Genomic DNA, 72,089 nt, shown 5'->3' with positions numbered 1-72,089 from the left:
CCAAGAATTGGTGAATTCCAATGCTACGACAAGGTACATAATTATCAAAAATGAGTAGCTAAAATCTTGTTCATCATCGACCAAACATGAATTAAGTTGAACATTTGTTATGTAAAAACAGTACATGAGAGCCTCATTAGCAGCTGCGGCTGAGGCGATTGGGAACACTGACTGGGGACTCGGAGGCCCTCACGACGCAGGCCAATACAACCAATTACCGGAAGAAACGGTTTTTCCAAAGGGAAGGCACATGGAACACTGAATATGGACATTTTTTCTTAGAATGGTATTCTGGTAAGCTAGTCGAGCACGGAGATAAAATCCTGTCAGCTGCACAAAGAATATTCGAAGGAACCAGAGCTATACTATCAGGAAAAGTAGCTGGAATTCATTGGCACTACAAAACAAGATCGCATGCAGCTGAATTAATTGCTGGATACTACAATACTAGGAATCGAGATGGTTATTCGGCAATAGCATGAATGTTAAGTAAATGTGGAGTGGTGCTCAATTTTACGTGTATGGAAATGAGAGACAAAGAACATCCAGAGAGGGCAAATTGCTCGCCTGAAGGTCTAGTTTGACAAGTGAAGATGGCTACCAAATCTGTTGGAACACAACTTGCTGGAGAAAATGCTCTGGAGAGGTATGATTCTGGCGCATATTCACAGATGTTGGGAACTAGCCATTCAGATTCTGGAAATGGACTCGCTGCATTTACGTATCTAAGAATGAATAAACGATTGCTCGAAGCTGAGAATTGTCGCAAGTTCGATGAATTTGTGAAGAACATGTTAGAAGGTGGTCGAAACGCGACACTTCCCGAGAGTGACACGAGCAGGACAAACCTGTATGTTGGATTCCTTAAAGACCATGATTTGCACAAGAAGACGAGCATAATCATGACTGGTTGTCTGTAAAATTATTAACTTAATAGTAGTGATTCTTTCCTTGTACAAAACATTCTATTCATTTGCTTCGTATTTGTTGAAGTATATATGAAATTCTGTTTCTATGTACTGGGATATAACTATTGGCTACTGATTTTGAATTATGTATAGCATGGTTATTGCAATAGAATATAGTAGCTTCCATATTTTTATGACAACTATAAATGGCCACACCTGTAAATTTAATCCATGGAATGATGGAAATACTTTGATGTACAACCATATTTTGTTAAACGGAACCTATCAATCTGTTTTGATGTACAACTACTTAATAATGATATATCACATAAGCAGAATTTCTTGCATTCAAAGTATTTTCCTCGAAATCAAGATTGTTAATAAAAGTCGAAATATTGTAGCCTCTAGAACAGAATGTCGGTTCAAACTACAAATTTTTTGTAGGAAGAATTGAAAAAATATGAGCAATCATCTAGTCTGGCAAGCAGTTTATTCGATCTACATCAAGGATGGATAAAGGTCACTATGAAGAGAATGAGGTGCAAAACTGAATTTCAACTAGTCACATTCCTCCCTAGAAATTTTAAAAATCCAACACAATACCCTGAGTACACAATATTTGAACTGCAGCTTGACAAAGAAACAATGATTATTTATGTGAAATGGTTGTGCAACCTACGTGCTAAGAACCAAAATAGAGTAAAAAGTATAAAAGCGTAGAGGAGAGTTCAAAAAAAAAAAAATTTGTTTTATGGAGCAACATCGTTTTCTCAATATGCCAATTTCTAGTGGACTGGCTAATTTTTTTTATTTATATTCATCCTACCGAGGGGTCTATTTTTCCAAATATTTGAGGTAAAGGAACAGTATCCATTTCACCAAATGACGACTTTTTTTTATGGCTCAGGTGTTCGAATTTGGCCCGACTAATCCTAAGGAGTGGCGGGTTCTCCCGATTCCCCACCCATGTAAATTCGGATGCGGTCACAGCTCAAACATACTTGGGACGGACGTTCAAGATGTGATTCCTCTCCCCGTGCACCTCCCCTTACAACAGGCGGACAGAACCCCGGTAGGACGACAAAACCCACCATAACTTTGCCTCCATGGGACATCTGTCTTCCAACATAAATGTTGCCTTCCAACTGTCGGATGCTCCTTAGAGAATCCTCTTACTTTACCATTGCGCCGTGCCCGTGGGAGCAAATGACGACTTATTTTCTATCAAGAGAACTTGTCAATATTTTTTGAAGTGCAACTTTTCAAATTACTTGCTATATATGGTATAAGTAATCAAATTCAATGGGACCTTGCTTCCTGTTGGGATTTTTAATATCCAATAATACGGGCAATGATTTAAAACAGTTGTCAGATTATTTATCGACACCATGAAATTGGCTCGGCTCGGCTCGGCTCGAAGACGAACTACAATTTCGGATGGTTTGGGTTCGGATGGTTCGGGTTTGGGTTAGATGATTATTTGGTTAGTTGGACCATTTAGTGATTAATATGGAGTTGAAAATTGGCCCATTAGTTTAAGTTAATTGGGAGCCCTCTTAGTGAACCCTAGGCCCAATTGGAGTGACCTAAACTATACCTATATATATCCATCTATTCCAGCAGTTTTATGTGTGGATGATTGAACGTGCAATGGTGAGTGAAAGGGGGCAGCCGGTCTTGGGGAAAAAGGGAGAGAGATTTTCCACCATTGTTGTCCATTCTTTCTTCCATTGTAGTCACCACCGCGTGTCCTTTGTAGACACTAAATAGAGAGCCATCAGAGAGGCAAAAAGGACTGTCCAAATTGAAGGCGAAAGTCTTGGGTCGAGCCGAGGTAAATCGGTGGACATTTGATTATTTTTCGAGCCCGAAATCAAGATTTATCAAGGGATTTCCGCTACAAATGGTATTAGAGATTGTGTTGTCGATAAATCTATGATTTTTGGGGCTAAAAACGGGCTGGAAGTGGTCAGAAACGGATCTGAAAATCAGAGGCAAAAACTCTCCAGTTTTTTCAATTTTCTGGTGGATCTGTTTTGGGGTTTTCTGGTGAAACCAAAAACAATTTGGAGAACTGGATACCACCATTGGATTGTGTAGACTGAGACGGTTCAGGAAGGGTGGCGCGTGGCCATCTCCAGCCCCGGCACCGGAGGTGCGTGATGAATATGGCACCGGCGAGGGTTCCAAAAGATAGAATGTTGTCAGAGATGTGACAGACCCTGCAGTGTTTTTAGATTTCAGTTTGGAGCAATACAGTGAAAGTTGGACAATTTTGCCCTTGGATGTTCGGGTGTCGGGTGCTGTTTTCATGTTACTGTGGTTGCTGTTGACTTTCGGATGAACAGTGACGATCCTAATGTAGTGAATTCGCGTCTCTCGATATTTACGGACCTTCAGATGTGGTCCGCTAGGTATCGTATTCTTTGCTTTTTATTATTGCAATTAAAATTAATGTGCAGGTTAATTATTTATTTTTCGCGTTAGAAGTCATCGTGTGGGGTGACATTAGGTTTGGGGTAACCATTGCCTGTTGTTAGACCTAGGAATTAGTAAAAATTAATTGTCTTAAATTCTATGTGAATTTGTCACCAATTGTTTCTACACCGATAAAATTGCATGTGACCTTAGGAAAGTTTACTTGACTATTCTGTGTGAATTATATGTCAATACTTTGCTTGTGGTTATTATTTGGTATAGTTGGCATGTATAGGTCTAAGGCAAGTATAAAAAATAAAATATATTTTAACTGTGATAGACATAGTTGAAAGAGATTGTTCTAAGATGATAATAAAAGGAAAGGTGAGAATAGAGACGAGGCAAATGTGACTTTAGGGTTGAGTAGTGATCCCAATGAGGTTTATTGAGAGAATAAACCTGGTTACTGCATTGCATCTGTGTGTAATCCTTTCTGCATGTATATGGTCACTTAATTTTGTTGCAATATTGATGTTACACTTTCAACTTGTTTGATGTATGTAATTGTATGAATTGAGAGTGATCTTGTTATTTTGTGTAATATGTTTACATGCAGAGTGGGTTGAGTTTTGTAGTGTACTATGTTTCCTCTATGAGTGGTGTGAGAGTGTGGTAGTGAGAAGAAAGTTGGGCAGCCGTTTCTCTCCTTTATTTTTGTGAGCCTGTGTGGTTTGTGAGATTATGTGAGGCAGCCATGTTAGGGTTATATTCTTCCTCTTTGTGAGCCTCCTTTGTGAGTGTTGTGAAGTAACCGACTCTTTCTTCAATTTTTCTTTGTGAGTGCCACTTTCGCCATTTTGTTTGTGGATTTTTTGGAGCTTTGGTGATTGGAGTAACCTTTGTGATCACCGAAAGGTGTTGTTTTGCCGCAGTGAGTTTGTGATGCATTAGCAGTGAGTTGGATATCTTTTGGTAAGGTGGAGTATATATGCCTAGAAGTGCATTAGTGATATGCACGGGGGATGTAGAGTGTGACATTTGGATCACGAGTGGAGATGTGATCAAATGTGTAGAATCTTTTATCTATGAAAGAGACCCTGATTAGGTGGAGTGTGAGAGAGGCACTTCTATCACTTTTGTAAGGTGGAGTCTCATTATCCACGTAGGTTGAAAAAAGTGATGTGGTGATAGAGAATTATCCCGTGGACTTAGGATCTATTGTGACTTGCCAATTAGACATGAGTTGAGTAATCTGTTTAGTGAGCATGGTGGGCGATGAGAGGAGATATGTGTTCTAGAGGTGTGAGAAACACGGAATGGGATATGATAAGTGTGGTGAGATCTTTTCTTGGGGTCATTTATGCATTTGTTGCATATGTGTGTGACCATATGTTGGTTAACTATGTGTTAATATGTGGTTCTGTGTGAACGTGATTTTGAAAAGATCTATTTGTGTATTATCCTATATATATCTTCATCGCAAGATTATTTGTTCACTGTGAATACTTGTTTCTACTAGGATATTCTTGACCTTAGCCCTGGTGAGTACATGGAGCAAGTATCGTATGTGTTTCAGGTTGGAAACACGAGGTAAGGTCTGTTATTCCAATTTTAGTGGATTACCTTGATTGTGCAAGTATAAACTGTGTGTTTTGATCGCTTGCAGATTATTGGGCGTCAAGGTAGAGATTGTTGGGTTTTTTGATACTCAATAATCTGGGCGATGATTTAAAACAATTATTGGATTATTTATCGACACCATGGACTCGGCTCGGCTCGGAGATGAACTACACTTTTGGATGGCTCGAGTTTGGGTTGGATGATTATTTGGTTAGTTGGACCATTTAGTGATTAATATGGAGTTAAAAATTGGCCCATTAGTTTAAGTTAATTGGGAGCCCTCTTAGTGAACCCTAGGCCCAATTGGAGTGACCTAAACTATACCTATATATATCCATCTATCCCAGCAGTTTTATGTGTGGATGATTGAACGTGCAATGGTGAGTGAAAGGGGGCAGCCGGTCTTGGGGAAAAAGGGAGAGAGATTTTCCACCATTATTGTCCAGTCTTTTTTCCATTGTAGTCACCACCGCATGTCCTTTGTGGATACTAAATAGAGAGCCATCAGAGAGGCAAAAAGGGCTATCCAAAGTGGCGAAAGTCTTGGATCGAACCGAGGTAAATTGGTAATTGTTTGATTGTTTTCCAAGCCCGGAATCAAGATTTATCGAGAGATTTTGGCTACACTTCCGAAAGAGAAAATTGAGAAGGTTTGAGGAACTGTCTGAACAGTCATCAAGCCATGAAGAAGGGTTGCCTACAGTGCCCGAGTTACCTGCACTTCCGAAAAATGTTTGCAGTTCTATGTTCTTTTGTCAAAGAACATGGGCACACTTGGTGTCGTTAAATAATGAATTAGAATGGAAAATAAAATTTTTCAATTGACAAATATAGCCATTATTTAAAATTAAGTCCAATGTTTGTAGATTGGCAGATGACTACGAAATTTTGCTATTTAAGCATAGGTGTGGAGATAAAGAACGAACACATGCTTTCATATTGAACAATTTTTCTTCCATAATTCAAAAAAATTTACATCTTCTCCCTCTATATATAACTGATGTTTCATACCAGTATATTTAAGAAATTTTACATTTAAGAAAAAATTCAATAAAATATTCGAAAGAAGGTTGCTTTTCACTAAGTACATGGTAAAAAAAAAAAAATTATTACATCTTGTTTCGTAAGGCTTGACTTTCACGCCTTGCCACATCTTATGCCTCTTAAAATATTTTTAGGAGACTTTTTTATAAACATCATCTCACGTGTAATAAAGAGAATCTTTAAATTTAGAGGGTAAAATATTGTCCATCGTCAATCAATTCAAATATAATTGAATAATTTAAAAAGTAAAATATTAAAATATATAACTTATTGAAAAAAAAAGTATTTTAAAACTTATTTGTATGCGTTAACTCTCTAAATAGAGATTAATAAATTATATTTAGTGTCTCTTAAAGATGTTCAACCTTGTAGTTAAAGATGCATTAAATGTGATTGTAGTGCAATATTTATTATTATGATTCATAAATTATTTTCCAACTACAAAGTTTTCTACATCAGCTTTTGTATTCTTTTTATTATCATTCTACATCAGCTTTTGTATTCTTTTTATTATCATTGTTCTCTATTTTTCTACAAGATATTTTGTTTGAATATGGAAATAGCACCAAATTTCCAATAAAATTGATGGGACAATTGTTGACCCCAAAAAATGTTGTTAACAGATGTCGGACCCACCCGCGCACACGTAAGCAAAAGTCCAGCACGCTAAGACACGTGGACGGTCTAAAACAGTTGGATCGAGGGAATGGGAGTAGCTCAACGGCACGGGATGAGAACGTTCGGAATCCGACAGGATGTTTGTGGACCGATTGTACCATAATTACCAACCAATGTTTGTAAATGTGTATCTAAATATGTATGAACTCGTTTGTGTTGTAAAATAATAAGAGAGAGAGAGAGAGTTGAGTAAAGTATGGTTTCTTCTATTGATTCTTGCATTAGCCTCTGTATGGAGTACATGGGGGAGTATTTATAGTGTCACAAGTTAGATCGTGACCTTTGATAAAATTGATGGGACAATTGTTGACCCCAAAAAATGTTGTTAACAGATGTCGGACCCACCCGCGCACACGTAAGCAAAAGTCCAGCACGCTAAGACACGTGGACGGTCTAAAACAGTTGGATCGAGGGAATGGGAGTAGCTCAACGGCACGGGATGAGAACGTTCGGAATCCGACAGGATGTTTGTGGACCGATTGTACCATAATTACCAACCAATGTTTGTAAATGTGTATCTAAATATGTATGAACTCGTTTGTGTTGTAAAATAATAAGAGAGAGAGAGAGAGTTGAGTAAAGTATGGTTTCTTCTATTGATTCTTGCATTAGCCTCTGTATGGAGTACATGGGGGAGTATTTATAGTGTCACAAGTTAGATCGTGACCTTTGGTTCGGGGTACATGTGGCCTCATTCGGTTAATTTACATGTCAAATTGTAGGCATCAGCCACACCTAGCATGCCATACATTTATTGATTGGCAGAGCCGCCTCTACTAGTGACAAGAATTAACATTTACACTCATGACAAACGTCTTATCAATCATACAAGTAAGATCTTTGTGCAGAGGATCTTTTAGGGGAAGTGTTTATGGAAGATGTTGCTTTGTGATTCTAAGGATGCTACCTCGTCTACAGGGCTTCGGCCAACAGGGCCTCATCCACCTTCAAGAGCCTCGGCATATGGGCTTCGAAAGCTCCTCAAGAGGCAATGATAGATAGGTTTCGATATATATGGGCCTGGGTTTTTTGGACCTCGATTTGTGGGCCTCGACTATGCAAATCACCTCAACTTTAGTGCCACGTGATTTGGCATGAGTTAGCTGTGGGCCCCGGTGGGTTGCCAAGTGTGCAAACACGTAACAATAGTCCACCAAGTCCAAGTATAGTTATTTATGTAATGCGAGTACTTTGATGAAGTAAAGCCAGCCAGTTAAGTTGAAAGAAATTTTTGTACCCCAAATAATAATTCCCCAAGTCCTAGTATAGATATTTATATCATGGTTGGAGTTAGAAATGTGCTGTTGTGGAAGAATGATGAAAATGATGAAATCGAGGTGGTTTGAGAACCGAACCTGCGAGGATTGTGGAGGCTGAATTCTGATGAGGAAGCCGAGGTGGGTGAGAATCGAACCTGCAAGGCTTGATGGCTAAATTGTGATGAGGAAGCCGAGGTGGTTGAGAAACCGAACCTGCAAGGCTTGATGGAGGTTGAATCCTGATGAGGAAGTTGAGGTGGGTGAGAATAGATTTGAGGTGGGTGAGAACAGAATCTGCGAGGTTTGATAGCTGAATTGTGATGAGGAAGTTGAGGTGTTTGAGAAATCGAACATACGAGGCTTGTAGAGGCTAAATTTTGATGAGGAAGCCAAAGTGGTTGAGAAATCGAACCTGCGAGGCTTGTTGGCTGAATTGTGATGCTCATTGGTAATGATTGTTCATCGACAGTTGTGCCAATGATTTGATGTTTTACGCATATTTTTGAGGAAATGTGGTAGGACCGTTCAACTTCCAAGGCGTTTGCTGTCGTCGAATTAAAGTCGTAATTATGAGCATAGCTGGAGCTTCTAGAAGTAGACGCGTTTGGGGAGGTGCGTGGAGGACACGCTTGAATCTGAAGCATAGGTTTGAAAAATCGTTTGAATTCTATGCCTCAGATTTTGTGTAGAATAAAGGGTCCAGATTCAATGGGCTTTGATCAGACGATTAGGGTTCGTCCTGACCCTTTATAAAAGGCGAGAGACCCCCATTTTTCTGGATTTTCAACCTTTGCAATTTGATTTTTTCTTCAAAAGCTCAAGTTTTCCGGCGTCCAAATAGTCGATCTTGTCATTTTCCGGCGTTACTCCGTTCTCGTAGTCATTTTCCATAGGTATTTTCATAGAAAAGCCCTTGCATTTAGTTCATCCTTTTCTGATATGGAGTCTACCTTGGGTAGGGAATTAGTAACTGTTGCATCATTCGGCGAGGGGATGAGTCGCAGAGTGGACCCTGAGGTCGAGCAATATGCTATGACCGAGGAGCCAGTAGATTACAGTGAACAGTGGGAGGCATCCAGAGTGCCTCCAAATATGACTTTGAAGAGGCTAGGGGAGATCAGGGAGAGGTACTGTGTACCTCATTAGGTCGAAATGTTGGTGCCCGAGGCTTATGAGCGTGCCTGCTATCCGAGGCCCAGATACGTGGCGGTGAGTGAATACCTGTTTAAGGCAGGTATGCGTCTTCTTCTGCATCCCTTCTTTAGGGTAGTGCTGAGGAACTTTATGTTGTCATTGACCCAGGTTCTGCCAAATGGGTGGAGCTAGTTGGTTGGCTCGTACTTCTTGTGGAAGGAAGCGCCACTTGGGGAGGACATGCCTCTCGACGTCTTCATGACCCTGTTCTACCCTAGGGTGATAGATAAGGAGTCAAGGGGGGTGGTATTATTTAACTCCTTAGGGGGCTCACGCATTGTTTGTGGTGGGGCTGCCTTCTTCCATCAAGGGGTGGAAGGAATCGTGGTTTTGGGTGAGGGGCAGGTGGCAAGTAGTGGAGAGGGACACGACCTTGGCTTGCACAGTACCGACCCAGTACTATAAAGCTTTTGAGTCTCCCAACCTAAGTAGTTTACATTCTGTATTCAAAATTTTATTTTTCTAACTGTTGAGGCTTGTTGTGAAGATAGTAGTACGAGGTTCGAGTTGAGCAAGGAGGAGTTTGAAGTGATAGAGAATATTTACAAGAGACCTCTGAAGCTTCGGTACTTCAACCACCTCATCGACCGAAGCCGCTACTTCATTGACTTTGAATTGATGGCCTCCAAAGGTCAGATGCTTATATACTTGCGTATTTCTTGCTTTTTGTTTCGATGTTGATGTACTGACATGCCTTGCAAACAAGTTCAAGGTTGGAGTACCCAGTCCCAGACATGGCCTCTATCCTTAGGGCTACATCTAATGTAACGATGAGGCCCCTGAAGCCAAGGTCAAGTGGTGCAAAGGAGGTCCGGGGGAGGGTAGAGTGCCTCTCCAAAGATAGCAGTTCCAGGGGTGCTGAGAAGGGGGGACCCAGAGGCTAGATAAGGCCAAAGAGCCTCGGGGAAAGGAGAAGGTCCCCGAAGAGCAGAAGAAGAGGAAGCTAGTGTACGTCAACAGCTCATCTGGGAATTTTAAGACCTCTATGTCTCATGAAGAAAAAGAAGCCCCTCAACCGAAGCTCCTGGAGGCTGCCTCAAAAGCTAGAAAGATTGAAATGGTGTGACACGTCGAGGCTGAGGAGGCTGCTGTGAGAAGAGTGGCTGAGAAGGCAGAGGATGAAGCTGCCAAGTAGTGGCCTGCAAGAGTTCAAGAGAAATCTCCGAACTTCCTTGCTAGGAGGGAGGAGGTCCTGGGCTTGGCGTTGGTGGAGGCTTTGCCAGCCGAGGTCTGAAGTGCTATGGAGAGCTTCTACAAATTCTAGACAGACCGGTGGTAGTTGTACGCCTCGTCCTGCGATGCGGTGGACTTGATAAGGGCCCTTGTGAGCCAAAGTGTGAGGACCTTTGGCCTCGCATTGGAGTGCAGAAAGGGCCTTACTGATATTCAGATGAGGACCCAATCCTCGAAGAAGAAGGTGACCTCTCTCGCAGAGGAGCTGAAGAAGGCCAGGGCCGAGACAGAGGAAACGAGGGCCCAAAAAATCGAAGACATGGCCAAGCTGGAGTCTGCTTTAGCTTAGATTGAGGCCTTGAATGAGATCTATGAGTCCCAGTATGAGGTGGCTTCCCTTGCCAAGAAAATGGAGGTCTCCAATGACCACCAAAAGGTGACTGCTGAGGCCTTGGAGAAGGCCAATCTGCAGCTGGCTGGGGCCCAAGATGCCTACAAGTTCTTGGAGAGCCAAATAAAGTGGCATGTGGATGAATTGGTCAGGCCAGGGAGGAGGCAGTCAAAGACTACATTGCAAACTTCCACAATACTAAGGAGTACAAGGGCAGGGCTGAGGAACTCTACCCAAATCAAGACCTGTCACAGTTGAGGTCGGAGTTTGTGGATGAAGTGCCTCAGACCCCAGCTGAAGAAGCGGTTAGGGATGAAGCAGCAGAGGCAGAAGAAGGGAGTTCTGATGCTCAGGCTGCGGAGGCTCCTGCTGCCGAGGCACTTCCACCATAACCGAGGCTTAGGATAGTATACTTTTCAGATAATTCCGATGTACTGGCCTTAGGCCCTCCTTATGTAATTGATTGAAAATCAATAAAATCTCTTTCATTCGATGTTGTTCTTCTACTAAGTGCATTGATCTCGTTAAGTAATTGAAGTTAAGATTGATTGAAAAATTAAATAACCTTGACTTCATATCCCAAGTCCAATTACTTAAGCAAGTAAATTGTATTTTAAGCCACACAAACCATGACTGATATTGGACTTAAGCAAGTAAAATGTACTTAAGCTTAATAACTGTAACCTGAATAGATCCTAAGACTGGACCGTCTTTCAACTGAACTGAGAACATTTCTAGGTCTAATTGAAAAGGTAGTTGCGTGAAGCTCGCAGTGGTTGAGCCTTGTGAATCAATGGGTAAAGAAGTTCAATCCTCGTTGAGGCTTCTTCCCTTGGCTTTCAGCCTTATCAAAGGAAGGCAAGTTGCATGAGCCTCGGAGTTTAAGCGAGGTGGCCCAGAGATGGGGCGCAGATCTCTCTTCCGAGGTGAAGAAGCTTCCCAACATGGTGGATGATTCATTCATGTTGATGCTTCTCCCCCAAGCGTTCAGCTTCGCCAAAGGGAGGTAAGTGGCGTGCGCCTCGGAGTTCAAGCGAGGTAGCCCAGAGATGGATGTTGACCTCTACTCGAAGGTAACGATGCTTTCCAACATGGTTGATGGTTCATCCATGTTGAGGCTTCTCTCCCTGGTGTTCACCCTCGCCAAAGGGAGGCAAGTGGTGTACGCCTCGGAGTTCAAGCGAGGTAGCCCATAGATGGGACGCTGACCTCTCCTCCGAGGTGACGACACTTCCCAACATGGCGGATGGTTCATCCATATTGAGGCTTCCCCCCTGGCGTTTAGCCTCCCCAAAGGAAGGTAAGTGGCGTACGCCTTGGAGTTCAAGGGAGGTGGCCTAGAGATGGGACGCTGACCTCTACCCGAAGCGACGACATTTCCCAATATGGTGGATGGTTCATCCATGTTAAGACGTCTCCCCCTGGCGTTCAGCCTCACCAAAGGGAGGCAAGTGGCGTGCGCCTCCGAGTTCAAGCGAGGTGGCCCAAAGATGGGACGCTGACCTCTCCTCCGAGGTGACGACGCTTTCCAACATGTTGGATGGTTCATCCATGTTGAGGCTTCTCTCCCCGGCATTCAGCCTCCCCAAAGAGAGGCAAGTTGCGTACACCTCGGAGTTCAGGCGAGGTGGCCCAGAGATGGGACGCTGACCTCTCCTCCAAGGTGATGACGTAGTACGACACTTGAATTCGATCATGGACAATTTTATCTTATTAAATCATGGAAATGTTACATGAGCTGGGAAAGATCATCCAGCGAGGTAGTACATTAATTAATAATAGATTCAGAGGTGCTCAATGTTCCATGGGCGGGGTTGTGCCTTACCGTCCATGTCTTCAATCCAGTATGTCCCAAGTCAGATCTTCTCCTTGATTCTATACGGGCCTTCCCAATTCGGACCCAAGGTACTGGTGCCTAGTTCCTTGGAGGAGAGGAAGACTCTCCTAAGGACCAGGTCGTTGATTCGAAATGACCTCTTCTTCACCTTTGAGTTGAAGTACTTCATTATCTTTCTTTGGTATGTACCGAGCTTCAGCTGGGCGTCATCTCTTCTTTCCTCAGTGAAGTCGAGGTCGCACCTCCAAAGCTTGTCGTTTGTTATTTCATTGAAGTGCAGACGTTGTGGAGATGGAAGCCCGACCTCGACAGGGCTCATTATCTCAGTTCCGTATGCCATGAGGAAAGGTTTTCCCTGTGGGGGTCCTTGTAGTGGTTCGGATTGCCCAAAGCACTTGTGACAGCTCATCCACCCAGGCCCCTTTTGACACATCAAGCTTCCCTTTCAGGACGTGTTTGATGGTCTTGTTCATCGCCTCAACCTGGCCATTTGCTTGTGGGTGGTGAGGTATGGAGAAGTGCTTCTTGATGCCAAGTTCTTCATACAAACTTCTGACCTTCTTGTTGTCGAACTGTTTACTATTGTCTAAGACAATTGAGTAGGGAATCCCGAATCGGCATATAATGTTCTTCCACAAGAACTTGGAAGTGTTTGCCTCTGTGATTTTTGCCAGTGGTTTAGCCTCAACCCACTTGGTGAAGTATTTAATGGCCACAGTTGCAAAGCTCGCGCCTCATCTGCCTTTTGGTAGAGGACCTATGAGGTCCACACCCCACTTCGAGAAGGGCTAGGGGTTGAAGATCATGGTCAAATCTTACAATGGTTGTCTTTGGATAGAAGAGAATCATTGACATTTGTCACATTTTCGTACAAATTGAAGGGTGTCTTTTTTCAAGGTAGACCAATAGTACCCCCATCTCAGTATTTTTTGCACCAAAGATAGACCTCATTTATCTGCACCGACACGAAGGGCTACAGCTTGATGCTTGCTTGGTCCTGCCCAGTTCTCAAATGTTATGTCCCTTGCAATGAAACCAGCACCAGTTGCAGCTGTGTACAAAAGAACATGAAATTAGTTAATCTTTAACCTTTAGAATAGGACAAAAATTCCATTTATTCACTGAACATTATAATAGACACGATTATAATTTCTTTTTCTTCCTTAAAACATCTTGTCCAGTTCTTTCAGCCCACCGACAAATTCCACCACATTTGTAGAGAAAATTTTGAATAAGTTACAGGGAAATTTTACCATTAGTCAACCCATACAACCTTTACATGCTAGAATTAGGTTAAATAATAGTTTAGTTAAATAATTAAAAATGATATTGGAGTAGAAAAAACAAATTGCAGTCCCCATGCCCTGTAGACCAAGACCTCCAACAATGACATATCCATGTGCCATGACTCTTCATTTATTGGGTTTGGTCGCTATTTCTAAATTACAGATAATTTCGATATATTTCTTTATTTTCCAGAAATCATATGTTTGTCTTTTTATAAAGAATATATTGTACATGATAATTAAATGAGAATTTAATTTTATTCAGAACTGATGAGTTCATCGTGTAGAATATATTGTCTCCCTTAAGGTGTAGGTAGCCTCTTCTCCTCCCACGCATCGAATGAGTAGAGAGGAGAAGCTCCTCTTGTAGAGTACATCATCAATGAAGAGGAAATGAGTTGACCTCTTCCTTAGTTTGTAAGTTTCATAATTATTTGTGGAAAGTACCTGGTCCTTTAGGTAGGCTACGATGGTTTGCACCCAGGTAGGAGTCCCAGCCACCCACATCACATTGAGGGCCTAGGTAAATGGTATGAGGAGGTGCTCTATTAGAACTACTGTGAGTAGTTCGGAGTCCTTGCTACTTGCAAGTTTGGAGAGTGCATCCGCATGTGCATTTCAATGTAGAAGATCTGGATCGACTCAAACTTTTCAAAGGATGGGATGAGGTTCATCACAATTTTCAAGTAAGAGGCCATGGTTTTGTCTCTGGCTGAGAAGCTGTCGTTCACCTAGCTAACGACCAGCTGGGAGTCACTATTGATAAGTAGCCTCTTTACTTGCATTTCTCTGGCTAATCTAAGGCCTGCAAGAAGTGCCTCATATTCTGCCACATTATTAGTGGCCTTGAACTCGAACCTCACAGCGGAGTTCAGCTTGTGACCTTTCGGGCTGATGAGGACAACTCTGACACCTGAGTCGATATCCCCAGCCGATCCATCCACGAATAAGTTCCATGTAGGGGGCTCGGTATGTTCCATGATTTCATCCACCTCGGGTAAATTGGCAAATTTTGCCACAAAATCAGCCAAGGCTTGACCCTTGATGGCCGCCCTAACCTTGAACACGAGATCAAATTTATTTAGCTCCACTGCCCATTTCAATAATCTTCCTGAGGCATTGGGCTTTTAAAGTACCTGCCTCAAGGAAAAGTTTGTTAGCACAAAAACGAGCTTCTCCATATCGGGGTAATGGGTTTTCGATAATAAGAGTGCTTTACTTGTATAGTATATGGGGAGTTAGGTGGTCCTTTCTTCTCTAATTAGAACCGTACTGATGGCCTCATTGGAGACAGCCAAATACAGCTAAAGAATCTCGCTGGGCTTCGGTTTGGAAAGGAGGGGGGCCTGCCCTAGGTGCCTTTTCAGGCCCTGGAAGGCCTCTTCACATTCCTTGGTCCATTGGAACTTCTTTCCAGCTTTCAACACTTTGAAAAATGGGAGGCATTTGTCTACAGCTTTGGAGACAAAGCGACTAAGTGCAACCACTCGCCCAGTCAAGCTTTGCACCTCCTTTGGCTTTTAGGGCGACCTCATCTTGCATAGGACCTCAATCTTCTCAGGCTTGGCTTCAATTCCGCGTTGCTTGACCATGTATCCTAAGAATTTTCAAGAAGTAATCCCGAAAGCGCACTTGAGGGGGTTGAGCCTCGTCCTATATATTATCAAGATTTGGAAGGTGTTGTTGAGGTGCGTTACATGGTCCCTAGCTTCCAAACTTTTCACAAGCATGTCATCTACATAGACCTCCATTGTCTTGCCGATGAGATCCACAAATATTTTGTTGACGAGCCTTTGATATGTGGTCCCGAAATTTTTCAACCTGAAGGGTATCATCTTATAAAAATAAAGGCATCTGTATGTGATAAAAGAGGTGTGTTCCTCATCAGTCGAGTGCATGGGAATTTGGTTGTAGCCGAAGTATGCATCCATGAAGCTCAACAAGTCGTGCCTAGCCGTGGAGTCTACCAGTTGGTCAATCCTTGGGAATGAAAAGCTGTCCTTCGGGTAAGCTTTGTTGAGGTTAGTGAAATCAATGCTTACCCTCCATTTTTCATTGTGTTTCTTCACTAAAACCGGGTTGGAGACCCACCTCGGATAGGTGGCCTCCCTGATGAAGCCATTTTGGATGAGGTTCTAAATTTCTTCCTTCAGGGCCTCATACCTCTCAGGGTTGAAAGCTCTTCTCTTTTGTCTGTGCGGGGCAACCTTAGGATCAATTTTCAAGCGGTGGCAACTGACCTTAGGGTCTATGCCTACCATGTCCTCATGCCTCCAAGCAAAGACATCAAGGTTCCTACTTAAGAAATCTTTGATCTTTTCTTTCAAACTATTGAACAAGCCTTTATCCACTTTCAACAATTTGGAATGGGTCTCTGGGGTCCACCGAGAAGCTTTCAAGTTCCTCAACTGGGGATGCTTGAGGTTCGTGTTCAATTATACGGGGGTCAATCTCATCAATGACCAATACTTCTGGAATGGGTGATGCGTCAATCATTTCCACATTTTCCTGTTCGAAGGAAGCATCACCTGGGACATTAGCCATGACTATGTCGACGATAATCACATGGACGTCCCGAGGCTCTACCTTTCTGATGGAGCTTAGATAACATTCTCTCGAACATCTTTGGTCGCCTCTCACTATTACCACCCCATTTTTCGTTGGAAATTTCATGCATAGGTGGTGGATGGAGGTGATGGCTCTCAATTCCTTTAGAGCTGGCCTACCCAATACTCCGTGGTAGGCCTATCGACTGTCAACAATTAGGAACTCCATGAAGTTCATTGAAGTTTGGGGAGACTTCCCCATTTCTACTGCAAGGGTGATCTTTTCCCTCGGAGTGATGCTATCTCCGGCAAATCCGTACAAGGGAGTGGTGGTGGGCATCAACTCATGGTCCAGTATCATCTTGTCGAAGGTGGATGTTGACAGAGCTACCGTTGTCAACTAACATTCGTTTGAGTCCATTCCAGACTATGATCGCTCTCACCACAAGTGCATCGCAGTGGGGGTAGTGAACTCCTTCAGCGTCCTCTTGGGTGAAGACAATAGGTAGAACTTGATTCCTCCGAGAACTGTGGCCCACAATATAGCTGGTCAGTAGGGGGTGCTTAGTCTCACGGACATAATTCCTTTTAGCATTCCGCGCTTCACCTGTAACGACCCGAACCCCTCGCCCAAGTCGTTAGCTTATGTGATGTCCACTTTGGATGAGCCTTGCACCCACTTACCCCTCATGGCTTTCTGTCGCATCCTCCAAGATTCGAACTCTTGATCTCTACATAAGAGAGAGAAAATGAATTATAATTTATATACATTTCATCTAAATGTATATAAATTATAATTTTCCTATATCCAATGATTTAAATTAATTAGATTTCATGTTCATGAATTATTTTGACTTTTCTCATTCTCATGAGTTTTAGATGTAAATGAATTGATCACTAATCACTCAACTATTTATTATTATTATTAGTTTTTTTTTTTTCAAATTAGTTGTTACATCTCAATCATCAAATATTCTGCTCTCCCGCATCATGGAATCAAAGGCTATAAGAGATTTATCGGCGTATGAAAATGGTTGGTCCATTAAAGTGATGGTAGTTTGAAAGGGTTTAGTGGAATCTTATTCCAACAACACCAAAAAATTTGATCTTTTGAAGCTCATCCTAGTTGACAAAGAGGTAATATATCTACTATGATAACCCTTATATCTAATAATTCTGAGTTCATCTTCGAGGTTCAAGTACTCATGTGGCATAAATATTTCATCTCCTACATATGTTTATGTGTTTCTAAAATCTGGATTAAAAAGTCATATTAGTTGAATTTAAAGTTGAAGGAAGCAGATGAATGTTCAACAGGTTTTGCCACGGACCACACTTGACGTTTTACGAGGCTAAAACAGGATGGTTATAAATTCAAGTCAATATAAATAAATTGTAAGGCATTTTAGCATGAAGCATTTGGCATGTTTGAAATTTCATGTGCCTTTTTCCAATTAGCCTTTATAAGCTCATCGAGATCAATCCACAACGGGAAGAAACTAATGCTATTAAAAATAAGTGAACATGATTTATTCAATCTTCATGATTATATTTACATTACCACTAAGTGTAGACAGATTTTGAGATAGTTCGAAAATTATTTATTTTTTCTTTTTTTACAGCACCAAATTATTGCTATGTGATGGAGGATTGTACAAACTATTGGGGCCTACAAAGAAGATGATGGATGCTGGTATCATAAAATTAGATGATATTGTGACAAATAATGTGACTAAATTTTATTGTGCTTTCATAGGCAAGATCGTAAAGGTTCAAAACAAGAACAACCCATGGTATGAAGTATGTAATGGGTGTGGTGCAAGAGTTCACCCAGAGCCGAATAAAAAAACTGTCACATGTACAAGATGTGAAATTAAGGACATAGATTTTACTAGAAAATATTTGCTGAGGTTAATAGTTTCAGATGGTAATCAAGAAGTTTATATCACAATCTTTGATGCCTCCCAATCACACAAAAAAATATAATGTACAAAGAGATTTTCATTGAATAAAAAGTTGATTTCACATACATAATTTCTCACAATTATTTCTCTAATTCATGCATCTTCAAATATTATTTTTACGCACTTATAAAGTATTTCAAAACAACGTGCAACGCACATTTGTTGCACGTTTACTTTTGACTAGTTACCAGTAAATACTCACTCTGCCCCAGCCTTGCCCTCTCTCTATCAACATTTCAACTTCAAATGCTCCCACTCACCTCACTATTAAAGCTAATCTTACCTCCTTTCATGGAGTCCAATTGTCTTCGTCTCATCTATTTCTCTTTCCTTCTTCCTAATTGTGTGTGCGACAGGTTTTCCCTCACCTCACCACCAAATTGTCTTCCTTGTGCTCCTTGAATTTCTTGCTTGCTCACATGCACTATGATAAATGTAGTGTTAATGTTAGGATGTGAGAATAATTATCTCACACTCCTAATAGAACTTAGTGATTTTTAAAGTAATATGTAATCTCAACTTCCTAACTCTCTTAACCTTTTCTAAATTCCTTTTTTTCATCTCAACAAACAAATGAATTTTTTTACTTAGTGCTTGCTTGGCTAAACTTTTAAGTGCTTATAAGTAGTAAGTCACAAGGGATTTGGTTCAAAATGATGTTTGGCCAGCTTATATGATGTGATACGGGATGCGCCACCAATTATCGATAATTTGACGATAGATTGGAAGAAGCCAAAGTCGGGTTTGAGACTTCGAGAGGTTAATAGAGAGCACACAAATGCAAGTTCGAGGAAGGGAGTTCAAAAGAGCAAAGTTGGTAAGTCAAGGTCAAGTTTCGTGATGGGGTTGAAGTCCTAAAAGGCTGGAGCAACTTGTGGAAGAAATCAAAATTCAAGCCAAAACGACAAGCCATGCGACCGCAAGGAGGAAGAAGCATGCGGCCGCATGACCATTGGCAGGTTCAGTTAGAACCATGCAACCGCATTATGTTTAACCATGCGGTAGCATAGGTCATTCGAGAGCAGAGATTTTTATTTTTCGCGAGTTTCCCAATTCCTTTAGAACTGTAGTTTTATTATTTTATTACCATAATTTGTATGTTTTTCCTTCTAGAATTAGGGTTTTTTAGTTTCCATATAAATAGGATTTTATTTGCCAGTTGTAATTCAGACTTGATATTTGAGAATTTAATTCGAGAGGCGATTTTGCTTCCAATCTTTTTTCTTGCACGGAAAAACCGAACTTATCAAGGTCTCGTGATCTTGTGGCATTCAATCTCAGGTAAGATTCAATTAGTTTTATAATCAAAAGGTCATTCGTGTCTTTGTTATCTTGGGGTTGTTTGGTTTAATTATTAATTGGGTTAAATCCAAAAATCGGACTAAGTTTATAAATTTTGTGATCAAAAGATCAATAGTTTAGTATACTATTGATTGTTTGGTTCGCAAATTTGTGAATCGCGTCCTAAACTTTGTTTTCTGTCTTTCTTGGAGTTTGTGCCATCTTCTATGGGTTCGATAGTGATCGCTGCTACCGGGTTTACATCAGGTGGTATCAGAGTTTTAGGCACCAGATTCAAAGTTATATACTTTTGATTTTCTTTGTTTTGAGTCTTTGTTTGTGTTCTTCGTGTTTCCATTAGTTTTTGAGTCTAGATCTAAAAAGTTTTAGTAGTTTAATTCGTTTGTGTTTTTTGTATTAAAAAAAAATTATTGTTCACCGACACTGTTCACGTTCGTACCGTACTGTTCACGAGTAAAAAAAATTAATCCCTCCAAAAATTTTATTTATTTCTTAGTCCTTTAAACTTCCTGATTATTAAGTTTTGCACAATTAATTGTTATCCCACGAATTCAACGCCACAAATTGTTCTTGAGAATACTGGCTGGAAGCAATTGTGAGGTAAAAGGCTGAGTTGTGAGTTTAATTGAGGGTAAAAGCTTGAAATTGTGTGATTCCCGAGTGAAAATTTTGGTGAGGCAGAAAATTGTGAGAATGTCAGAATGTAAAGCATCCAATTCGAGCAGGATGGGAAATCAATCCAACATGCAGGATGATTTAATATAGCGGTTTGAGCAGATGATGATAAGACCCATGGCATTTAACGCTCGTCAATCTACTCCCGTCCGATGGACTCAAGGTATGGAGGAAATGTTACGTTTCATTTTATTTTCAAGCGTGACTTTATGTATCATTTAAGCTTGAATTCTATGAAATGATTATAAATGAATGTCTAGGAAGAAATATGTTATGCATGTTATTATACATGAAGGTATATTGATTAGAAATTTTATTAAAATCACAAAAGCATAACATGTACTTTGATATCACAATAAAAATAAATATAATTGGACCCTTATGTGACAGACATGGTTAGAATTTATCAGACTGCTAGAAAGGCCACGGCTTATAGAGCAGCATTGATCCGTAGGTCCATTATTCAGTCTTATGAGAATTTCGTGACTGGCCCAACTTGTCCACTTGTCGAACACGTGAAAGACATCTATGAAAGATGTATAGCAACTGTGGAGGCAGGACTAGAGATCACGCATATTGAGGCTGTGAATAATCTCGTACACTCACTTCTACCTCAATGGGGGGGCATTGGAGTTATGGTTAGGAACGAGATGTTAGAAGGTAACCCCCCAGAGCATCCAAACATGATTGAGTTTGATATATATTGTCAGACCCTTCTAAATAGGTGGAGTGAAAGTTTAGAACCCCAACTGGAGGTAAGAAATGAGCTTGGTGATGAGCAAGAGCCCGAGCCAGAACCTCAAATTGAATCGGACCCAGAGGGAGATCCTGAATGGGAGCATGAGGATGACTTTGGGCTGGAGTTAGAGAACAATCATGAGCATGAACCTGAGCCACTGGTTGAGATAGACGTAGAGTTCGGGCCTGAAGCAGAAGACTCCTCCGAAGATGAAGCTCCATTAAAGAAGATTCGTAGAATTCATAGGGATTAGAAACTTAGATTTCATTTCCTTAGTACCGTGATATCTTTACTTTTATGTTATTGGAAAAAAAAAATTGTCGAACTATTTTATATCCTGATCTCAAGGAGTACTAATAAAAAAAATATATAATAATAATTTCCTTTGAGCTACTGTGTTGTCCAATATTCCTAAGACAAAAATCTATTTTGTTAATTTAAAAAAAATGACAGGACAACAGGATCAAGCAACCATGTTTAGGGATCTGATGAAGGCAGTACATGACCTTCGTAGGAATCAAGCACCCGCACCAGCTTCTCAGAATGGATCGACAAATGCTAACAACACGAGTTCAATTGTGGAGCCAAGCGGGGGGGTCCCGTCCAAAAATGTGGAAAAAATAAAATTTTATCAATAAAATTTGAAAAATTTGCAAAAATAAAAATAAATAAATAAATAAAATTCATGAGCTCGCCCACGAGCAATGAGCCCGAGCTTGGCTCGTGAAAAACGAGCCACGAGCTCGAGCCGAGCTCGTGGGTTAACGAGCCGAGCCGGCTCGACTCGGCCCACTGCCATCCCTAGTTTTGCCATTTCAAACCTCCTTCTTTTGACGGCAAGGCAGACCCTTTGGCAGCTGAGGAGTGGTTAAGAGGGTTAGAACGAATCTACAAACACATGGCATGCACTGACGCACAAAAGATATCATGTACCGAGTTTATGCTAGTCGGAACAGCAGGCTACTAGTGGGAGTCTGCTTCGCGCACTAGAACGGAAGCGCAACAACGTGCTATGACTTGGACACAATTCAAGGAAGAGGTAATAGCAAAATACTTTCCCCAATCACTGAGGGATCGGAGAGAGACAGAGTTCCTACAGCTGAAGTAAGGAAATATGTCGCTTGATGAGTATGAAAGGAAGTTTGAACAACTTTTTAGGTATGCTACACATCTTGTTGATACCAAGCCAAAGAAGGCTAGGAGGTTTGAATTAGGCCTGCGTCCAGAGATTGGAGGAACCATGGCACTCACCATACGACCACATATAGTGAAGTGCTTCAATGACCGCAGTCAATTTCTGATCGTCTAGAAATAGATCGGATGACTGAGAAGAATAATGAATCATATGGAAAATGAAAGTGGAATGGATCGAATAAAGGGAAGGAATTTGGACAATTTAAGAAAGTCCAATATAGGATCAGGATCAGGATCAAGTAAACCAAATAAAGTTATTCCACGATGCCCAAAGTGCAACAAAGCTCATGGAGGGGAGTGCTTGTTTAGGAAAAATATGTACTATCGATGTGGCCAAGAAGGTCATTTTGCTCCGAATTGCAAGGCATACCCATCTAAGAAGGATAATGAACAGGGCAAGAAAGTAAAAGCCAAAGTCTTTGCTTTAACCCGAGAAGAGGCAACAGAGGATCCAAATGTAATGGTAGGTATTCTATCAATATCTAAACTACCTGCATATATTCTTATAGACTCCGAAGCTACTCATTCATTTATCTCCATCACATTTATTACTAAATCATGTACTACATGTGAAAAATCTGATAGTGTTCTAGAAATTTCTATTCCGTCCGGTAGAATTTTGAATACCAATTAGATTGCTAGGGCAGTAAAATTAGTAATTGAAGGAAAAGAATTTGTAGCTGATCTACACCTCCTAGACATGAAAGACTTTGACATTATTCTAGGAATGGACTGGTTGGGAAGCAATCACGTAACCATTCGATGTTTCGAAAAGGAAGTAGTTTTTCAGAGGCCTGGGGAGGATGAGTTTCAATTTTTCGCTGTACGAGTTAAGTCTTTACCTCGACTTGTGTCGGCCATGAAAGTAGAAAAGATGTTAAAGAAAAAATATTGTCAAGGATTTTTAGTGAGTATACATAGAACTCAACAATCAGAGCTTACGATTGGTAATGTGCCAATTGTACGAGATTTCATTGATGTATTTCCTGATGACTTACCTGGCGCGCCACCAGATAGGCAATTGGAGTTTACAATTGACCTCGTACCCGGTGCAACTCCAGTGTCTAGAGATCCATACAGGATGGCGCCAAAAGAACTACAAGAATCAAAGATACAGTTGCATGAGTTGTTGGATAAAGGTTTCATCCGACCAAGTACATCTCCTTGGGGCACACCGGTTTTGTTTGTGAAGAAGAATGATGGGTCAATGAGATTATGTATTGATTATAGAGAACTGAATTGATTAACAATCAAGAACAAATATCCTCTTCCTCGGATTGAAGATCTCTTTAATCAGTTGCAAGGTGCAACAGTATTTTCCAAAATTGATTTGAGGTTAGGCTATCATCAGTTGAAGGTGAAGGCAAATGACATTCCAAAGACAGCATTTAGAACTCGCTATGGTCATTATGAGTTCACAGTAATGCCCTTTGGATTAACAAATGTCCCTGTAGTATTTATGGATTTAATGAATAAGGTATTCCATCAGTATTTAGGTCAATTTGTCATTATCTTCATTGATGACATTTTGGTGTATTCAAGGAATAAGGATCAACATGAAGAACAACTCAAAATAGTGTTGGAGACACTATGAAGGGAAAAGTTGTATGTCAAATTCAAGAAATGTGAATTTTAGCTTGATCATATAGTTTTTCTTCGTCATGTGGTTACGGCACAAGGAATTGAAGTGGACCCTAGTTAAGTTGAAGCGATAACAAACTGGTCCCGACCAACAAATGTAGGCGAAGTTCGTAGTTTCTTGGGACTAGCCGTTACTATCGGAGATTCATTGAGGGATTCTCCAAAATAGCCAGGCCGGTGATCTAATTAACCAGAAAGGGTGTAAAATTTCAGTGGACTGAGAAATGTGAGGAGAGCTTCCAAGAATTGAAACAGAAATTGGTTACAGCTCCAGTTTTAATTATACTAGAGGGTTCAAATGGATTTGTTATACACAGTGATGCATCCAAACAAGGTTTGGGATATGTACTGATGCAGTTTAGGAAGGTGATCGCATATGCCTCTAGACAATTAAAACAAAATGAGCAAAACTACCCTACGCTAAAATTTATCGAGACCTCTGCGATACCTTTTGCTGGCAGAATATGAAAAGGAGGATTGGTCTCTTTGTTGAGAAGTGTATTGTGTGTCAGCAAGTTAAAGCAGAACATCAAAGGCCATCAGGACCATTAAATCCATTGGAAATTCCAGAGCGGAAATGGGAGCAAATAGCTATGGATTTTGTAGTAGGTTTTTCGAAGTCAATGAAAGGACACGATGCCATCTGGGTAATTGTAGACAGGTTGACAAAGTCCGCCCATTTCCTTCCAGTAAGAATGAACTATAGTATGGATCAATTTGCTCAATTATATGTTAAGGAAATTGTCAGGCTGCATGGAATTCCAACATCCATCGTCTCAGATCGAGACCAAGATTCACTTCTAAATTTTGGAAGAGCATACAGAAAGCTATGAGGACAAAGTTAAATTTTAGCACTGCCTACCATCCTCAATCTGATGGATAGTCTGAAAAGACTATTCAAATCTTAAAAGAGATGCTCCGAGCATGTGTCTTGGATTTAGGAGGTAGTTGGGAGTCACATCTATCATTAATGGAGTTTGCATACAATAATAGCTTCCAGACTACTATTGGCATGACTCCTTATAAAGCTCTCTATGGTAGAAGATGTAGATCCCCAGTTCATTGGGATGAAGTCGGAGAAAAATGATTTTTAGGTCCAGAGATTATTGCAAGGACAATGCAAGCAATTGATAAAATTAGGGACAAAATAAAGTCTGCTCAAGATAGACAAAAGACCTATGCAGATCAACGGAGAAAATCGATAGAATTTGAAGTCGATGAGAAAGTGTTTCTAAAAGTGGCACCCATAAAAGGAGTTCTTAGATTTGGCAAGAAGGGAAAGTTGAGATCTCGATTCATAGTTCCTTTCGAAATTCTAGATAGAATTGAGAAAGTAGCATACCATCTAACATTGCCACCTACACTATCAGCAATACATAATGTATTCCACATGTCGATGCTTAGAAAGTATGTGCATGATCCCAAACATGTGATAAGCTATGATTCATTGGAGGTACAAAAAGATCTAATATATGAAGACTCCTTTGGAGATTATCGAAAGGAAAACACATGCATTAAGGAATAAAGAAATTGCTTTAGTTAAGGTTCGATGGAAAAATCATGGAGTCGAAGAGGCTACTTGGGAAAAAAAAATAAGAAATAAAAGCCAAGTATCCAGAGCTATTTGGCTAAACAAGGCAATTTCGAGGACGAAATTATTTTAAAGGATAAGGATGTAACACTCCGAATTTTTAATTTTTCCACGTGGGCTAGTAATTTAGCAAATAAAATAATTCATGTTCAACATTGTCGTCACACTAAAGTCGAAAAGTTGAAGTGATAAATACGTCCCACTTATTTGCATAAATGGTTTATTTCGCAAACGTATACTTTTAATTTATCGTAATTTATTTGGGTCAAATATTTAAGTATTTTAAAAGTTATCAAAAATATATCGATATTATACTCATTTTGTAGCTCGTAATTAAAAACATAAATTGGCTCAAGCATATATATATATATATATATATATATATTCTGCATGCAAGAATTCTATTTCCTTTACCGTACATAAGATAAACATACACTTGTCAAAAAAAAAAAAAAAAAAAAGAGGGTTATTTTATCTACCAGCCATAATTAAAATTTCACAAGTTGGTTCTTATTTTCCTACAAACATTCTGTCTTTTTTTTTTTTTTTTCTCTCAAAGGAATATTTCAGAATTTTTTATAACATTTAAGGTAAGAATACATGGTGCAAGTGGTAAATTCTTATCCTTGATATTTATGTAAATTTGGCATGAAATACTATAAGGCCTTCGGGTTGAATTATATGTTAAATCATTCAAGATGGACCGTCAGGTCAAAGAAAAGAAGTTAAATCCGACAGGATATGGAGATTTTTAAGAAATTCCTTGAGCTGTTGGAATCGCGACCAGTTTGCTCTAAATTTAAAATATGTCTGTATGTTATGTCATATTATGTTTATATAATTATATAAGAATATGCACGTATTTTGACTAAATATTTTCAAAATGCTCACTCTTACAATACTTTTCATATTAGAATGGGTCGTGTGGAAGATTGACCGGTGATGCTTATGGGGTCATCAAGTAAAGTTTCTAGAAAAATAATCATCAAATTCTATTTTAAAGAATATCATTGTTTTAATTTTTATGCATGGTATTTAATATTTTTTTCTTAGAGTACGAGCATTCGACACTTTATGTTGAATTTTAATTTACAGTTTGAGATGTGATATTTCAAGATTTTATTTTAAATTATTATTTTGACGTTATTGAATTGTCGACCACATTTTGATCACTAAAATAAAAGGTTATATTTCCGCTTAAATTAGATAGAGAAAAGTTTTGGTAGCACCTCGAGTTTATTTTAATTTAAAAATAATATAATAATATGAGAAAGAGTTCGGGGCGTTACAGAATGCCCAATTAGTATCAGGATTCAACTTAAGTCTCTCTTATGTAGAGGTCAAGAGTTCGAATTTTGGGAGACGCGAAAGAAAGCCGTGAAGGATAAATGGGCGCAAGGCCCACCCAAAGCGGACAGTACGTAAGATAACGGCTTGGGTACAGAGACCCAGGCCGTTACAAAAAAAGGTGCATTTTTTGTAATAACCTGGATCTCTATACCCAAGCCGTTAGCTTACGTACTGTCCGTTTCGGGTGGGCCTTGCGCCCACTTACCCCTCACAGTTTTCTGTCGTCTCCCAGAATTCGAACTCATAACATTTCCCTTAAGTAAGACTTAAATTGAATCCTAGTATCAATTGACCTTGTTTTGTAACGACACGGACTTTCTGTCGCATCCCCCAAGATTCGAACTCTTGACTGACGCGACAGAAAGTCGTGAGGGGTAAGTGGACGCAAGGTCCACCCAAAGCGGACAGTACGTAAGATAACGGCTTAGGTATAGAGACCCGGATGTTTTTTTGTAACGACCTAGACCTCTCGTCCAAGTCGTTAGCTTACTTACTGTCCACTTTGTATGGGCCTTGCGCCCACTTATCCCTCACGGCTCTATTCGCGTCCCCCAAGATTCGAACTCTTAACCTCTACATAAGAGAGATTTAAGTTGAATCTTGGTACCAATTGGGCAAGTATAAATTTACATGTATAAAAAAAATTTTCTTAGAACAATAATTTATTTTGAAGACTTGGTAGTCTACATGAAAAAATATATATATATATATTTTTTGTTTTGTTTGTTTAAAAAGGTGAAATTGTAGGAAATGAGATAAAGTTGGCAGTTTAGTTGTGTTATTTTGTTAACACGTATTTGTTGTAAAATATGTAGAGACAAAGGTTTTTAAATATGTGGATGAGCTTATTTACTGTTTAAGAGAATGTTTATATGATATACATTGATAGAACTTATCAAGTCACTAGAAAGAGGAGAAATCGAAAAAATAAGATAATTTCGAGGACGAAATTAATTTAAGGGGGAAGGGATGTAACATCCCAAAATTTTCGTACTATTTTTCATATGAGCATAAACTTAATTTTAGTCATTAAGCGAATAAAATAGTCCATGTCAAGCCTTGTCGTCACACTAAGTTCCCAAAAAGTTGAAGTGACACGTGACTCACTTATTTGTATAAATAACTTATTTTGCATACGTATACTTTTTGAAAGTATCGTAAGTTATTTAGTTCAAATATTTAAGTATTTCAAAAGTTGATAAAAAAAAATATATCGATATTATATTCATTTTGCAGATCATGCTAAATAACATAAATTGGCTCTAGAAGAAATAATTTTGGACTAACCATAATTGAGTTATCTTAATAGAAAGAAAGTTATTCCAATCCTATATTTTATTAATAAAATATATATGTAATAATGATAGGTAAATATTAAATAATAAAATGAAGTGTTGGATGTTTTGGGAGTTGAAAAAAAAAACGTAAAACCAACCATGTTTTCTTTTAATTAATATATAAATCTTTTCAACTTTTCACCATGATGGATTTGAAATAAAGAGCAAGTTAATTAACCATTGAATTCCCTATCGTGTGATGGTTTGGATTCCAAGTGAATATTATGTATAAAAAGGTGTGAGAAATATTGTTTTGTTCTCATTACATATACACGAGAACACACACAATTTTCAATAGAGGATATTATCTTGTATCACAAAATATTTTCAGATTTATTTAATATCAAATTGAGGTAAGAATACATGGTGCAAGTGGTAAATTCTTATCCTTGATATTTATGTAAATTTGGCATGAAATACTATATGACCTTCGAGTCTAATTATATGTTAAATCCTTCGAGATGGACCGTCGGGTCAAAGAAAAGAAATTAAATCCTACGGGATGGACCTTTGGGTCAATATGATTAAATCCTACGGGATATGGAAATTCTTAAGAAATTCCTTGAGCTGTTGGAATCGCGAACAGTTTGCTCTAAATTTAAGACATGTCGGTATGTTATGCATATTATGTTTATATAATGTTATAAGAATATGCACATATTCTTACTGAGTGTTTTCAAAATACTCACTCTTACAATATTTTCAGATGAGAATGAGTCGTGTGGACGTGTGGAAAATTGACAGAGCGATGCTAATGGGATCGTCAAGTAAATTATCTAGAAAGATAATTGTCCACTTTTGTTTGAAGAATATTGTATGCATGTTATTTAATATATTGTTCAAGCATTCGATATGTTATGTTAAATTTTAAATTAATAATTTCAAATCGAGTATTTTTGATATATTTCCGCTTAAATTAGATAGAGAAAAGTTTTGGTAGCACCTCAAGCTTATTTTAATTTAAAAATAATATAATAATATGAAAAAGAGTTCGGGGCGTTACAGCGACTCAGACCTCTCACCCAAGTCGTTAGCTTACGTACTGCCCGCTTTGGGTCAGCCTTGCCCCCACTTATCCCTCACAGCTTTCTTCGCGTCCCCCAGGATTCGAACTCTTGATCACTATATAAGAGAAACTTAAGTTAAATCCTGGTACCAATTGGGCAAGTTGTCCTGGTACCAATTGGGCAAGTTGTCAAATTAGTACCAAGATTCAACTTAAGTCTCTCTTACGTAGAGGTCAAGAGTTCGAATCCTGGGAAATGCGACAAAAAGTCGTGAGGGGTAAGTGGGCGCAAGGCTCACCCAAAGCGGACAGTACTTAAGCTAAAGGCTTGGGCAAGAGGTTCGGGTCGTTACAAAAAAATGCGCATTTTTTTGTAATGGCCCGGACCTCTCGCCCAAGCCGTTAGCTTACGTGGGTAAGTGGGCGCAAGACTCACCCAAAGCGGAAAAGTGGCCATTTTAAACAATTTCATTATTAATTCTATATTCTACCCTTAATTTAGTTTAATTAGTTAATCTGACTGCTGAATATTAATAATTAATAATTATGTTTTGTTTTTGGTTAGATGCCCAGTTGATTGTGAATCTAAACCTGAATATCATAGTTTAGTTGGAGGTAAATAGAAAAAATAATATTTCTAAGTATTAATAAAATTATATAATGGTGAAAATAAAAATAAAAGAAAATATATAGTAGCTAGCTATATAATTATATGTCTATTTCAAAATCTATTTCTTGTTTCTCACCCTGTAAAAGTGGAAAAGTTCCTTTTTTTTCATATATTATGAATATGAAAAAATAATTATATGTATTATTCGAGTTCACCCTTAATATTTTTTACTCGAAATTGTGACACATATGTATGTAAATTATTTGTTATGATAGGAAGATGATTAAATTCATTTATACTTGAGACGATCAAATATTTAAATTCTACACATTAATGTTGATGATAACATAGAATAAGCTCCACAAACTAAGTATTGATAGATATGAGAACAACATATAGAACAATCAACATAAGTGAATCAAACTGAAATATCAATGTCGAGTAGTTGGATAAGACTCACCACATGGTATATACCAAGATTGATGTCTTTTTATTTTCTTTGATAAACTACATCATGTGAAAATGATGTCGATCACATTTATTGAAAGGTCTTTATTTTTCCATAATTATTATTCATTGTTGAATTATTTAATTACTTTTTGATAGACTAGTAATGGAAATGTTCATTAGTGGGTCATATCTAAAAATCAACTAAAAAGTAGTGTGAACTAAAATATTTGAAGAGCTTTTTTTTTCATCCACATATGTGGGATTTAATTGGAGTGGCCAAAGGAAAGCGGCCCACTTGTGATACACCAAGTCGACGCGTAGAAAATTTGAAAATTTTAACTTGACGCGTAGAAAAATTAAATGAGATATTTTCAATTAGATAGATAGGTTTTGATATAGATATACCAAGGACAATTCTCTTTGAGGGCCCTGTATCACAGGGGGCCGAGCTGGCTATATGTATTGTATCGAATTTTTTTACCTAATTTCTTACCGACTACTCGCAATACAGGATATGGACCATATTTTGGGATTTTTTTATTCACGCTAGTTCTACGTATAATCTTGTAACTTTAATTTTGTAACATTAATTCTCCCGTATAATCTTACTATTTTTTTCAGTTATTTTACATTATTGTTCGAGAAGTTAGGATCATTGCGTCATTAATGATTAATCCTTCACCCCTCTAAGACATTGACATGAAATTTCCTTCAAAATATCACAAAATATCAAACAAGAGCAGAGCACACCAAAATTGCCTACTTTATAAATCCAACGTAGAACTTATCTTTATAAATATACGCATAATTTCGCAGTCTTCATTCATTAATCCTATCTCCCTTTTCTATGGCTTTTGCACTTCGCTCCTCAATTTCGTTTATCAATGTAAAAGATAATCGAGGTTTAAAAACTCACGACGAGTTTTCAACTATAGTAAGTTTTGCTCAAACTAAGCCATTGTCGTGCAAGCTCCATGCAAAGAGTGCAATGCACGAAGCGACTCAATTTTCATTGTTACAAGGAAGAAAAAGTGAGAAAAGTGAGAGACTTCTGTTGGATATTGGTTAAATAAATTGAGAATTGAAAATCGATTAAAGTTCGTATCGAATTCGGCCAAATACTCAAAAGCTCGACTCAATCCGTTTAGACAAAATTGTTTGCCACTTCGCCGCTTCGGGGCGCACAAACCAATATCGGATGAATGAGAAATTACGAAAAAGGCCTCAACCATTAGTGAATAGACACCTTTTCATAAAGGTGCATTGTTTGGAAAGGGTGCATGGTTTGGCCTCAACCATTTCGTCCACACCCCTTCATGGTCTATAAATAGGACCCTTTGGGTGTCCTATTCCTCACAGTTTGATATGCAAAAACGTCTCTCATCCTCTCTTCTATCCAAAATCAAAATCATTTCATTTATTTTGATTTTCTTTCATTTCATCTGTGGAGTACATAAGCCTATATTTGGTTCGTTGTACTTATGTTTTGGAGTGCTACAAACACAAGTGTAGCCGTTGTATCTTGGGAGTCGATTGCCGAAATCCGTAGGCACCGTTGCTGGGCAAATTCGACTTAAGGACAAAGAGTCCAACTCTTGCCTCGGCTTTGTCACCATCATTATACTTATTTCGGCGTCACTATTCACAAAATTCATCCAACAACTTCATGAGCTAGTAGCCCCTCATAGCCATAAAGGTTCGAGTGTACCTGTTTTTGTAATGCTACCACTCGATACCATATCGATCGGAGGGAGTTTCAACAAAGTGAGGACGATGTATGCTAGTTTATTTGCATTGAAAAATGCAGGAGTCGAGGGAGTCATGGTCGACGTGTGGGGGGATTGGTGGAGAAAGAAGGACCTTTGAATTATAACTGGGAAGGATATGCTGAGCTTGTAAAGATGGTGCAAAAGCTTGGTTTGAAACTTCAAGTTGTTATGTCTTTTCATCAATGCGGTGGCAACGTTGGAGACTCTTGCAGGTATGTACTAGGATGTCAATTGCCATTTTTGTCACTTAAAAATTACGCATAATCCCCTCTTCTACTTTTATATATATATACATATATATATATATATATAGCCCTCGTCTGGTTCAAATAAATTTCAGATTTTTAGTAGATTTTGGTAAAGTAGATGGAATGCATGATTAAAATTTTGATTTAGATCTTAATCAACATTTTAATAAACTTTTTAAGCAGAAACCATAAGATTATTTAGAAATATTAAGTGTGACGTCCATTTTTGTGACTATATATATAGTTTATGTTGTATTTTTGCAGCATCCCTCTACCTCCATGGGTGCTTGAAGAAATGAGCAATAATCCTGATATTGTGTACACCAACAAATCAGGGCGACGCAACCCTGAATATATATCGTTGGGCTGCGATTCATTGCCTGTGCTAAGAGGTCGAACTCCGATTCAGGTCTACTCCGATTAAATGAGGAGTTTTAGAGAGAGATTCCACCAATACTTGGGAAAAGTTATAGTGGTAAGCCATTTTTAACATTCTTGGATGGTTATGCTCATTATCGTGGTAGTTTTAAGTTAGTTTCTATTATTTCAGGAAATTCAAGTGGGGTTGGGGCCTTGTGGAGAGCTAAGATATCCATCCTATCCAGAAAGCAATGGCACTTGGAGATTTCCAGGAATTGGTGAATTCCAATGCTATGACAAGGTACATACTTATCAAAAATGAGTAGCTAAAATCTTGTTCATCATTGACCAAACATGCATTAAGTTGAACATTTGTTATGTAAAAACAGTACATGAGAGCCTCATTGGCAGCTGCGGCTGAGGTGACTGGGAAGACTGACTGGGGGCTCAGAGGCCCTCACGACGCAGGCGAATACAACCAATTACCGGAAGAAACAGGGTTTTTCCAGAAGGAAGGTACATGGAACTCTGAATATGGGCATTTTTTCTTAGAATGGTATTCTGGTAAGCTAGTCGAGCACGGAGATAAAATCCTGTCAGCTGCACAACTAATATTCGAAGGAACCGGAGCTATACTATCAGGAAAAGTAGCTGGAATTCATTGGCACTACAACACAGGATCACATGCAGCTGAATTAACTGCTGGATACTACAATACTAGGAATCGAGATGGTTATTCGGCAATAGCACGAATGTTAAGTAAACGTGGAGTGGTGCTCAATTTTACGTGTATGGAAATGAGAGACGAAGAACAGCCAGAGAGGGCAAATTGCTCGCCTGAAGGTCTAGTTCGACAAGTGAAGATGGCTACCAAATCTGCTGGAACACAACTTGCTGGAGAAAATGCTCTGGAGAGGTATGATTATGGTGCATATTCACAAGTATTGGGAACAAGCCGGTCAGATTTTGGAAATGGACTCGTTGCCCTTACGTATCTAAGACTGAATAAGCGATTGTTCGAAGCTGAGAATTGGAGCACGTTCGATGAATTTGTGAAGAACATGTCAGAAGGTGGTCAAAACACATCACTTTCAGAGAGTGACACGAGCCGAAGGAACCTGTTTGTTGGATTCGTTAAAGACCATAATGTGCACGAGAAAGGCAGAATCAAGGTTGCCAGTTTGTAAAATTATTGATGTAATAGCAATGATTCTTTCCTTGTACAAAATATTCTATTCATTTGCTTCATATTTGTTGAAGTATATATGAAATTCTGTTTCTATGTACTTGCATATAACTACTGGCTACTGATTTTGGATTATGTACAGCATGGTTATTTTGCAAATGAATATAGTAACTTCCATATTTCTATGACAACTACAAATGGACAAACCTGTAAGTTTAATTCATGGAATTATGGAAATACTTAAAAACACTAGAGAATTAACAGCCCATCAGCTAATAATTTTTAAAGAGTGAAGAAATGCAGAGTATAAGAATTATGTGTAATAAATAAATAACAATGCCAATGCATATTGCATATTGCATATACAACATATCTGCTTCATCCAATGAGAAAAAATACGAGGATATAGTAGAATAAGAACCGAAACAAATTTCCAGTTCAATCATTTTAGATTAATACAGATTGAGTAGCTGCCACATTCCAAAATCCATTGGATACAGATTGAGTAGCTGCCGCATTCCAAAATCCGTCCAATGGATTCAGAAAATATATAGTTGATCTAAACACACCAGGTTTTGGAAAAGCCAGATGCCTCCTGTAGCCTAACAAGTAGCAGAATCCATCCAATCAGAAAATCATGTCATCGCTTGTAGCTCTTCAATTAGGGATCCAAAGTAGTTTTCGACTGGGAGCTGGAGGAGCTAATCCTGGTACATCTCGAATGTCTTTGTTATTTGGGTTCACGAGCTAAAAATTCAACCCAAACAATACTTCAGACGACATATAGGGATCAACAAACCAGATGATAATACGCATCATATCATTTGAAAGCAACACGACTCCAAGGTCGGAACTTCAACTAGAGCAATAAAACAAGTCTGATTTGGTATTTTTGACAAGTAGAGGGTGAGAAGTGAGCATGCACATATAGAGTTCGAGCCGTAAAAGTAATAGAATATCTACTAGAGAATGGAGAAAATTGCGCAACTACCACATACAGGGGCGGAAGCAGAAAATTTTAGTTAGAGGGGCACAATCAAACTTTGTACAAGTCGAATACATTATTTTTTATTTTTTAATGATTTATACTTGATCCAAGAAAATGCAAATTTACATTTAAAAAGCATTTCTTCATTAATATTTTGCTCATCATTTTCATCCATTTGATTTCGAGCAGTCATTTTATTAATATTTTGCTCATCACAAGAAAATGCATATTTGTGTTTCAAGAATTTATAGTGTATTTAATACAAATAATCAATTTAAGAGATCGAAAGAAAAAATATATAACCAATATTCAATCAAATAAATACAATTCGTTAAATATAAGTTAAATTGGATATAATCAGTTTAGACACATTCTAAGTACACAAATAGGATAGGAGAAAATGCAAATTTAGGTTCTAATTAACTGAAAATTTGATTGGAAAGTGAAAATTTATAGTATATGTGATAATTTGTAGAAAAATTATAGACAATCTTTAAAAAATTAGAAGAATTAAGATTTTGATAAAAAGTGTGAGAGAGAGAGCGTAAAATAGAGTAAGAAAAAGAGAAACAATTTCAAATTTATTGTGATTTTGCCTCTGTTTGGTGGAGGTTTAAAATCAGATTTTTTGTATATTTTGATAAAAGTAAAAAAAAAAGGTAAGGATTCCATCAAATATTTTATTAAAAGAAATTGTTAACTTTGATTTAGATTAAAATTTATTTAAATTTTAATCGATACCAAACATGACTTATCCACCAAAAAAAATCATCAAAAGTTGGGGGGTCACATGACCCCCCCCCCCCCCCCCCTTGTGTCCACCCATGACCACATGAATAATGTAATATCCCTAGTGTTAAATTTTCTAGCAGAATAACAAAATATAATGATCTATGTATCTAGCAGCCCCAGGAATATGTTCAAAGAATAGAACTTGTACCACATTACAAGAAAGTCAAACATGCATAAAGACAGTGAAAATTAAATTTCTACAAACCTTTACAATGATAATTGCTATGACACCAACCACAATAAGGAAAAGCAGGGCCATAATGCACCGATCAGTTGCAACCTGATTAAGAAATCAAAGTAAGTAACTAAATAAGAAAAACCATCAGACATATAACAGGAAAGGGATGTGATATCTTGGAGATTGACCTGCCTACCAATTTCCTTGACCAGCTGTGAAGCCTTCTTAATTGAAAAATGGATGGAGTCCAGCTCATTAACAATCCTGCTCATTTGTTCAGTCTAAGCACATAAAATAGAAGGGAGTAAGAGAGAGAGAGAGAGAGAGAGAGAAGGATGAGTGAGGATAAGAGTTTGACAAAGATCCCTCATTTTGATGGTGTCCACGGGGAGACTTAATGTCACAAGTCCACATCTTAATCATTGAACATAGTCTGGGTTTTTGGTTCCAAATTACAGACCTGAGATTTGAGTGCTGCAGCAGTCTCGGTTCCAACATCAATAGTCTCGTGGACAACCTGTCACAAAGTGAGCATTAAAAATCATGCTTTTAAATGTGGAGAAGTACTTTCAGAACTAAAGGCTATTATATCCCATTTCCAGTTGACCATCTGGTGTAGTGGATGAAAAATGTAGATTGTACATCTTGGGAATGCAAAAGAATGGCTTGTTTTGACTTGCTTCTGGGTACTTAAAAATGCATATATCACGAACAAGAGGAGGCCTTCTTAATTAAAAATGGATGGAGTCCAGCACAAAAATCATTTTGCACATTTTTAGGCCTGAATGAATATAAATAAGAAAGATGGAGGCAGGGAGGGAGGGAAACCAATAATACAATTAATTTTCTAACAAAACATTATTAATTGGAACTTTAAGACTAAAATTTCCACTTTTCGCATTACTAACCTCCTAACAAACTAGGGTTTCCTGCATGAATGACAGAAACTTGACAATATGTCTCAGTCATTTTGAACTTCACAGAATGTTAGTGAGGTGATAATCATTATGAACTGGCAAACTTTTACAAACAATTAATCTCAGTGAATCCTATGCCCCTTCCAGAATCAAAAAGTAATTGTTTGAGTTATGAATAAGGTTAGGAAATTGTTAGTAACATAAACGTATGTTTTCTCGGCCAATTTGATGAGAGTGCAATTCATGGTCATTGGCTAGTTATCCAGCTCAGCCCATTAGAACTGGTACAACAAAGTTAGCAGCCATTCTACAGCTAGCAAGATTGCAAGGGTTTTAACAGGCAAAGAATGTAGACTTATTGTGGCCGGAAGCTAATTCAACTTTTATTCTCACAAACTAGTGAACAAGTATAATCATTGAAGTTGCAAATTTCCAATAATCCTCCTCAAGCTAGTTTGAAAATGTTCTTCGTTCCCAACTTGCTTAGAAAAAAATGAGCTCTACAACCACGAACACTTTTTCCAATTGAGTTCGGCAGACTAAGTTGGCGCACTTTGTTTCCTTCACTGGGCACAAGTCACAGACCAGTTTGACTGGATGACAGCAACCCTAGTAGGAAATAGGGTTTGACTTGGCAACTGATTTTATGTCACAATGAGTTCTCTCTCTTGTTTCAAAAAGATAGTAAATTTGTAGTCTCGACACTTACTATTTTTATTTTTATTTTCCCTTTTTGTAAACAAATTAGTAAATGAAAATTAACATTATGCAATATCAGAACAGCCAAATACCCCTTAATTACGATTAAACCATCTTTTCGTATGAATATCTAGTGCATTTACACAGAACTCACTATGAAGAAATGTGCTGTGGGCCTGTGGCCCCTGTTGTTATTACATCCAATGCACTGTCTTCAAACACGTCACACCCAGATTCCAGTGCGTGAATCTGGTATTTGTCATAAATTTTCACCCATAAAAAATGTCAGTTTCTGTGTTTGACTACTGATTTTCTTGTATTTGAAGAAACAACAAATGCGAGCAGACAAGAGCCTAGAAATGAAGAAACAACAAAATCGAGCAGACAAAAGCCTAGAAACGAAGAAACAACAATGCCAGGAAGCACGCTCAGGTCCCTCAACCTTAGCAAATGCCTTCGCTCAGTATATCTCTAGGACAGGAGGGAGACGGAATTTGATATATCTTGTTGGCAATAAATCGATTAGCAGATAAGCAATCAATTGACAATTCTCCCTGGTAATTTTAGAATTTTGCTGTTCACTGAAATCTACTAACCTTTTTTGACCTCTCAATTGCTTGATCAGTCTCATCCATCATCTGATTTCCCTGATCCATTAGCTGCTGATTTGTCATATCTGCAACATTGTGTTCATCAACAGAAGGCTTCATCAAACAAATTAAACAAGCAAAACAAAATTCGTGGCGAAAATGTGAATTTTGTGCACAGCAGACTGAAATATACTAGGATTTAAAATCATCAAAGCAACTGGTGTAAACCAAAAGCAGAATTTGTTCTTGCAGCATATGTAACAAAATTAAGATATATTCATGGGGTGAAAACTTGTGTATGGATTTCAAGCAAATTGCAAAACAAATTGAAAGAAGTATATTATGAAGACAACAAATGTAGCAATCAAGAACACAAGCGAAAAAGAAATTTGGTGAAGTTACAAATAAACAAGAAGACAATTTCATCACTTCGATTGTTAGAACCTCCCCCTATATACCCTCTAACTCCACTGCAATGTCAAAAATTAAATTATTTCCCTCATTTTTATAAATATAAAATTATTAATGCTACAGAGCATTTCACAAAAAGTCCAGTGGCTATAGGTTACCCTTCTTCTCAACAATTTCCATTTTATATACAGAATTTTGTTTCAGAATCGTTTCAATAAGCTAGAGTATAAATTAATGTGTCTGGGGATATCTTTTCTTTAGCTCATCTTTTACCCAAATATTGAAGTAGACTAAGAAAATGTCCAATTTTACCCCAATATTGAAGTAGCAATGGAGGCTAGGAAAATTAAATTTTATCAACTGCATTTCCAATATCATAACATGAAGAAAAGAAGGTGAAAACAAATTACTCTTTCTACTGTTTATGCCTTCCTCTGATTCTAAAATCCAGAATAACAAATGCACTAAGGCTTGCCCCCAAAATATTGGCATAAGCTCTTTCCCACACCCACATTAACAAACAATGTTACTCTGATAAATTGATCTTTGCTGCTCCTTCCTTGGAGCCATCCATCAGCAACATTACAATTAGAAATGGCAAATGCCAGTAATTTTTCTGTTTGCCTTTTCTTTTCTTTTTTTGAATGAATATAGTTATAATCTAATATGTTACAAACATTTTAAGCCAAAAAAAATTTTTTTGAAAGGTAACATTTTAAGCCACGACGTAATGTCAATTCTTCTTTTTCTATTGTAATTTTGTGTCTGTGGATGTGCAGGGATGGGAATTGTGGAGGGAGCAGCTTACTGGAAGCGAGCAAGACATTTTCTTCTGCAAATCCTTCACCAGGGCCCTCAAAGAGATCTACTCGCTTGTTTTCAAGATTGCTTGTGTACCTTGAGCATCATCACGAAAAATATGATTACAAACACATAAGGAACTGCCTAGCATGCGAACAAAATTATCTATCAGATCAGCACACGAGGAAGAAACTAACAACGTAGAATGTTATCAAGCACTGAATGAAGAAGCTTGAATTCCAGCTTATGATTTTAAGGAAATTAATTTTTGAGGAGAGTTTTCAAATGAACTAGTGAAAGAAGGCCTACTTAAGTGTGGAAAAGAAAATTTATAATTTCACAACTGCAAAAACAAATTACTCCATTGACTTTTTGCTTCTGAGTCATAAGAACTTGTTTACAAGTATTAACTTCACTAAGAAGTCATAAAGGTTGCTCCATCATGAGCTAGATCACATTGTTCCCCTGATGCAAATGTTCCAAGTGCTGTAACTCTTAAGGAAATATGTTCCACAAGGAGAGTGCAAAATCTATTTATGAACTAAAATCAAACCGAGTGCAAAAATTTCAAAAATTAAATCTACTCCGCTCAGTTATGATCAATTTCGGCTTCACAAAATCAAGCACATCCAAAATGAAACCAGATTGAATCAAATATCGCACCAAAAAAATAAAACAAAATGAAATTAAAAAAAAAATTAATTAAAAAAAAAAATTAAGATCATAAACTTTACCAAAGTAATACCACAGCACAGAAGAGACAGTATCATTTTGTAGCCCCAGCCCTCCTCCCCATGACCTCCATACGTGAAATTTGGCTTTTCATAAGCTTCATCTTTTATATGGTCATCACCGAACGTGCTTTTTTTCTCTTCAATGATTTTTTTATTGATTTTTTCAATGAATGGCCTATCCCCATCCCTACCTTCAAAATCATGATTCAATATCTTCTTTATATGCTTTTACTCATAAAAGAGCCTTTTCAATCACTTGGACAACCGATTCAGTGTTTTTTTCATTAGAATCAAGCTTATCAAAATTATATAAACTGCTACTATGCTGAGATTCAGTGTGTAAAAAACCATATGCACCCTACTTGTCTCGCAGATAGGGGGAGAAAAGCATGATACGGGCGTACTACAGTGAGAAAATTTTGAATGGGAACAATAAGAGAAACTGTAGAAGCCTAATAAACATTAGTCCAATTCAGCTCAGTTTATGTCACCAATTCACGTCAGAAAAACAGAAATAAAAAAGATGGGCACAGGAAAGAACAATCTGTTTGGAACTAAATTGATCAAATGCATAACCATACATGTCAGTGCCTTGAACATCATAATCTTGTCAGTGGACAGTATTTCAGATACAACTAATATCATTAACATAAAATTTCATCACTAATATATCATCAAATTATACGTAACCTAAAAGTTTCCATATGATAAGAAGTCTTTAAGTAGTTAAGATGGAGACACACAAAATACAAGGACGTCGAGTTATTGGGGTGAGAGAAGACAAGAATTCAAGAGGCACGGCAAAGCAACAACAATATGTTGCATTAATAGGAATATGTATTTCGTGATTGATATGCAACTTTCAGAAGCACAATTTCTTTTACAGACGAAGGCTGCAAGCAGCACAATAATATAAAATGACCAAATTAAGCCAGAGTGAAATGAAAACAGAAAAAACAGTACAGATAGTTAACACAGTAATTAAACAACAAGATGCTCTATGAATTGGAAGGCAGCAACTCAGCGAGGAACTTACTGTTTTTTGAGAGCCACATACGAATTCAACTCTTTAATCTGCACAAGAAGGGCAGACAAGTCATTAGAGAAAAACAAAGAAATTACTTCTAGCAAATAAAACATTCAAAAGTTAGATAATGAAGCTGACCATTGTTTGCTTTTTCTCACTCAGCATCTTGTTCGTGTCTGAATCATTTTTATACTCTGAATCCTTTGATTCTCTGTCAAATTCTTTAATAAGCCTGGAGAGAGAGAAAGATTAGCATGCAGCTCTTCTTTAAATACATGTGTGTGTCTCTGTTTTGCATGAAAAAAATAGAGGAGAAGCATCTTCATGCAAAACTCCTCTTTGAGGGATACTGGGTAGTAGATGTAGGTCTGATTTGACTAAATCACTCTTTGATGTCCTTTATTTACTGCCTAATTCTATGCTTTATTTGAGTCCTGTGCATCGCAGAAAAAATGGGCTTTAAACTTCTCTATTATGTGCAAAGTTTTTTTCATCATTGCCTTTGGATTAGATTTGGTTGTGTAAATAGTCTGGCTGTAGTTGTTTAAATAATTTGGCCAGTACACTTTGAAGTCCACTTTTCAACAGATCATTAGTAAAATTATGAGTATTGCAATTATTCAGAATTTACCTGTTGCCCAATTACTTATTAGTTGGTGTTCACATCAAATACATTCAAAAATTGATATTACCCCCTTAAGCATGTCCAACACAATATGGAACTATTTTCTAAAGTGGATTTAGTGAGTACAATCTGTTAAGGTCATTTCATTAAGTTCTTTGACATTCTTGTGAATCAATTTTGAAAATTGTCATCTAACTGATTTTCTCAGGTCGAGAAACTTATTAAGAATCTACTGGTATTATGACTCGAATTTCTTTATTTCGCTTACCTTCTTCCATTAAAATTCACCTAATCAGTGGGGAGTAGACCTGGAACTCAACGAGTTGATTAAAAATTGGAATATGATGGTAAAAATTAAGGGACACAAAATGCCTAACTTCCAAGTTCCAATGAGGAGAAAGCATTTAAAACTTAAAAACACCAACCGAAACTCAATTCCTTGAACATAGTTCCACTATCAATTCATCAGTACTTCCCAAATTTCCACTTAACTGCATTATTATACCTCTGGTTCATCAACCCTAGGTTTTAAACCAGGATAGTACCTGAGAACTGATAAACCTAATTCATCCCGCCTCCCCCCGGCTGCTAGTTCATTTCTGATCATGGAAGGTGGTCAAAGTTTAGTAAAGCTCAAACATTAATGCTATAAAATTCAAATAACATAATAAGCATTGCCTTGAATAGCTGTTTATAATACAATCTTCAAGTCATGGCTATAAACATTATTTAAAACTACATTGAGCTGGTGTTATCTACTTGTGATTGATGTTCAGATCTTAATGCAGACAGTGGGTCAACTGAAGGTCAGAAATGAAAGTAAGATGCCTGAGAGTAAGTTGTTCATTTCATTATATGATCAAGATTGGGGTTTCCATGGAGTCGTAAACCTTCTAATATCACTTGAGTTTGATCCCTATAACTTGCTTGAACTTCATCCCATTTCCATACTAGAGAATATTCCATGGAAAAAAAATTGCCCAATTGGTGTTCTTATTAAAATCACACGTCCCTTAGCTATCCATTTCAATGGCTGAGGTCACTAAGCATTAATTTTCTCACAATAATTGCCTTGTTTATCTGGTATCTAATAATATAATCCAAAATCTCGCTTTGTATATTTATCAACATTTCCATTTAAAACGTCTACTGTAAAAGGTAAAAATTAACAATTACTTCACTGATTGCTACCAATCCTTGCTGATGTCGTATTGCATGCCTTGTTCCTATGGATACGCATAGATGCTGAATCAAATACCTCTTACAATCACGCATCTTGGCTGTGAGCTCTTCCAGCTGCCTGCTCTGCCTATTGGAGTCCTTGATCTTCTCCAATTTTTGAAATCCATTTCTGCATTTTCAATTAGTCAATTGATCAATACATATACTAATACCTACACATTATATTTATAAATGTACATATGCACATGCACACAAATTGAGATACATCAAATAAACGCGAACAACACAGGCGCATTGGAACATAAAGGGACAGAATGTAAAAATACTCACGAAAGTGCTCGAAAGATATCAGAAATCTGTCCCTCGATCTCCGCTAGCTCTTCGTTCACCCCAAGTAACGAATCCATGCTCAAAATTCAAATATTTATTTTCTATAAATAAAATTTCCCAAATTAATGACAACAACAATGAAAATGACAATGTTCCAAAAAAAACTCCCAACAATAAAAAATCCAATTCACATTCGGGCAATACAAAATGCCAGATTTGAATAGAATTTGAATAGAAATGTGAATATTCGAATCGGATTTAAGCAATGTTGTCGATGGATCTAATCGAAAAGAGAGAGCTTTTGTTAGACAGGGAGAGGGACCTATGAGCTGGTTCTCTGTCTGGTTTTCGGACAACGACAAGACCTATGACTATGTTTTTTTAACATTTTGCATTTCTTTTTCATTTTTATCTTGACTCTCCATTTAACCGTGAGGATTTATGTTTACTTGATATTAGTGAGTGTTTAATTACATTTATTTTTTATGAAAAATATCAATTTTTCACCTAAATTTTTAGTTGGAGCGTTTGATTGTTATTTTTTTCATGAAAAATATTTTTCAACTTTTGAAAATTTGCCTAATTTTTCTTGTTTTTAAGGAAAATATTTTTCTTGGGTAGAGGTGGTTTTTATTTTCCATAAAAGATAAAAAATATTTTTTTTTAGGTGATATTTTTCATGTCAATCAAACACACTCTTAGAGTTTGTTTAATTAACATAAAAAATATCATCTAAAAAAGAAAATATTTTTTTTTGTGAAAAATAAAGACCACCTCTACCCAAGGAAAATATTTTCCTTAAAAATAAAGAAAATTAGGCATATTTTCAAAAGTTGAAAAATATTTTCCGTGGAAAAAATTAGCAATCAAACACAAGTGGTAATTTTGGTGAAAAACTGATGTTTTCCATGGAAAATAAATGTAATCAAACACACCATTAGACATCGTTTGATTTTTCTTATTTTTCAATCACATATTTTCTATCAAGTTATTATTTTAAAATGTATTTTTATATAAAAATGGGGCTCAAACACCTCTTAATATTTAATTTTTAGAAATTAAGATTTATATATAGGTCATGTTGAGCCCTATTTTTTTAAGAATGTAATTTTGCAATTTTCATTTTCAATCATATATTTTTTATAAAATAATAATACGTGTATTTCAAAAAAAAAATCTTATTTTTTAATCACACATTGTCAAAAAAATCATTATTTCATAATACATTTTCTCCCAAAAATGGGGATCAAACAGGAGCATAGTTATTGTAATTGTTATTAAAACCTCATTTGGTAGCAATTTTTTACCCCAAAAATTAATTTTTGATCGTTATTTTACTATTTCAGTCGTCATTTTTTACTTCTTCATTCACAGATGAGACCCACTTTTTTCTCTAACGATTAAAAAATCAATTTTCATAATTAATATCAAACATGCCCATAAAAAGACATTATCACATGCATTATGCATATCATTATTTCATTAAGAACATAATAATATTATCGTGTTTAGAGAATAGGTCTCAATTGTGTTAATCACTAAATTATTTAATTTCTTAATTAAAAGTAAACTCAAGATGACATACACTAAACGACATTTAATGCATTTTTTGGGCCGGTTAAAGCGGTATATGATAAAATTGATGTTGTGGCAAGTGAAATCCACGCACGCGGTTTCTTTAAGTGAGGAAGCTTGAACACTCAACGCGTTGTTATTGATCAATCTTTACATCGTTTATTTAGAAAATTAACCATAGTGGGTACTTTCACCTTCATTTTGGCTCCCAACCTAACTCAGAAGGTTCCATTAATCAATTTTAGTCCTTTCTGACATTCTTAAAATTTTAAAAACATGATTTTGAATAATATTTTTTAAAATGTGAGGTTCAAAAGTAGAAAAAAATTTAAATTTACGTGTAAAATATTTTATTGAGTGAATGTATGATTGAAAATGAGTATAAAAAATTAATTAAATTAATATAAATGATGTCAGACAACTGCTTGATATTACTTGTCTCTAATGACAATTTTCGTTCAAATAAATCGCGCGTGCGTTTGCCTACTATTTTAAAGGACGAAAAGGGAAATTCCATTTTGTATGAACAACTATTTTGTAGATAAGACTCATTTAGAATTGAGTAACCATACCATAATTTTTATTAACTACGCCGCATTTTAATTACAATAAATATTCTTAAACTTTTCTTATTTTTACATTTACATTTTCAACACTTGAAAAAAAAAATTCATGAATCCTCTATTATTTTTTTACATCTTGTCCATAGAGACGATTTTCATCCAAAATGTTTGTGATGAGAGTGATGAGAGCCAAAAAGAATATTTATCTCTCTTATTTTTAAATAGTCGAAATAAGTAAATAATACAAAAGTTAAAATATTTTCGCATCTTTTCAATGCACATGAGTTGAATTAGGGCTGGAGAAAAATCTCAAATCGAACCGAACTGAATCAAGCGATTTTTTTTAAATTAAATACTCGAAGGAGTATCTGAATAGAAAATCGATGGGTTCGATTCAATTCTCGTTTCTAGATCAAGAACCGAATCTCCATAATTTTTTTAATTAAATTATTTTAAATAAACCAAATTATTTTATTTTTTATAAATAAATTTGCTAACCAGTTAATTTAATTCAAACTCAAAAATATGGTTTTCTTATTTTTAATTTTCAGTTCAAAGCCAACTTAATCAAATTGGCCCAAATTTTATCCAGATCTGTTGCTTTATCGTAGTGACGTCTCTATCGTTCTGAAGAAATCTAATTGAAGCCCAGCTCACTATCTTCCTCTTCCTGTGATTTTAATTAACCAATCTATGGAGAAACTCAGCAAAAAGAGACGCAAAAGACACACAAAAGTGAATTTCGTTATTTTGTAAGAGTTGTTGTAACTTTGTAAATATTAAAAAATTTAATTATAATACAAAATATAGGAAACGAATGGAACTGAACCAATCCAAAGTGAATCGAACCCAAATGGTTCGATGATTAAATTTGGATCAGACGATTCCACTTACTAAATACCAAAAAATTTCAGGTTCAATTCAATTCTCGTTAGAAACAGACCGAACCGAACTATGTTCAACCCTAAGTAGAATATATTTGGATGAAAATCGTGATTAGAGACAAAATGTGTTAATTAATTAAAAGTTAAAAATAACAATGCAACAAGAAAAATATTGAGGACATAAAAGCAAAATGAAGCAAATATTGAAAATCTTTATTGTAATTAAAATGTATTGTAAATATTAAAAAAAAAATTGTTGTATAAATATAATTATCCTTTAGAATTAGAATAATGCTGAGTGTACAGTACCTACTATACACTCACACAAGTGGATCCCATAATTATTTTAATCAAGGGGCCCACTCGTGTGATGTGAGAAGGCTGTCAAAGACGGTGTAAAAAGTGTTGTTTTTGTAGCATAATTCTTAGAATTATTTGTTTTGTTTGAACCCCTTTTTTTAAAGAATAGATTTATATATATATTTAAAAATTTTGTGATTGAAAAATGAGTTGGGAGGAAAATAATTTTTTAGAGAACATGGGTCAAACAATGGCTTGTTATGGAAAATGTTTGAATAAACTAAGCTATGCTGATGATAAAGTTTCCATTATACAACGTCGACATGTTATTTGTTAAAAAGGGAGAAACATATTTGGAACTTAAAAATTGAATAATTTTTATTGATAAGTTTTTAGAATATTTATAGATGCCGTTACTACGTTGCAGACTTTTAATCACGTCAGGTCTCTGTTTAGCAATGATTAAGTTTTAAATTTAAATTTAAATTGACAATTAGTTTTAGTTAAATATTTTATGCGATTTACAACTTTTAAACCACACATTTCATCAATTTTTATCCAAAGTGAACAATACATAAATAAGGTGGTTACTATATACAATTTCATTTTTAATAAATTAGTTTTAAACATTCAAAAATCAAATATAAGTTGCAACTTATTTCACAATCACAAATTATTGAATTAATTGGTTACAACTTAACAAATAATAAGTCACGATTAAAAATTTAATACAATCTCACATTTTTTTAGATTACATATTATTTATTTGTCGCAAATTAATCAATTTATTGGTTACAGTCACTCAAATAATTGATTACAAACACTCTTTAGAACTATGCTTGGTGTACAAAAAATGGCTCACAAAATATTTACAAACTTCCACTTAGCAGTTTTCTCATTCAACCATAGTCAAAAACACAAAAAAAGGCACCATACAGGTGCTACTAGCACGGCACGTGTAAGGTGCCTGTACAAGGGGAATTATTTCACTCTTTATCCCATCCCAACTCGCCCACCCTACCATTAGCACCAATCGAGCACCACCTCACCTTACCACCACCGCAACACCACTATCACCAGTGCCCGCAACAACACCATTACCATCTCACCATCGCCACCACATACACCACAACTAATTCAGCCCCACCATCGTAAAAACCACCACCTTCCCACTAACAAACCTCCATTTCTACTACACCAAAACCATAACCCCTACCAAAAAAGTCCTTAACTTTGCCGTCGGCACCACTACCAGCGCTTATATCAACAATCAATACCACCACCTTTTTAAATTTACCATCTCTTTCCCACCTATACCACACTATAACTGTCAACATCACTCTAAACAAATAAAAAAAATAGAGGAGACGGCAAATAAAACAAATCGCACCAACACAAACAGAGAAGCATAGATGCGAATGAAAAAGAAAGCAACGACGCGTCAATGCAAGAAGCAACAACACCCCATAGCTGCAACCGCACAATGCAGAGGCACTCTTATTGCTGCAAGTGTCGCTAAGCATAGCACACAATGCTCATCGTCGATGAGCTATGGCCATTGTTAGAGATAGAAGAAGAAGAAGAAGAATGAGGAAATATTTAAGATTTGGTAGTGACATGGGGTGTATTGGGTATGTAGATTAATTTAATTTTATAATACTATTATTAATAATTAAAATTGAATTATCATCTAATTTTCGAATTGCAAAGTTAAAAAAACATGTGTGGGTGTAATTTTCACTTATCAAAATCTACTAAATATATCTAATTTTAGAGCAATGTTATAAGTACAGATTTTTCCTATAAATTTTGTACAGGAAGAGAATTGTCTTTCTATAATTGGTTGTTGTTAAAAACAGTTTTTTACAACAGTAAATCATAGGAAGACAGCTCTCTTCCTGTACCAATTCTATTAAAAAAATTTGTACTTGCAGTTTAATACCTAATTTTAATTCCCACCAAACATGGGTTACATTTGTATGACATAATTATCTAGATAACAATACAAGAGTCCTAATTGGATCAAATGTTGTCTCGATAAATATTAATTTGAAATTCAACTAATTCTACAAACACTGCTATCTTCTAGAAATAAATAAACAATTGACTTATTCAACATTTTAGGTTTAAGAGGCAAAATGAACCATTTACTAGAAATATCATTTTTGAATAGCAATTTTCGTTTTGAATTTGCCTCTTACCAGCAAATCCAAACAGGAATCCTAATTGTTCATTCAATCAAAGGGTTGATGTTTATGCAATATGAACAAAGCAACAAAGGGACCTAATTATTGTTCTTTCAACAATTATATTCCGAGGAACCAATCCCAAATAGAAAGGACAAACATGAAAAAATAATCAAGTCTAATCTTCGAAGGACGGTTCCGCATTGGCTTCAGCGACTATACCTATGGAAAAAATCATGGATAAAATCTTCTTGTTCTTATTCAAGGGTGCATTGGCAATTTCATTAGCCTCGTTCAAAATTCGGTCCAACATGAAACCCTCTCTATACAATGGCACTGCAACCTCACAAAGGATTTTCGAGATTTTGTTCGATGGCAAGTTGTTGAGCTCTACCCTCTCACAAGGTTCCCAAAAATATCAAAATACTCTTTGTCACAATCGTAATCAAGTAGATAATCTGGCTTCTCTTCATCGACTTCATTTTTCTCCAACGGAAAAAAAGTTTGCTCCATGTGAAATTGGGTAAGAAAATGATCACCCGGTTAGAAGGGTGTGACCCGAATTCCTTGATGAAATAATTGTAGTGTTCTAATTAAAGTCTACATCAAGAGAAATTCTAATTGAAATACTATTGAGGAATCATATTCAAGTTTAATTGACAAATTATAGTTAAAGTTTATTTGGAAGCCTATTGGGAATTGGAATTTATGTTGGACTTGATGAGATCAAATAAGGAAACTTTTCGCATTCTATTTTATCTATAACTCTACTTCTAAGGATGGATTTTTCCAATAAATATTACTCTCTTTCTAGATTTGTGAAATTTTATTGATGTAATTGTATTCTCTCCATATTGTTATTGAATAAAACATCGATTCCTTTGCTTAACTCTCTTTTTGTTTCTTTACTTTAATCATGCTCTATTGGTTGTGATCTTACATATTTCATATTACATCATTAAATCTCAATTCTTTCATTGCCTTCCGGTCCAACAAGGTGGTTTCAGAGTTGTTTCGCCTTCAACAAATGGTATTAGAGCTAGGTTGCAGATTTTTCGTGATTTGATTAAGATTTTTTTAGAGATGACTACTTTAAAATATGATATTCTGTCGTTGAATCGTAATACGAGATTTTCGCTGTGGCAAGTAAAGATGAAGGCTATTTTATCGCAGATGAATTTAGACGATGCGTTGCTGAGTTTTGATAAGATAGCAACTGATAGACAACAAAGAAGAAACAATGGAAGGATATGAAGGCTCTATCGAAGATACATCTTCAACTCTCCAATAACATTCTGCAAGACGTCTTGAAGAAGAAGAGAGCAATGGCTTTGTGGTTAAAGTTGGAGCAGTTGTACATGACGAAAAGTCTTCAGAGCAAACTGCATCTTAAGTAAAGGTTGTATTTTCATCGCATGACGAAAGGAAGATCGCTGGAAGACAACCTTGCTGTGTTCAAAGAAATCATCACAGATTTAGAAACATTGGAGTCAAGTATGATAAGGAGGATCTAGCCTTGATCCTGCAATATTCGTTGTCCGCTCTTATTCGTCGTTTCGGGACACAATCTTGTATAGTCATGACTTGCTTACGATGCTTTATACTCAAAGGAGAAGATGAAGCATCTGGATGGAGCTACATCTAGGGATAAGAAAGTTCTGATATCTCATGGTGGTCGATGGAGGGGCAGATCGAAAGTGAACTACAGCAATTTGCATTGCTTCTACTGCAGATGAGAAGGACATGTTCGGAAGGATTGCGATAAGTTGTAGGCTAAAGGTGATTTAGCTGTAAATCATAGGACTCAATCATTGACTTCGGACGAGACCAATGTAGTTGAGGATTTTTTGGATTGCGGTGATGTAATGTTGACTGTAGTATCTGATGTAGAGGCTAAGCCTGACGAGGAGTGGATTCTTGACTCAGTATATTCGCACCATACATGTTCCAATCGGGACTTGTTTCAGACATATGAGGTGGTTAAGCAAGGCAGAGTTGTCATGGGAAACAACAAGTCTTGCCATGTTGCCGGAATCGGTCGAGTCAGATTGAAGTTGCAGGATGGGATGGTCAGAATACTTGGCCAATTACGACATGTTCCGGATTTGAAGAGGAATCTCATCTCGCTGAGTATCCTGGATTCAAAAGGGTATAAATTCTCTGGTGAATGTGGAGTCTTGAAGGTCCGAGGATTGTTAGGGTTGTATGGATGGACGGAAGAAGTTTCAGTTATACATCTTACAGGGGAGCGTAAAATTAGTTAAGAGATATCTGGACAAGTTCAATACCATGGTGGAAAATCAATTTGGTACAATACCTCTTGTGGCAGGCTCTGAGTCAATTCATAATATTGCTCAGGAGAGCATTGATGATTTCGCTTTACCACAAATTTCAGCGAATATACTGTATTCAGTTGCTAGGGTTGGATCCATTGAGCATAGGTACGGTGGTGTCTGTGATGTCTATAATGCTTTTAGGATCGTTGAAGGTAACAGTTCTAGCAAGGGACCTTCGATCATGCATTTTGTGTGGTTTTCTACTACAAGGTGTGCTTCGACCCTGTTTGGTCAACAGTAATTTCTAGGTGGAATTTTGGAAAATCAGGAGTAGAGTTCAGGTGTTGCTTGTGGACGCCGTGCAGTGGAAGATGTTTTTGTGAAATAGAGAGTTTTGGTTTTGGTTGAAGAGTTCAATTTATTTCACTGCAGCCGAATTTACTTTTTCAGGTGGGAAAATTTTGGAATTTTGTTCGTTGTAGTGGAATTCGTATCAAGGTAGAGATTGTTAGAATTTGGATGTGACCCGAATTCCTTATTGAAATAATTGTAGAGTTTTAATTGAAGTGCACATCAAGAGGAATTATAATTGGAATGCTAATAGGAGTTGGAATTTGTATTGGACTTGATGAGATCAAATAAGGAAACTTTTGGCATTTTATTTCATTTACAACTCCACTTCTAGAGATGGATTTTTCCGCATAAATACTAGACACTTTTTCTAGATTTATGAAGCTTTATTACTGTAGTTGTATTTTCTCCATATTGCTATTGAATAAAACATCAGTTCCTCTGCTTAACTCTCTTTTTGTTTCTTTATTTTAATTTTGTTCTATTGGTTGTGATCTTACATATTTCATATTACACCATTGAATCTCATTTCTTGTATCACCTTCCGGTCCAACAATGAGGTTTCAGAGTTGTTCCACCTTCAACACACCTTCTTTACTTGACCCCATTTTTGGTAAATCGAGATCATAAGCCTGCCGTGCACAACAATAGTCATCCACCCGTAGTATCTCGAAATTCATTGTGAATGAAAATGTAGAAGAAAGCTGTGGGTGCTAATGAAGATTTTTATTCTTTTTCAAAATATACAAAAGTTAGAATTTGCATTATGGAAAGAGGGGGGTGGGCAAAAATCGTACCAACCTACAAAAATTGACCAATTCAAATCGAATCGACCGATTTGTGTTGGTTTTTTCTTAAAAATTCTGTTAGGTCGAATTTTTTAGAAGAAAGGGTAATGTTGGGTTATGGGTTTATCCATCAAAATCGATAAAATCCGTCCAACTCAATCCGCTACTTAAAAAATTGATAAAAAAAAAAATTAAAACAAATGTAAATATTCAAAAGTTGAAACCTTACGACCCTAGTTTATAAAGTCTTTTAATTTCTCTCATACTTCCTATTTCTCTCTAGCCATAAAGCTAAATGCCATCCTCTCTCATTCTTTCTCGTTCAAGCCCGTCAACCGTCGCAACTATGTTTACATCTAGGTTCAACGCTAATTGTCGTCTTTTATTCCTTTTGGTACTCTGAACTTTAGATTTTAAGTTGATTATTCATTTATGTTTTGCAAATGTAGGTTTCAGGCTTTTTTCTTTTTTCCTTTAAGCTAGATGATAATTTGGATATTATATGCATTTTCCTTCATCCACGATTACAAGTTTTTATTCATAGTCGAAGCATTGTTGTTGATAGATTTTTATTATCGAGCATGTTTTTATGATTTTTAATGTCTAAATCTACCAAACTCAATCAAAACATGATTGGGTTGAAACACATGAGTGTGTTAGGTTGGTTTGATTTTAGATCAAACTGACCATATTAGGTTGGGTTTTGGTTGGGTAAAAAATCGACGCAACCCACGCCCACCCCTAAAGAGGAGAGTGTCGCCCATATTTCCTTAATCAACTAGGATTAGTATAGGACGACTGCAATAGCTAGGTTGAAGAAAAATTTACACTATTAGTTAAGGAAAATGCTCGTTATATATCATCATTTACAGATTCTTTTACGAATTGATGATGCAACAATAAATTGAATTAAAATTGTCAAAAAAAGTTCACCACTTAAATGATTATGCTTCTATAATGTGGGTTGGCGGCAAAAGAAAGTGGAGGGATTTTTATTTTTTATTTAGTCGGAGAGATTTTTACTCTTATGTGATCGGTTGGTAAACAAATTTGTAAGTTATAATGTACATCTAGCACAACAGATTAATCAATGGCTAAATATAAGTATTAATTTGCCAAAGGTTCATAACCTTTACACATTATCACATTCACGTCCCAAACTTTTTTTTTTCATCATATCATATTCTCAAACTAACATAAATTGTTTTTTGGTTACGGTTTCTCTCCACAATTTTCTTTAAGATAAGAGTAAAAGGAATCATTTGCCCATTAAATTTTTGAATATAAAAACAAATAATTCTATAAAATGCAATAAAATATTTGATCCTAAATTTAATGAACGTTAACAATATTTTTGGATGAAAATTATGATTAGGGATAAGATTTTCAGATTAATGAAATGTCAAAAATAAGAATGTGATGAAAAAAAAGTTAAAGATGTAAGTCTGATAAAGAATAAAGATTAATGATCTTTAACGCAATAAATGTGGGGCGAATATAACCATCTAATGAATAGGAGATATGTTGGGCTTTTTTCAATTGAGGGTTGGGGATAAATTCAGGGATTAATAGCACAAATGGATTTAAACTTTAAATTGGACAGCTTGCGTTGGTGCGGAGCTTCTTCATTTCAAACTCCTCTTAGTGTTTGTTTGATAGAATTTATTTGGGAATAATGAGTCATTAAATAGTACTCGATTGTAAATTTCAGGGCCCCTAAAATTAGTTGAGGTGCGCGTAAGTTGGTTCGGACACCTATGATAATCAAAAAAAGTAAAGGACCAACACGAGCTTAAATTAAGTACTAAATATGTATAGCAGGTTCATGCCCAAAATTTTTCGTAACTTGTGAACTCGAAATTTTTTTAACATTGATAAAGAAGTTTAAATGAATCAAATCTGCAGAAAATGTTGTAAATTGAAACAAATAACACAAAATAATAGGATAATCTTGATAGAAAAAAGAATCGTTGCTTTTCCCTTCAATTGTTCATAAGTTTTACAGCACATACATTTACATGACATACATTACAAAACTTGTAATATATGGGATCAATATTTTTGTTCAACAGATCCATTCCACCTAGTCATAAATTTAGCACACTTGTTTAACAAATAATCATTATATTTAATTTAAATCAATCCAACGTTCAATATATTATGGATCTCAAGTGGTTAAAACAAACTCTCACATAGTCTTAGTGAAATATATATTAAACATTGGATTAATTTAAATTAAAAGTCACAATTATTTGTCAAATAAGTGTGTCAAATTTATAAGTACGAGGAACATGCTCAATACTTGCAACTTATGGGATAAAAATGGTACTTTTTATTTTAATTACTACCTATGGCAAGTGAATCAGTAAGTACATCTCATTTTCACGATCGACTGAAAAATGAAAATACAAATTTTATTACTCTTTAAGGTTCGGCACAACTGTTGTGAATGGAGTTTGTCTCAATTGAGTTTTCAGCAGTATTTTCAAAAATTGTTACTAAAAGGTTTTTAATTGTTTAGTTGTGAAAAGTCATCTAAACGAAAAATTAATTTTTCTGGCAGAATAACTATAAACATATTTCTGTAAAAACTACATATTTATTTGACTAAATATTAATTATTTCTTATGTATTTCATTAACTGTTCTTTCACAAATAATGTCTATGTCAATATAATATCAAATATATTAAGATTAATATTTTTATTTAAATCATCATGACACGTTTATTTCAATAAATAAGATATTACTTAAAATCTATTTTTCAATTATACACAATGTGCTATTTCTATCATATTATAACCCACCAATATATGGCATATATTTGCCATATGAACTATGAAGTAAACCTTCTACAGTCCAAAGTGATAAATATTAAGATAAATCATGTCATAAATCTTCACAAGCTCATTAATAATATTAGGAGTTTGATAGTTGTTTATATATAGAATCGATGTTCATCTTATAATAATTATCGATGACATGACATCAATTTATTGATAATAACAAACTTAATTCAAATATTAAAATCTATTATAAGTGGAACTTGCCACATGTATATCAATATTTACATAAGAGATTACATAATACTTACATGACACTTTACCATTTGTCATTTTAAAACAGAATCAACTTTTTGTTTCGATATTTTATTTCCACATTATTTTCAGTAACTGCTTATATACCATTTTTATATATAAATAACAAAATCCATTATAAATATATTCACCAATGAATTAATTTTCCCATTCATCGACGCTTAACAGAAAATGAATATCGATGCTCATTAAATGATACATATATTTAAAAAAAAATTATTTAGAAAAGCTCAAAATTTGAGTTTGCATAACCAATCGAGATCCAGGTAATCCGACCTATAATGTGCAAAACATCCATGTTTGATATGTGTTAAAAAGTCGATAAGTTTTTGAAAAAAAAAATGTCAAAATTTACAATTAATTTTGATGACACGTTAATAGAATCTACAACTTTTATCAATTTTTCAACCAGATATTTTCTCAATTTCTATAAAATCTATAAAAAAAAAATAAAAATAAAGAAAAGATCTAAATTTTAATTACCCTGTAATTCCCAAGATGATTACATGTTCCCGTGCCATTTTGAAGTGTAAACAAAATAAATTTAGCACATCATTTTTAGCCTCTAGTAAAATTTATAAATCATTTATAAATGATCAAATTTCGTATCAACTATACATTCCAATGGAACCACAAATCCACTTATCCACCACTTATTTCTATATCTATAAATTATACAGTGTATAAATTCTTTCCAAACTGAGGCTTAGCATTCAGTGTGTTCATAGAAGGATACGCTTCTCAATTCATAATAGGAACAAAATGACACAAGCAGTGATTGTTCTTAAAGAGAGAATATAGCAAAAACAAGACCTACATAATTACAAGAAGTGAATTCTACCGGCTTGATAATATGAAAGCATAAAGAAAAACACCAGCAAGTTGTGTAGCAGCTATTCTTCTCAGACATCATCAAAGTATTTTTCTTCAGCATCATGATTTACTTCTTTCATCCAGTGATCGTCTAAGGTCTCATCCTGGTCAATTTTGGAGTAGTCCAGATGCTGATGATCATCCCCTGCCAAAAACTTCTGCTGCATGATATAGGTGAACTGCTCCATCCGATCTTTCATCTCCTCAGGTGACAAACTATCTTCCTCGATGGGTTCTGGGGTTGTAGATTGCCCATTGTTGTGCACACCATGATTCGAGTGTAACTAGTAAATTTAATAACTATAAGATCATATATTGAAACAACGGCAATAACTGACAACGATAAATTATGGATATGCCCGTTTCAACTTCTTTCTAATTCTCAAAAAGTTGGGAAGTGATTAAAAGGAGCACATAGAATGGATTGGTTCCAATTTGTTTTTACAACGGATCGAGCATGTCATGGAGGGGAAAAAAAAGAAGAAGAAGAATAAGAAAAGCAAAAGAAAAAGAAAAATAAGAATAAGATGAAAATCAGCTTCACAGGAAACTATCATTACAGTTTCTTAGTCTAGTTGCCAGATTCCCTTTAGAAGTCACCTATCCTATACTTTTCAGCTTACGGTATGGCTGAAAGCTAGGATTTTATTTTCTTTTCTTTTCTTTTGGTCCAGTAAAACAATGCAGAACTCCTAGAACAATATAAGCTAAGATGCCTAATGCAACCAAAAGATCTTAACAAGAAGTTGGGAAGGGGGAAACCACTCACAAAATAGAAAACACATGCCATCTGGCATCTTACAGGGATCCTGAGTATCAAATCAATACAAAGCCAACTACACTAGTTATTCAAGGTGGTTACGAAAACTCCAGGCGGCAATATAAAACGAAACCCAAATGGCAGATATGGCTAAACCGAGGATCTATTCTTAGCATACACTACGAAACACAAAAATACCTATAGTTCACACAAAGAATGTAGAAAGCTAATAATCTAATCACATCATTTACGGAACCTATTTTAATAGTCAAATCATGATTGCCATCATATTATGAATATAAATGAGTCAAATGACATAGTTCCCTAAAAATGTCCAACCACTACACTTTAATGGAGGTGAGAAAATAAAAATTTTGTTTTGAAAAGTCAAAACTATTTTAATCGAACTTTTCCCATTTTTCAGTTTGCTAAAAGGCAGCTCATAACCAAAAAATCAGCATTTCTATCATTTAGGAACTTTGGACTTAAGAAAGTGCAAATAGGGAAATGCATTTAAAAGGCGTCATTTCTGAAATCGATCTATAGTTAACGAATGGAAGGAGTCTACGAAACGCTCTTTTTGAAAGCTTTCTACCCATAGAAATTGGCATTGGTTAGTGCACATAAACATTAGTGCATGGATGAAGGAAATATTGATCTTGAGAATTATCCTTATTTTTCTAGGGATGTTAATTAAAGGAAAATTAGAACGTGCCACCATGTCACATTTGAAAACAACTACTTCTCTATAGGTTATAAGCTTTGATAGAACCATTTTCAATACTTCAGCTATTTCTCACATAGGTGAAGACAGATAATTGGTCGAAAATGAATTCAGCCTAAAAAGACAAATAGAAGATTGGCACACATACAAGTGAAAGAGGACCATTTTTTATTTACATTAATAGAATATTATGATGGAGTTACATGTGGATATGATGTTACAGTTATTTCTATCAACTAAAGGATTTCTATCAACTAAAGGATTTCTATTAACTGAAGGATTTTCATAGCTATACGCCATGCGAAAGAAACATATGTGAACACTTAAGTTTAAGGAAGGCCAAATCATTCAGTTTCTTATTGTAATTTATAATACCTAACAGAACTATTTTCTCAACTAAGTTCAAACGCCTGCTGAAAGGAGCAATCTAAAGAGAATTAGCTGTATATGCAATCCACTTATTCAGAGCATAATAAAATCAATTTTATCTCTATAGTCTGATGAGCAACAAGATTTCAGATAATAACAAAAGAACATATTTAACAGAACTCTCATGTGAAGACAAGTATAATCAGGAAGAAACAATAATAGAAACTTTTACCTAAATAACGAATCACAGTTTGCAAAACCAGTTGCCTATATTAATCTCAAACAGAAAGGGGCAGATTTATTTGCTAAGGATGTGTATCAACATATACAAAGTAAAGGAGCATATGAAACTAAAAGGACGTGTATCAACATATAAAAAGTAAAGGAGCATATGAAACTAAGTGTGCAAATTGAAGTGATCAAAAGACCCAGTAATTTTTACCTCAAGGCTCCTAGAGGTTTTAGTACCGAGGCCAACTGTCAAATTTTCCTTCTCAATCTCCTCCTTTCCTCCACCTTCTTCTTCTTCTTCTTCTTCTTCCTCCTCCTCTTCCTCCTCCTCCTCCTCCTCCTCCTCCTCTTCTTGCCATTCTCTTTCATTTCCAACCCAATCACTCTGAGCCACACCCAAACGTTGCTGTTCCACCCTAATTTTCTCCACTAAAATGGCCTCCTCAGATCGCCTCATCAGAGTCTCCGACCACCGCTCTCCAGGCCTCGCCATGCTTCTCCCACTCAGGTCCTGGAATTTACCCACGTACTCATGATGCAAATAGGGCTCTCTCTCCCTCATTGCATCCTCGGAAAAGTACTGCCCACCTGCTACTAAGTTATCCATATATGCCAGCCTCCGATTCCTGATCTTTGCAGACTTTGACTTCTTTTCCTCCTCAGTCGGACTGATGACACTCCTTAGACGATTTAAATGCCAATTGATTTCGTAATCATCTTTCAACACATCAAATTCTTTGAGTTCCTCAAGGGATAATTTTGATCCATACCGCTCTAAATTCATTAAAATAAGCACAGGATTAGAGCAAAAATCAGAGATTTATGAACTTGTGAAGCAATCCATGTTTGTGTTTGCATTTAATAAAAACAGAATACGTCCACAATCAAATGCAATGTGCAGTGCATTAAGCATTTCCCTCTTAACCCACCCCCCGCACCAAAAAAAAAAAAGTCACATCCCCGTAACAGTGGAAAAATTCTATCATATGAATTGTCCGCAAACAGAAAAAGGTTTTCACTATCCATATCCAACTTCAATAATAACACTCCGATGAAGAATAAGATGAACGAAAACTAAAAAAATATAAAATAAATTTGAAGGGACTTCGAATAATTTTTTCACTTTTAACATATTTATGATAAAAAAGCGCATACCCAACTACCCAAAAAGACAGTTAGAGGCATATGCACATAAATAAATAAGCATATACTAGGAAGCAATTCAAATCAGATTAAGAGGCATCAGGTACCTAAGAAAACAGCGACGTCGCGAGAAAGGAGGTCAAGGAGGAGGGATTTGCGTTGGGAGGGTGTGGCTGCGGAGGATTGTACCGCGCGAGGGAAGTACAAGTCCTCGAGCTGTGACAGCCTATCCGATATGCCTCCCTTGGCTTCGCTGTTTATCATGGCTTTATCAGGTTTTGATTTCTCTATAGAAGATGGTATCCGTAGAGAACCCACTAATAGTACTGTGTATTGCTGTTTCTTGGAGCAGGGCCAGGTTAAACGAGTCGGTATCGTCGTGCACATGTATCTTTGGGAAGGGTTAATAGACTGATTTAGCCCTCTTTCCGATCAGACAGTCAAATTTTAGCCCATTCCGACACCGTCGCGAAAAATGACGAAATTGCCCTCCCGGTGCTGCGCGAATTTTGTTTCCGATCAGCCAGTCAAATTTTAATCCATTCCGACACCGTCGCGAAAAATGACGAAATTGTCCCTCGGTGCGGCGCGGATTTCGTTTCCGATCAACTTGTCGGGGGGCAATTTCGTCATTTTTCGCGACGGTGTCAAAATGGGCTAAAATTTAGCAGGCCCATTAAAATGAAAAATATAATCGTTATTCATCACATCAAATCATTATATTTGACTTTTTATCTCTTGTATAAAATTCGTAACGATTATATTTTTCATTTTCATTTTTACATTAATGTGCACCAAACGGGTCATTAATCTATAAACGTGAAAGTAAGTATCTATAACCATAATTCTACTTTGTACGTCCAAAGTGTATTAAATTGTTTATCTCCTCTCACATGTACAAGAGGAATTCGCGTAAATAAAAAAATCTCAACATGTGGTCTCCACTCTCTATTGTGGATAGTCGAAAAGGAATTAAGTAAAAAAATTCAATACATATAGCATGGTCTAATCTATAAATATGTGGATGATTTGAAGGATTGTGCTGTGTCAAAAAATTTTGTACAGATGATTTGAATTCAAATCAAGAAAAAAATGTACGCAATTCAAATTAAAGGACCAGCGTATATCTACCGATCTATCTGTACAAAATCACATGTACTGGTTGAATAATTGTGATTTGAATATGTACGAAGGGAGCGCTCCGCCTACCAATATATTTTACAAAGATTTTTTAAAAATAATTTGGATTGTTGAATTTTAAAAAATCTAACGATTGTCATTAATTATATTATAATCCTTCAAAATTTTTAGAATAATGTTATTCTTAGTGAAAATTATTGACGGTCATCCTACGTGACATACGCATGGTAGTTTGTTATTTGATGCATAAGATAATAAAAAATTAACATATTAATGAATCAAATAATTACCTGTCATAAGTATGTCACATGAGACGTCTATCGATAGTCTTCACTGTGAATTATATTACTCAAATTTTTATTCCCATATCGAAATATATCGTACTTACCTTTTAAAAATCGTCGATTACCTTCTCATAAACAGTTTATTCCCCGAAAAAGGGAAAAAAAATGTAAAAAAAAAGAAGGAACAAAATCAAGATTCTTCTCTTCTATGTAACTTGGTTGTCAATTCCTCAAAAATCTTTTCTTTATTCCACAATTCACGATTCCTCACCTCCTACGACTTTTGATGTAAAGCATTTCGATCCATTTGTCTCGCCGAGATATATTGACAGATGAGCTCACATTTAACATAGAAGATAATTTCATAGAGACGGACACCTTGCCTTGAAGCAAGTACCATGAATCATGAAATTGAAGAAGATATTGATTGAAAACAAGGATTGAAAAGGAGATTCATAATAAATAATCTCTAATTGTCACCCATATGTTAGGCTGCAAATCTTCAACCTTAATTTTCCATTGATGCCAATTTCACAAACCTGTTTCTTGGATAACATTATGAATTTTATATGAAGGCTTGAGATGCCAATCATTGGTGGTTGGATAAGAGATATTGGTGAAGCAGACAAGAAGAACAGAATGGTGAAGCCAATGAGGAGAAGAATCCTGATTTTCTTCTCTTCTCTCTCTCTCTCTCTCGGGAATAACCGCTTGTGAGAAGGTAATTGACGATTTTTAAAAGTTAAGTAGGATATGTTTGGATGTAATGATAAATTTTTTGAAGAATTATAATATAATTGATGACGAGTGTTAGATGTTTTAAAATTCAAGAGTCTAGATTATTTGTCAGAAGTCTTTGTAAAATGTATTAGTAGACAGAACACTCCCTATTTATAAATATGAATAAAACATAGGCTCAACATTAATTGAAGATGGCACAATATGCAACTTTGGTTATGTTGGACTCTGATCTCTGATTTAAACTAAACGCTCTCTCAAAACCACTTAGTCTGTGTAGAAGTTTGGGGTGGATCATCAAGATCAGCTCAGAATAATTATCGTCATAATCCCAAAAAAACATCGTCATTACAAATTCTCTACCACATTGCCAAAACAGCTGCCCCTAATCAACTAGGAACTTCTGACCAATATGACGTTAGCGCCTCCATATCCCACCAATCAACTGCGAGAATTCCTTATTTGATGTCAGCTCATTATTACCTGATAATATAATGTAGATCAATGTCATGATGATCCGATGGGCGCCGACCTTGGCAACTAGTTGAAGGCAATAACACTGGCACGCGCCCTCAAACTCGATCTGTAGCTGATTTGGTTGACAAGACCTAAGACCGACAAAAGGGAAAGCTCTTCCCCCTTATAAATAGAAGCCAATAGTCCCTCCCATGTGCAGGCTGAGCAAAACCCACCTCTCGTAGGAAAAGAAAATCACACAAAAAAGAACTACACACTACAGAACAACCAAACAAAGTGGTGGAAGATTGTTAGAAATATATTTTCCATCTCGACGTTGGCCCAAAATTTGGCGTCAACAGGTTATATTCTCGTTCGGTGCAAAGCCCTTGATTTTGTGATTTGTCACGGTTGAGGCTTTTAAGTTCTGTTGACCCAGCAAACTCTAAGTCTTCAAAAGCTAATATGGAGTTTGTAATCAGAGTCAAAGCCGAGACAAATTTGCATTACTGATGAGATTCATTTAGCAATTGATCAAGCATTTCATTTGTTATTATCAAGATATATTTATTCAATTCAACTTTTAGGCCCTATTTGATGGTCATCATAAAGAGAAATTGAGGAAAGTAATGTTTTGAATAGCAAATTTTTTTTAGAATGTGTGGTTAAAAAATATTTTTTTTAAATTTATGTGCAAAATATTTTATTCTGTGAAAGTATGGTTGAAAATAAGTATAAGAAATATAGAGTTTTGAAATAAAGAGATTCAAACAATGGCTTAATTTCTTTCAAATATGAGAATTTTGCTAAAGATTCAGAACCAATTTTTCGGTTAAAAATGGTTTTAGAAATTGTAATTTTGGACAACTTTGACCTAAAAATTAAGCCCCCTGTTTGTTGCACATTTTTCCTCCATTTTAGAAAAAAATATTGCCATTTCTAGGGCCCACTTGCCATAAATGTTTTGACTCTCATCTCACATTTTGCTTGAGAGATGTGCCCAACGATAGGAATGATCATTCTCATTTTTGATAAAATGTGCAACAAATAGAGAATAAGTGGGACTTGAACTTTGAAATTAGTGAGACCAAGCATATTTATGTTCTATTCTTCTAGATGATTAACACGATATATTTATTTGTAGAAAACCATCAAAAATTGAATAGAATATCTTATTCTTAATTTACTCACTTAGAACTTGTAAGTTGAAGAAATTGATTGAACATTGGAATAAAATGTTTGGTATGTAAGTTCGTAGTTTGGCCTTTGAGGGTTGGGTCCTAAGAAGTACCATTAGTTTTCGGAAAGGGTGGAGACATATATCTTATTGGGTTCAATCTAAAAGCCAATTGCATGTATCGTTGTCGTCCAGCATGAGCTTAGGTCGAGTTTGGGTGCTGGTGCGTGTCCTCGTCTGACACACACACACACACACACTTTTATTTAAAATCTATGGGCCACTGTTATTAATAAAAATGTTGGGTAATGATCTTTTAAATTCCAACCGCTAGCTCTTTCTACAAAAAATTTCTCAATCAACCGAAGTCTATTTTTGTAATTGACATATGTGATAGACTGTAATTGATGTCTATAATCAATTGTAACATACGCGAGTTTTCAATTTGGACATACACCTTTTATCAATTGAGAGAATGTATGTATACTGCATAGTCACCAATGTTGTGAAGGGGCTTGTAGCCTATTCGAATTATCACAAACAAACTATAAATAGCATGCCTTTCTACTAGATAATTAAACCATTTTCAAACGCAAATATTTCTATTTTGAATCTCATTCATCTCTCTCTAAATTCTAATGTTGGCTTTTCGAGTACAAAAATACAATATTGAGTTCATTGGAATTCTTACTGATTGTTATGCTACTTTTCTAAGTGGCGTAATTCATTTTATCGTGATGGACAATATAAATTTCATCTTAAGGACACATCTTGAGTCAAAGAGCTCAAATTAATTTTTGATCTCATTTTCAATCACATTGATCATCTGTTTCTGCTTAGTTATGTTGATCATCATGTTTATTCTGTTCAAATTTCGTCCCGATAATCTAATAAAGTTAGTATATTCAGATTGTTCAAAGGAGAAATCAATACTCCAAGAACAATATTTTTGTCTTAGTAAAAAAAAAATGAAAAATTTTCAATGTTGTGGCATTTGATCATAATTCCTCTTTTTCCCCCTTTTATTTATTTTTCTATTTAATAGGTCGAAGAACAAAATGGTCCATTAAGACAGGCTTAACACAAGATTAGTCCTACAAAATTCCAAGATATGTTGCATAGTTAGAAACGGAAAGCTTTAATTCTTGCACCAAATTAGTAAGACTGTACTTCTCAATTCCTCCTATTGGCTTTGAGTCTCTAAAGGCGACGTTGAAGAATTCATATGGATAGTTTGAAAATTCTTTGAACGACAGAGATGTTCCTATTCTCCCAAATTCATTTTTCTACAAGTTTATTTTCATAAAACTTTTGGAATGATTGTAGCTGCACTCCCAAACCTTTCAAAGGGTTGCACATTTTCTCCTAAGATTTAATCTATTGCACTCGTAGTCACAAATCTTTCAAGGTAGCTTTAGCACATCTAATGACAACTTGAGATTTCATTGCTTGAGCCTAGCACCCTCTTTCGTCGCTGATCTTCTCCATTTCATAATTGATTGGATTGATTTTAGATGAGGGGTGGTGGTGGTTTGAGGTTCGTGTGTGGTGGTATCGACAGGGTGCTATGATACCAGACAGTGGAGAGTGATCTTGATTTTGTTTTGGGGTTTCGTGGGGGTGATATTTACTTCAATCATGCTAGTGGTATATAATTTCTTGTACGTTAGGTATACCACTAGAATTATTTTATTTACTTTACTTTATTTTTTTAGTTTTTTAATTTAATTAATTTTATTGTTCTACGTGGTAAATAAAAAGTTATTATTTTACCCATTATAAAAATATTAAAAATGTGATTAAACTCAATTTTTTTTTCTTTGGGTTGATCAACTAATAAAAAATATTGATTATTTTCATCCATTTGAACTCTAGACGGACGCAGTTGAAATGTTTTGGACCACGAGTGCAATAAATAAAAGGTTAGAAAAAATCTACTATATTTTAAACCCATTTGGCTCCATCATTTGGAATTTTAATGATTGGAATAGTGTTTTTATTAAAGAATATGTAACTAGAAAAAAATAAAAAATTTTGAAATTACATGTAATATTATTTTTTTGAAAAATGTGTGGTTGATAAGAGAAAAGAGAAAAGAGAAAAATAAATTATAATTTTAATGGAACCAATGACGGATTTGAAAGATTTTATCCTTAAAAATTATTCTCATAAAACTTATACCAAACAAGTGTTGAACTTAAATTTATTACGCGTCGGGTCTACGAAATAAAATAAACCCAATTCCCCAGCAACTACAACAATAATTACTTCTGCTTTGAAAGTAGACGGATATATTCTATACCCACTATCCCTACAGCAACATTGCACTCTGTGAAATCGCAATTGTTTCCCCTTTCGACTTTTCCTACTTGTCGCCCTCTATGCCCTCCGTTTGCTTTCTGCTTTTCCGATTTTGCTCCTCTCTCTCTCTTCTGTAGATCGAATCTGAGTATATATAAATTCATTTATTGTACGCTTCATTCTTGAAGAACCCTGTAAACCTTTAATTCTCTATATAAAGCCGGATTTCAGTATTGTTTGCGTTTCTTTTTGTTGGTAAGTTATATTTCGATTATTTTTAATTTTTCGGATTTGTTGCTCCGAGAAAATTTTTGGTCGTGCGTTGTCTAGAATGAACGTTCATGATTTAAAAACTACTTTTTTTCAAAAAAAATTATTATTATATTTCTTTTTTAGTCTAAACGATTATTTGGGTTTTCAAAATTATAAATTGTGACGGCTTATAACAAGGGTTTCTCTTGGTCCCCGTAATTATTTTTCTCTTTTCTTTTGCTAATTATCTCCATTATATCTATCTCGGGATCATGGGTTGGATTCATAAAGTGAAAAATTAAAAGCTGTTTCGTGGTTTTCTGATTACAGATTATATAATTCTACATGTTAATATGATTTCATCGGGATCATATGTTTCTTGAGTTATCAAAAACTGACACTTCTCTTTGGTTTGCTTCTAGCGTGGAAAATACTCATTAAACCTTTTTCTCAGGATCAAGGGAGACGTTTTCCAAATTCTAATTTTCCACATCTATTTTTCACATTTCAACTAGTCATATCAAAAGCCCAATCGAAGTCAGGTAGGCAATTTGGGTGAAATAATACTTTCATTTGTAGTTGGTTTACTAATTGATTGAATGATTTGTTTTTTGGATTTGCCTGTGTCATTTGCAAGGTCATGGTAGTCATGATGATATATCGTGGTGAAATATAGGTTCTAGGCACTAGTTAGCTGGGGAGCATCTTGCTTCAATAAATGGGCTGTTTTCAGTCTACGGCAACACGACAGTCTCCTGGTCACGAAGATCCTGTTTTACTTGCTTCCCAAACAGCATGTAAGTTTGTTATTTAGCCCCTATCTGGTTTAGATGAAAATCAGATCTTTGGTAGAATTTGAAAAAGTTGATGGAAACTATAGTTGAAAGTTATGGGTCCATGAAATGTGTGATTAAAATTAATTGTTGACTTTGACTTAGATTTTAATCCAAATTTTTGGCTGTACCAAACATGGGCTTATTTTCGGTGAAAAATATTTGTTGGCTAATATCTGTAAATATCTGAATATTTTCAATACCAAACTGGGAAAGACTTGTTTGGTCAGAGTTTCGATGAAATGACTGCATTTATTTGTGAGATTGGCGTTGTCAATTAATTTGATGTGGAAATAAAGGTTACAAATATGAAAGTCTGGTGTTAAGGATTTAGAAAAGTCATTCAAGTGAAAAAGCTTGTTGATCAATGCATAATGCCTGAGCAGCTAAGGTGTCGAGCAGGTTCTCTTAAAATGCTAGCCACTTAACATTTACTCTTATAGAACATGCACATTTCATTTAGGATCTTTTGGTTTGTGGTGCTTCTTATCTTTGCTTGATCCAATTTTGGAGGGCGAATTAGTATGATATCAAAACATTGGGGGATTGGTTCATAAGTACAACCAGGTGACTCATGGACAGAATCACGAGAACATGTATTTTTCTCCTCAAAATTTTCACTGCGAGGTGAAGGATTAATTCCTTGCAATAAATTAAGTATTTGATCAGAATGTTCTCTTTTATTGTTTTTAAGTTTAATTCTTAGGTTATTGGAATTACTGCATAGTCCTTTTTGTAGTTTAGCATTTGTATTGTATTGTATTTTATTTATGATGAGTGGTGATTTGCCCGTTCATTGCTTTTAATTGAAATTTGTAAAGTTATTAATACATAATGCCTTAAAATCTCTTTGGGGTTTATATTAACATGCTGAACAATTATATTATTTACACTTGACAATAAATTATTTCACTTAGCTTTCGAGTCAACACTTATTCATTGTCATCTAAGGTTGTTGCTGTGATGTACTATCTCGATGCGTTCCTTGTGGTTTTTTAAGTCAAAACCTGAATACATGGGATTTTTTTCTTCTGCAGTCAGTGTTAGTGAAGTTGAAGCATTATTTGAGCTGTTTAAGAGCATTAGCAGTTCTGTAATTGACGATGGGTTAATAAATAAGGTAATTTGCTTTAAACATTTATCAAATCTTCCTGTGTACTTTAAATATATCATGATTACACACATCCTCTGTTTTTTAACATAAATTATCTCTTGCTTATGAATTTTGGTTCTCTGTGGTCATAGAAATACATAATTGATTGGTTTCTTAAGTATCTTCTTTTAAGACCTGCTTTAAAAATCTTAATTGCATAACTTTTCTGCAGGCTGCAGCCTATTGCTGGGATATGTTTTGGCTTGTGCAAACTTAGATATATTTATGTCTTTATCTTTTAGACTTCCGAAGAAATTTCTTGTTGAGAAACAGAATTATCTGAGATCATGATGTATGCATTACCAATAAAGCACTAGTATCAAACTCTAAAGTTAACATGAAGAGAAATATGTTTCAAGGAAAAGTTTTGACATTATAATCGAAATTGTACTATTCTATCACTTGTCTATTTGCTTTATGTCCTGTTTAATTGTTGGAGTCAATTGAAAATGTGAATTGGAGTGGATGATTGGAACTCTGATGAATGTTACACAAACACATTGATCCTTGCACTGAAATTGGAATGTTATAGCTTCCATTAACGAATTTCTCCTACCATTATAGCACAATTATTGCCTGTCTTGAGAATGATTAGGCCCTTGTTTGATTTCTTTACATTCACTTCTTCTCAACACTCGTTTTTTACTACAACTTCTCCAAATAAACTAATTTTGCATGTGGATCCACAACTTTTCTCTATTTTTTAACTACACATTTTTTAATTTTTTTTTAAATATCACTTCTCACAATATCAAAACCGAACAGAGGCTAGATAAATCACCTACACCGAGCTATTATTAGATAATTTTAGAATTTGATTTTGATGCGTTTGGAATCACGCTACGCAGGAAGAATTCCAATTGGCTCTGTTCAAGAACAGGAAGAAAGAGAATCTTTTTGCAAATCGGGTACGAGTTTGTTATTTCCTGGTCGAGGTGTCAGCAAATCATACATGATGTTCTGAAATATTGAGATTACGATTTTTTAATTCTGTTTTGAATACTAGTTTGATTGTTTTGATTATGAACCCAAACCATTGATGCACAGTTTAAGCTGGATGGGATGTTGAAGTCTTGAAGAGTGCTTAAGAATCATAATTAGGAAAGTCCTCAGCTATTTTTTTTTCATATACTTGACTGACTATAAAGTTATGCAATGAGGGGATATTTGAAATGTGAAATGGGCTGCTACAATGGATGCCATGTGCACAATTAAAATAATTATTGTCAATGGTTGTTGCGTTGTAGGAATATCCTAGATTAGTTTAACTTTCCTAAATTTAACATAACCATCGCCCTTTCCCCTGGGAAAGGGATTGAATCTTCAAAGAATGCCATTTCTCCTAAACCAAAAAAGGCCAAAGACTCGCACTCTGAGTTAGATTACTCTTCCTCTCATTGCTCTTTCGCTAATTACCTTTACAAAATAATCTCCGTGTACTTTTTGTACATTCGAAGTTAGATATCATGAACCCTTGTGTCATTTTGTATTTCGTATCGACAGACATAATTGGAAGTGAACAAAACACAACACAGCCATTCAATTTCTGTTTTCATAAATTGATAAGTTTAATTTGTTCTATTTTTAGGTCATATGGGAGAAGGTCTCCTATTCTATGACAGTTGCTTAGCTTTACTTTTGACCCAGAATTTTGCAATTGCTAAAATATGATCCTACCTTCTCTTTTGTCGTGTCTATAACGGTAATATGCTCAGTGGGATGATTAATGAGAATTACTGATATATTTTCTTAAACTTCAGAAACATTAGGCTATATTGATCTAGTTTAAGCATTTGCTTAATGTTATTCTGTAATTGCTGGATGTTACAACCTTCTTACTATTTGATTTGTTTTCATACCTGTACAAATCAGCCCTTTGCTGAATTTGGCTTAACTTCGTTAGATTAAAGAACTGGCCTTTAATAGTTCTGTGTTAGAAATTTTTTACATGCATGGAATCGAGGATAAGCACACTTCTATTCATTCACAAATGGATGGATGCGGATGTTGAGCAAGGAACATAGCTGTACTGCTTGTTGTAGCAATGTTAAGACATGTTCATGTTAAAGTCTATGGAGAAAATTGTTTTCTTATTTTCCTTATTCTTTTTCCTGTTTCAAGCTATATATTTTAAATTCTTTTCTGCTTGTAGATTTTTGATCTCTTTGATGTGAAGCGAAAAGGAGTCATTGATTTTGGTGACTTTGTTAGATCACTGAATGTTTTCCACCCAAATGCACCACAAGAAGATAAAATCAACTGTGAGTTATAGAGATATGTTTGGATATTGTTTCTGACACTTGTATTTTGGTTTATTCTTCCCAAATTAAGGTGCTGAAAGTAATATTTTCTTCTTCTTCTTCTTCTTCTCTCTCTCTCTCTCTCTCTCTCTCTCTCTCTCTCTCTCTCTCTGGTGATACTGCAGTTTCATTTAAGTTATATGATATGGATGGCACAGGATACATTGAACGGCAAGAGGTAGTTAATTCTTACCTTTTGCAGGTTTCTTCTCAGATGAAGTGAAATATATTTTTAAGGATATTTCCTATGCCTATATCTAGGATAATATGTGACTATGTTCCAAATTTGAAATGTGGAGGGGATGGTCCACTAGAATGTGGCTCCAATTCTTTTCTTGGCTTGAACCTTAGGTTGACTATCTTTGTGTATTTTTTTAATTGTTGGAATTGTTCATTTATAATTTGGGTTGTGTCAAGATTATACTTATATAAAATGGACGAATTTACCATTACTTATATGTATAAAACTCAACTTGCAACCCAGTCACAGAATTTGATTTAGAAAAGATTTGATTAGTTTTAATTAAATAGGTGTCAATGTACGCAATTGAATTGACAGCCAACAATCCAAATCAACGCTAGAAGAGAAGAAAGAGAGAAAAGAGAGCACAGGAGAGAGGAAGGACGGAGAGGAAAATTGAGAAAGCAAAGGTGTCCTTGTATTTAATAATCAAAGTCAAATTCAAATCAAAGTACTTACCCTTTTCATATACCGTTTTACACAGCATAATTAAGGTAGGTAACCAAACAAGGTGATAAATCAAAAATAACAAAATTGGAATTAGAGAACCCTAATTAATTTAAGTTCTTTTGCGCCTCGAATATACTTTAAGCAACAACTTGATTACGAGCACCTTATCGATGATATGGTTAGGGGAAAACATAGTAGTTAGAGCCCAAGTGGGTGGGCAAGTAGCCTGAACTGCAGAGATGGATATGGATATATTGGAGGCTCGAATGTGCCTCAATAAGGCTACAAATCTGTTATATTAAAAACTGAACTAATATTGAAGCGCATTGGCAAATCAAGTAGATGTGCATTAGTTCCAAGTCTTTTAATAATGGGGAAGGAGCCAAGTGAGCAAGCATAAAGTTTACATGTTTTGGAAAAAAACATTCCGGAGCAAGTCGAACCGTGACTTAAACAGTAACATTAAATTTTATATGCCTACAGCGTGAATCATATGCAAGTTTGTAGTTTATATTACTTAAAGAGCAATTTTATGTCTCCTCTCATCATGCAATTCACGAATTTGGCAGATCCCCCCCCCCCACCACCCGCAGATTAATTAAAGAAAATTTGTTGAAGCATGCATTTTTAATACTACCATTTGCTTTTCCATTTAAACCAATTTGCAGGTTCATCATATGTGATTTTCGCAGGTTAAGCAAATGTTGATTGCACTTTTATGCGAGTCAGAAATGAAGTTGGCCGATGAAACGATTGAGATCATTCTTGACAAAGTAAGTGCTAATGCCAACGGATGCTTATCTTTACACAACTTCTCTTGAATGCTTCATCTCCTCTTTGTGACATACATGGCTTAATTTCTTGGATTAGCTTTGCATTTGCGCTGACGAGTTGAGCCAAATGTTTAACAAATTTTTTCCGCTTCGACTCAACAAACACAATTCTCAAGCTTGTTTTGATATTGATCAAACTCGAGACAGTGAGGCTTGAGGAATGGCTGGAGAATGGATGTCCTTATGTTGAACTTGAGCCTGCATCAAGACTTCTAATACTAGAACCTCAGTTTTGCCAAACTACAAATTATTATTGAAACTGATTAGTTTCAAATCGAGTATATTATTTTACACAAAGATCGCAAAATTATGGCAAATATCAATCTCAAAATCCATTAAATTTATTAGAAATCAAAACTGTATTCTTAGATGTATGTAAGGTATGTGTGGGAGTACATCATACCTTATACACGCGCAGAAGATAGAGAGAGATGCATATATGCTTAAGAAATGGAAGAGGAGAGAGAATCCGTGTTGCACGGATACTTCAACTAGGTTGGCGTGTTCGTGTTCGACATTGTTGGACACGTCTAATATCGACATTTTTCGAACACTCTACTATAGTCATTTTTTTATTAGAAATATCTTATTTTTATAACTCAAAGTTATTGTCAAATAAAAAATAGATACTCTTATTTACAAGATTTTAACAAGAAAAATTAATAGCAAGTATAAAGTTATATTTATCCTATATAAATGTAGAATTTTAAAGAATTGAATTAACGTGTCAGCGACTTATCCCATCAATATTTTTTGTTAAA

General features: G+C 35.9%; 3 protein-coding genes and 2 pseudogenes across 9 annotated transcripts in view; 3 read left to right on the top strand and 2 right to left on the bottom strand.

The window, feature by feature from the left end:
• LOC111390248 overlaps nucleotides 1-1,054 on the top strand; it is a 5,062-nt pseudogene extending 4,008 nt beyond the window's left edge.
• A 29,967-nt stretch (nucleotides 1,055-31,021) lies between these two features.
• LOC111390253 lies at nucleotides 31,022-33,911 on the top strand (annotated as a pseudogene).
• Nucleotides 33,912-34,074: 163 nt separating this feature from the next.
• On the bottom strand, nucleotides 34,075-43,468 carry LOC111390254 (novel plant SNARE 11-like). Its single transcript, XM_023015266.1, has 10 exons — nucleotides 43,051-43,468; nucleotides 42,797-42,889; nucleotides 41,052-41,145; nucleotides 40,923-40,960; nucleotides 39,160-39,248; nucleotides 37,947-38,026; nucleotides 36,195-36,251; nucleotides 35,923-36,015; nucleotides 35,762-35,836; nucleotides 34,075-34,523 (listed from the first exon to the last, which is right to left on the bottom strand). The coding sequence occupies exons 1-10, from the start codon at nucleotides 43,125-43,127 to the stop codon at nucleotides 34,434-34,436; spliced, it is 786 nt and encodes a 261-aa protein (XP_022871034.1). The 5' UTR covers nucleotides 43,128-43,468; the 3' UTR covers nucleotides 34,075-34,433.
• A 12,290-nt stretch (nucleotides 43,469-55,758) lies between these two features.
• On the bottom strand, nucleotides 55,759-59,575 carry LOC111390255 (coiled-coil domain-containing protein 97). The gene is made up of 3 exons (XM_023015267.1): nucleotides 59,278-59,575; nucleotides 58,239-58,801; nucleotides 55,759-56,227 (listed from the first exon to the last, which is right to left on the bottom strand). The coding sequence occupies exons 1-3, from the start codon at nucleotides 59,555-59,557 to the stop codon at nucleotides 55,973-55,975; spliced, it is 1,098 nt and encodes a 365-aa protein (XP_022871035.1). The 5' UTR covers nucleotides 59,558-59,575; the 3' UTR covers nucleotides 55,759-55,972.
• A 5,639-nt stretch (nucleotides 59,576-65,214) lies between these two features.
• Nucleotides 65,215-72,089, top strand: part of LOC111390257 (calcineurin B-like protein 9) — a 9,703-nt gene continuing 2,828 nt past the window's right edge. The window contains exons 1-8 of one of the 7 annotated variants that reach the window (XM_023015269.1): nucleotides 65,216-65,521; nucleotides 65,973-66,060; nucleotides 66,195-66,315; nucleotides 67,389-67,471; nucleotides 68,353-68,412; nucleotides 69,657-69,765; nucleotides 69,930-69,982; nucleotides 71,188-71,268. In XM_023015269.1, the coding sequence (XP_022871037.1) occupies nucleotides 66,237-66,315; nucleotides 67,389-67,471; nucleotides 68,353-68,412; nucleotides 69,657-69,765; nucleotides 69,930-69,982; nucleotides 71,188-71,268 (465 nt within the window). In that variant the 5' untranslated portion in view covers nucleotides 65,216-65,521; nucleotides 65,973-66,060; nucleotides 66,195-66,236. Of the gene's footprint in view, nucleotides 65,522-65,712; nucleotides 65,734-65,940; nucleotides 66,061-66,155; nucleotides 66,316-67,388; nucleotides 67,472-68,352; nucleotides 68,413-69,656; nucleotides 69,766-69,929; nucleotides 69,983-71,187; nucleotides 71,269-72,089 lie in introns of those variants that run through there. The other 6 variants (XM_023015270.1, XM_023015271.1, XM_023015272.1 and 3 more) reach the window with 6 other exon arrangements.

Source organism: Olea europaea, unplaced genomic scaffold, assembly GCF_002742605.1.
Source record: "Olea europaea var. sylvestris unplaced genomic scaffold, O_europaea_v1 scaffold664, whole genome shotgun sequence".
In the NCBI taxonomy this organism is placed as follows: Eukaryota; Viridiplantae; Streptophyta; class Magnoliopsida; order Lamiales; family Oleaceae; genus Olea; species Olea europaea.
This window is presented reverse-complemented; position numbering and strand designations above follow the sequence as displayed.

Bases quoted from the DNA above. Each gene is read 5' to 3' on its own strand.
- LOC111390254 (XM_023015266.1), bottom strand. From the start codon at position 43,127: ATGGATTCGTTACTTGGGGTGAACGAAGAGCTAGCGGAGATCGAGGGA. The intron at 36,252-37,946 runs GTTAGTAGATTT...ACTTTGTGACAG, and splicing joins CAATTGAGAGGTCAAAAAAG to GTTGTCCACGAGACTATTGA. The intron at 35,837-35,922 runs GTCAATCTCCAA...TTTCTTAATCAG, and splicing joins TCAAGGAAATTGGTAGGCAG to GTTGCAACTGATCGGTGCAT.
- LOC111390255 (XM_023015267.1), bottom strand. From the start codon at position 59,557: ATGTGCACGACGATACCGACTCGTTTAACCTGGCCCTGCTCCAAGAAA. The intron at 58,802-59,277 runs GTACCTGATGCC...TAATGAATTTAG, and splicing joins CGACGTCGCTGTTTTCTTAG to AGCGGTATGGATCAAAATTA. The intron at 56,228-58,238 runs GTAAAAATTACT...TAAATTTACTAG, and splicing joins AAACCTCTAGGAGCCTTGAG to TTACACTCGAATCATGGTGT.